This window comes from Taudactylus pleione, unplaced genomic scaffold (genome assembly GCF_031769625.1).
Source record: "Taudactylus pleione unplaced genomic scaffold, aTauple2 ptg000585l, whole genome shotgun sequence".
Lineage (NCBI taxonomy): Eukaryota > Metazoa > Chordata > Amphibia > Anura > Myobatrachidae > Taudactylus > Taudactylus pleione.
The window spans coordinates 4025093-4093941 of record NW_028284987.1 but is presented as its reverse complement, the minus strand read 5'-3'; the positions used below and the strand labels follow the sequence as shown (position 1 = coordinate 4093941).

At 41.8% G+C, this 68849-nt stretch overlaps 2 protein-coding genes across 2 annotated transcripts; one reads left to right on the top strand and one right to left on the bottom strand.

Annotated features, from left to right (window-relative positions):
• The first annotated feature begins 9600 nt into the window (after positions 1–9600).
• Positions 9601–34592, top strand: ASPA (aspartoacylase). Its single transcript, XM_088453678.1, has 7 exons — positions 9601–9734; positions 10224–10479; positions 21748–21943; positions 23140–23233; positions 28179–28286; positions 29872–29981; positions 32461–34592. Exons 2-7 carry the CDS (start codon positions 10247–10249, stop codon positions 32656–32658), a joined length of 939 nt encoding a protein of 312 aa, XP_088309804.1. The 5' UTR covers positions 9601–9734; positions 10224–10246; the 3' UTR covers positions 32659–34592.
• Positions 34593–38041: 3449 nt separating this feature from the next.
• On the bottom strand, positions 38042–60815 carry TRPV3 (transient receptor potential cation channel subfamily V member 3). The gene is made up of 17 exons (XM_088453677.1): positions 60715–60815; positions 58756–58839; positions 53786–53869; positions 51520–51671; positions 50741–50917; positions 49636–49776; positions 48417–48697; positions 47874–48050; positions 46576–46734; positions 45742–45840; positions 44910–44983; positions 43327–43492; positions 41868–41934; positions 40014–40285; positions 39168–39280; positions 38676–38755; positions 38042–38157 (listed from the first exon to the last, which is right to left on the bottom strand). The coding sequence occupies exons 1-17, from the start codon at positions 60813–60815 to the stop codon at positions 38042–38044; spliced, it is 2343 nt and encodes a 780-aa protein (XP_088309803.1).
• Between the last annotated feature and the right edge of the window lie 8034 nt (positions 60816–68849).

The following is a 68849-nucleotide window of genomic DNA, read 5'->3' as shown; positions in this document are numbered from 1 at the left end:
TACATGTGCATTTGTTTGATAATTTATTTTTGCTTTTCATGGAGCATACACACGGTCAGATTTGTCAGATGAACGATTGAACGATTTGAACGATTTGAACGATTTTACCAAAGTTTTGAATGATTTGAACAATTTGAATGATTGAACGATTTTTGACTGCATTAAAATGAATGGAATCGTCCAAGTCTGACTGCAAACACATCAGATGTCAGATATCGTTATCTGACAAACGGGAACGCGCATCGTTCATCGTCCATCGTTCAGGCATGTCAGATATGTCAGATTTTCCTTCAGATATGAATGACTGAACGATTTTTAAATCGTTATCGTTCAGATCTGAAGGAAAAATCTGACCGTGTGTATGCACCATAAGATGTTTGTGTTGTGTTTGTTTATTAAACAAGTTTTCAGTTATTGTGGACTTATTTTGTGTTTGTTAATTTCTATAAAGTGTTTTGCAAAGTAATTGCTTAGTAAAATTATTGATTCAGCTATTGTTTCTTAAAAATGTAAACTTGTATTGTAAGTGTAATGTGCTGTAAGTTTCTGTGTAGGTGAAAAAGTATCGCGCCTTCACTCTTTTCGCCTAAGCAGAAACACTATTGAGTGTGTGTTGTAAGTTTCCGTGTAGGCAAAAAATAATCGCACCTTCACTCTTTTCACCTAAGCGGAAACTCAATTGACTGTGTAAGTGACTACAAAGTATAATGTAACAATGTTTTGTGTGTTTACCAATTTGTAAACCAAACAGTATCCAGCACATGTAAAAAAAAAAAAAATAACAATAAAAGAAAAAACAAACAAACATTGAAACACACACAAATCATATGTTCTCTAAGGCTTGGTTAATGAGCTCAAATCATGCAGTCATTTAGTGTTGTTAAATGTGGCTATGTGTTTTCACATAAAAAAATTAAAATGAACACGTGGTTAAAAAACACATATATTATTGATTATAGACTATGATTATTTTGATCAAAACACAAAGTGAAACATACTTACACCTGAAATAGTTTGAAGTAAGGGAAGCCCTAATCTGCATTCCACTTTCTGAACTAACAGAGTCATTCGAGGCTAACGACACACCTGCTTAGTCACTGTCTGTTGCATAATCAGGGGGTAGTGGCTGATTTAAACACAAATTATGCAATAGGCAGCAGCAGAGCACAATATCTGAGACTTTAGATGGATTATATAATAAAATGCCTCCCGATTTATCAAGACACCTGAACCTAGTTTTTAATAGTTCAAGGGTGTGTTCTATCATGGATCGAGTGGATATATGTGCCTAATTATACTTATGCTCAGCAGGAGTATGCGGATACGACAGTGGAGTCAGAAGCCATGAAGTACAGGGATAGCCTAAATCACCTAGAAACAAAAAAAAATTACTTAAGTAATGTAGAGTGTCTATTTTTTAAAAAAAATTAAAAATGAAAACTTAACCAACAACCAGCCCCCGGCCATTTCACCAGACTCAAATTTGGCATAGAGGGATGACATTCTGAGGATGTATGCATCATGACAGGAACCAGGATAGCCAGTTACAAAACTCATGATTTTAAGGTTTGCATCACAGACCACCTGCACATTCATAGAATAGTTATGATGCCAATTGGTGTACTGGTGTGCAGTATTCTTGGATGGTCTCAGCCCAATTTGTGTGCAATCTATAGCTCCAAGGACATTAGGCATGCTTGCGAGACTATAGAAGGCTACCCTAAGTTCATGCCACTGTGATTCATGGCTAGGAAAGCAGATGTGTGAGGTTCTGAATTTGTTGTGGACCCGGGCTGGTGATAGGAGCAGACACAGGAGCAGACTTAAATGAAAAATTGGGGTTCTTAATAAGTGACTGAGAAAACATGGGAATGGCAAACAAAAAGTCCAGGTATAGCACTAAAGTGCACTTGATAACTGTAGTGAGGGTTAATGAACAAATATCCAGATAGTGACAGGCAGGAACAGTCCAGTATAAGTATGGTGAGCTAAAACAGAATGCAGGTATGATGAGCTGTAACTAAATGCAGGCTTGATGAGCTGTAAGTGTATGCAGGTATGGAGAGCTGTAACTGATGCCGACAGAGGTAGTGAAGTCCAGCTGGAAGTGAAATGAAGCAGGGTGCGGGGATACAGCAGGTTCAGGTACTCAGGCAGGTAAGAAGGTATATGGAGGGTGCAGGGTAAGTCCAGCAGGTTGGAGCAGGCAAGGTTCAGGATAGGAGCGTAACCGACAGACAGATAAGGCACAGGTACTCTCTCTCAGCCGCGGCTGAGAAACACGTTGCACTGGCAAAGGAAGGAAGGCTCTGGACCTATTCCTAAGTACTCAGTGCCGCGCTGTGACTGGCTGGAAAGAGCACATGACCAACCAGGATTGGACAGCTGGGATCACATGGCCGCAGGCAAGATGGCGACGCCCATGCCAACGGAACGGAAACACCGCCAGACCTCACCAGGCCTAGTGACAATGTGCCCACACAGGACCATGCGCAGCCAATGCCCCGCGCCAAACACCAGCACCGCTGCCAGAGACCCCCCACCACATCGACCTCACAGGTAATACCCAGCGGGTACCATGCCGAGAAACCCTGGCCGTGACAAAATGTAGGTGGTACAGAGGGGGATCATTGCAGCCATGACTTGTCCAAGGTGCCTACTAAATGTAGGCTGGGAAATGCCTAACACTCGCCCAGACACTGACTGATAGGAGCCAGTAGCAAAAAAATGCAGAGCACACAGCAGCTTGTGCAGGCCTGATACAGCACGAGACTGTGCAGTGTCTGGCTCAAGCTGAATCTTGACGAGGTCATACAGCATCATAAGGTTTGTACGTGTCAGGTGAAACATCTGTATAACCTTGCCAGCAGACAATGCATTGAGATTTAACTGCCCACGGAAGAATCTAGGCCTGCGTAGGCTCTGCGGTACCTCAATAAGCTGCTGTGGTTCCTCTGCTTCAGGCTCCTGTGTCCTCTGAGTCAGGTGGTGATTGGCATACCACAGGTAAGCTCCCAACATCGCATAGCCAGGATTCGCCATTATAACAACTGCCACAGTTCAGCAAATGCTTGTGTATACTTTTATAAAGATGCCAATTAAAAAACAACCAATACAATGAGATTTGCAAACTCAAATTGACACTATGGGGTGATTGGTGGTTTGTAATTCGATTTCATATTTGATTTGGTGTGCGAATTGAAATAGACTAATAGTAAATAAGGATGCTCTCTGTTGTTCAATGAGAAAGTACCAATGTTTGGTCAATGTTCGTTCTAGAGTCGGTTTGTTGTGACATTCGGTTTGGTGTGCGAATTACCATTCGATTTATGCTTTAGTAAATACTCAAAAGCAAAATCGCATGCAAATCGCATCTCAAATCACTCAAAATGGCAAATCGGCCCTTAGTAAATTTACCCCTATGTATTGTATGTTATATCGTCTCGATGCGGATCAGAATATTGTACACATCGTATAGTGTGTATGCCCGAACAGTTGTTCCCAGCTGTCGGTTATTGCATCTCCCCTCCGCTTTGATGCACTTCAGTTGGGACAATGCAATGAATGACGCTGTTTAGTTACATGCAGCATGTAACAACACATCATGCCATCGCGCAGCAGCAGATCGTGCGGTGTGTGCGGCGTGCCTGATGTTTCGTTACATCGCTCGCCGCATCGTCGTATGGTGTGAACCCAGTTTAAGGCAGGTCTTGTTTCCATAATTAATGAAATAGGTTACTCAAGATACATCAAACAAAAATAATCTGCCTGGAAGCTCACACACATGTACCAGCAAAATCGACAAAGATAATCTATTAGTAAATAATATGGCACCATCAGATGTACAGTATGTTCTTTTTTAGGACATTTCAAAGATTTTCAAAGGGACCTTCATCAGTGCAATAACAAGTAAATCTGCACTCCCTCCAACTTCACACTGACTCCTAGGGGTATATTTACCAAAGCTTCTAAAACAGACAAATGGTGATATTGCCCATAGCAACCAATCAGATTCTGTGTATCATTTTCCCTATAGTAGGGGAATCTAAGAACACATGGATAAAATACAATCTGAAAATGAAAAACACTGGGTAATGCATTCATATGTGCATAAAATAACTGGAGGTTTCCAACTGAACCACATTGTCATGACATCACACTGAGAGGCCAGGGCCCCCAGCAGCGGGAAGAATAGTACTGCCCAGAGCGACCTGAAAATGCTTCGGGTGGCTGTACAAGCTGCAGGGTGCGTGCCCGGAGTGTTCAAAGCATTGATTCAGGGTTTCCCATAAGTCCTTTTGCGAATGGAATGCTATTTCCCATACTGCACATGCTCCATAGCTGAGCATACACACTTCTGAGCAACTAAGGGGAATTTAGAGTCATACTGTATATATGTCAATTGCATCTCTGCTTGTGGCTGAATGGGTGTAATTGGCGGCTATGGGGCTATTCAGTGTTAAGCTTTGCAAAGATCTGGCTGAATTCTGATGGATCTCTTGCACCAGGGATGAGATTGGCTCAAATGCTCACTGAGGGCCTGATTCTGAGCCAGACACATTGCCGATATTCACGCAGATGGTCGATGTTTTTTTAATGTGCATGCATGTAAGTAGCTAAAAAGTCCACACCCAGACACAGTAGTGATTGAGATATATGGGTGTGTTGCATAACTGGTTAATCACTCACATTGGAGGCCATACTCTGATGGAGATTCTGCCCCTAGCTTGGGGTAGGCACAAATTTAGATGGCGCAACCGATGGTAGCGTCTAAAGATGCACCAAGCAGGAATGTTGCATCTAAAGGTGCACAAAGTGGGCATCCTAGTACTTACACATTCAGATATTTGCATACATCAGAGGGGGGCCCAGGTGTCAGCGATGTTGATTTGGTGCTGGCCCACCAGCTGATTACAGCTGGCGCACCGGCAGACAGACATGGAGAGACAGTGCTGCAAGTCGCAATGTAATCAGAGCTCGCGGGCCAGCAGCCAATCAGCATGGGGCAGCTCCTGATTGGCTGCCAGCCTGCAAGCACCAATTGACTCGTGGCCAGCACCAGATTCAAATTGCACCAGCGCTGTCTGTCCATGTCTGCCACTGCCTGCAGGTTCACTAGCTGCAATGGCAGCCCAGCACCAGATCCACACCTACTGGCCGCTGATGGCACACAGGGGGAGCGAGAAGCTGATGGATGGACATGGGGATGTGAGTTGTTGGGTGGGGTTCTAATGTGTAAGGGGCACTGTTGTGTGGAATAATGTGTTATATGGGGCAATTTGTAAAGGGCATTACTCAGTGGTATAATGTGTAAGGGACATTACTGTGTAGTGTAAGGGGCATTACTGTGTGGCATAATGTATAAGGGGCACTACTACTGTGTGGCATAATGTGTATAAGGGATACTACAGTGTGGCATAACCTGAATTGGCTCTGTGTGGCATTACGTGAATGGGCTCTGTGTGGGGGCAAATGTATGTGTGTTTTACCTCTGGGGCGGCCTTTTAAGATCTTGCTATGTGGGCCTCAAAGTTCTAATTACGCCCTTGCATGCAAAAACAGAGGGCTGACTAATGTACATGGTCACTTTAAAAAGGACTAAAGTTGCCTACACACTAGGTGTTATTTTATACTATCGGCCCGACTCCGACGCATCAGAACAAGAGATCATGTAAAATATGTCCAAATTGTGAGTGTCCACTCACGATGCCGATGCGCATACCCGCCAGTCGTACATCGCATCTACAGATCTTGCCTGCTGCAGGCAGGATCTGACCATCTCAGTCACGATGCACTGGAATAGTTAGGATACACGATAGATCGTGGGTCAATTTGTAATACCAAATCATGCCCACGACTGCTGGGGAGCTGCCAGGGGAGAAATCGGACACAATATCGCATTGTGACCACATCGCCTAGTGTGTAGGCACCTTAATTCTCGATTTAATATGAACTTGCATAAGTCATAAAGTTTGACACTTGCTCAGACTGTGAGGTCAAAATGATACTTTTGTTGCTTTCACTCAGGTTTTTTGGCAGACTGCCAATTTCCACTGGAGCCAGCCCCGGAACCTGTGTAATTTTAGAGTGCCCCCATTTTTAAGGATCGTGTGACAGTGTGAGGCCATGACAAAGTTCAAACCTAGGCATAAACCTAATCCTGGTCAAACTACACCACTATGCCAAATTTGTTGGAGCTAGGTGCAAAGCTCTGTCCATGCATAAAGGACAAAAAGGACAGACAGACAGACAGACAATTTCTCGCTTATTAAATAGATATCTAATATATATTTTTTCCATTGATAAGCGATAATATGCCTATAAAGGTTACCCTGATGGGTGATAATGGAGTGTCTGCATCTTTTACCACAGTGGAGTCAGCATCTTTATGCTAATGCTCCCTCTTTGGTCTACATCTGTGAATGTGCAAGGACTGAGATGCCCACTGTCAGCGTCCGTAGATGCTGAAATAACACGGTGCATATCATCAATCACACCATCCAAACTTGCACCTGCCGTATGACAGGGGCAGTTTCTCCATCTTAGTATGTCCTCCTATGTGAGCAGTTGAGTGTCTAGGGAGGGGTAACAGGGGGTGGTTAAAAAGATGCACCGAGATGCTGAGTCTTATAGGAATGTGGCAGGCGTTTTACTGACAGCAGTTGCGTATATACATGGGGGGGAGGGGGGAGATGCATCCAGCATTGAAGAGAGGTAAAGCAATCAATCATGTTCTATCTGTCATTTATCTAGCACAGTCTTTGAAATGACTGTTCAAAGCTGATTGGTTGCTTTGGACAACAACTCCACTTTATCGCTGTCTAAGCCAGTATGCAACTGCTGTCCATGAAATGCCCACCACATTCTCATAAGTCTTTTTATCCACCCCCCTGTTACCTCACAGTCACCGTCCTGGAACTACCCTTAAATCTTTGCCACCATGCAGAATGAGGCCCAATGTGTTTTATTCAGCAGTAACTGTGGAAGGTGGTATAGCCCATGAGAATTATATTTGTCAATAATAGTTTTAAAATAGTAACAATATAGTTAAATCTTACTTTTTTGGTATATAACAATATTTACTTTTTTCATTTCAGGTATGATGTTTTGAAATGAGATATCCCATACCTGAGTTTTCATCCTGAACAGGGACAACAAGAATTACAACAACATCCAGGGCCGCCATCAGGGGGTGACTGCCGGGACTAGAGTCCTGGGCCCGGACAGAAAGGGGGCCCGGCTGGCAGCAGAGTAGATAAGTTCCGGGGGCATTTTGAAAGCGGCGCTGGCCACAAGCCAATTGTAGCTTGCGGACTGACAGCCAATTAGGAGCAGCCACAGCTGCGACTCCTGATTGGCTGCTGGTCCGCAAGCTCCGACTAACTCACGAGCTGCACCAAATTCAAAATGCTGATGCCTCTCAGTCCCTGGGCCCTGTCTCTGTGCGGGTGAGACCGTGAGAGGCAGCGAGTCCAGCAACAGTCTGCGGGGAGAGGCTGGGCCAAATGGAAAGCAGCCAGAGGAGCAGCAGCAGCGGGGGAGGGAGCAGCAGTGGCAGGGGAGAACCTACTTGCTACAGTCGCTATAAAGAGGAAGTGCTAAGATATGCAGGAGAGGCTGCAGGGGATCCCACTTCCCATCCAGGTACAGAGACTCCTGCTTTCCCACCCTCCCCCTGCTCTCCCACTTTTACCCTCTCTCCCGCCCTCTCCCTGCTCTCCCACTTTTACCCTCTCTCCCACTTTTACCCTGCTCTCCCACCCACACCCTGCTCTCCTACTTTTACCCTCTCTCCCACCCTCCCCCTCTCCCCCTGCTCTCCCACTTTTACCCTCTCTCCCACTTTTACCCTGCTCTCCCACCCTCACCCTGCTCTCCTACTTTTACCCTCTCTCCCACCCTCACCTTGCTCTCCCACTTTTACACTCTCTCCCACCCTTACCCTGCTCTCCCTCTTTTACCATCTCTCCCACTTTTACCCTGCTCTCCAACCCTCACCCTGCTCTCCCACTTTTACCCTCTCTCCCGCCCTCCCCCCTCTCCCCCTGCTCTCCCACTTTTACCCTCTCTCCCACTTTTACCCTGCTCTCCCACTCTCACCCTGCTCTCCCACTTTTACCTTCTCTCCCACCCTCCCCCTGCTATCCCACTTTTACCCTCTCTCCCACCCTCACCCTGCTCTCCCACTTTTACCATCTCTCCCACCCTCACCCTGCTCTCCCACTTTTACCATCTCTCCCACTTTTACCATGCTCTCCAACCCTCACCCTGCTCTCCCACTTTTACCCTCTCTTCCGCCTCCCCCCTCTCCCCCTGCTCTCCCACTTTTACCCTGCTCTCCCACCCTCACCCTGCTCTCCCACTTTTACCCTTTCTCCCACCCTCACCCTGCTCTCCTACTTTTACCCTGCTATCCCACTTTACCTTCTCTCCCCCTCTCCCCCTGCTCTCCCACTTTTACCCTCTCTCCCATCCTCCCCCAGCTCTCCCACTTTTACCCTCTCCCACTTTTACCCTGCTCTCCCACCCTCACCCTGCTCTCCCACGTTTACTCTCTCTCCCACCCTTACCCTGCTCTCCCACTTTTACCCTCTCTCCCACCTCCCCCTCTCCCCTGCTCTCCCACTTTTACCCTCTCTCCCACTTTTACCCTGCTCTCCCACCCTCACCATGCTCTCCCACTTTTACTCTCTCTCCCACCCTTACCCTGCTCTCCCACTTTTACCCTCTCTCCCACCCTCCCCCTCTCCCCCTGCTCTCCCACTTTTACCCTCTCTCCCACTTTTACCCTGCTCTCCCACTCTCACCCTGCTCTCCCACTTTTGCTCTCTCTCCCACCCTCACCCTGCTCTCCCACTTTTACCCTCTCTCTCACCCTCCCCCTGCTCTCCCACTTTTACCCTCTCTCCCACCCTCCTTCTGCTCTCCCACCCTCACCTTGCTCTCCCACTTTTATCTTGCTTTCACACCCTCACCCAGCGCTCTCACTCTCACCTCTATATTATAGATTAACATGTTATAACACCCACCCCCACACTTTGATATTTTTTTTAAACTGGTTTACGCACTAATCCCAAGGGTAGGCCCTGCCTTTTTTGGCTGTCCCGGGACCCACAATCTCTGATGGCAGCCCTGACAATATCACTGGTGACCTGAGACCAGTTCACAGTGTTGTATAGTGCAGGACACTGAGTCAGCAAATTGTCCCTGGGCATAGAGTGAGCTGTTCTGCAAGAGAGAATGGTCCAAAGTTCCCTTGCTGTTGCTGCACTGGATTTTTGCCAGCCTGTTCTCTTAGGTACTGTGGGTTCCTGCTTACACCATGTATGCTTTAGCATTTAATATATGTGTAACTTATTTATAGAAAGATTGTAGTCAGCAATAATCTAGTGGCAGACACAGGAGTTGCCTGTTTGTGAAATTAATGTGGTTGCATGTCTGGATTTTTTTGGTGTGTAGGAAGTGAAGCAAGAAAAGCTGGCCTCTTTTTCTTCTCTTCCTTTTTTTTTTTTTTAAACTATCAGTTGCATGAACACAATCCTGCAAGATGTTTAGTACAAACTTAAAGATTCAGCTGCTCGCTCCATCAGAAGAGAAGTTTATTCGCTCTGGGAAAAAGTACAAACTGCCATAGGATCTCCGAACAGGATAAAATTATGTTGCAGGGTCCCTCGGCTGACTATGCATAAAGATCTGCAGCTTTGTTTGTGAAGGAAATATTTGGTTAGGTTAATGTAAGTTTATGTTTTGTTAAAGTTTTTATTTAACTTTATATAGATAGTCATTTGTGCTAAAGAAGTTACTGTTCACTGACAGTGCTGTGCAGTTCTAATGTACCTTGGAAAGTACAAAAGGGCAAAGGAAAGTAACTCTAAAATAAAAGTGAGCTGTAATGTTTAATGAAGTATAAATAGACTTGCTGGATACATGCTGCGAGTCTTATACAGGCTACTGCAGGTTTGTCCTATCTATGCACTATTTCTCTCCATTGCACTTTTCTCAGACTTTGAAAATGTATTATGTTAATTTTCATTAGTTAAATATCTCTTTATGTTCCACAATGATGAATGCTGATTATATTATTTTAAATTAACTGCAGAAAACCAGAATGTAATGGGAAAGAACAGTTAAGTTGTATAATGTACAAGACTTGTTTGTTTGCAAATGTTTTTTTCATTATTCCTCATAAAGCATACTGACATGTTTGTTCATGTGCTTTGCAGCTGCCTGCCAGAGTGTTTAAGACATGGCTGGGAACTGTGGTGTCTCTGCTATACGTAGAGTGGCTATATTTGGGGGCACCCATGGAAATGAGTTATCCGGAGTCTTTCTAGTTAAGCACTGGTTAAAACATGGAGGGGAGATTACCAGACCCGGTTTGGAGGTGAGACCATTTATTACCAACCCAAAAGCTGTGGAGAAATGTCTTAGATATATTGACACTGACCTGAACAGAGTTTTTGACAATGAAAATCTTAGGTAAGAAAGCATTGTGTTTTCTGATATCTTTTCTGAAACCCAAACTTTTGTTGAATTTAAAGTAAATTTATTACTCTATAGGGCAATTTTATTCTGAGCGATGGGCAGCTACACAGATCATTCTGTACTGTGATAGAGCAACAGCTCTCATTCTACTGATTTCCATGGGGGTTGTCCCAGGTAAGAGGTAAAATGAGTGATGTTGCAGTGGTTATGTGCTCTCATTATAGGGAATTTAATTGATCCTTGTATTTGCTGCATGCCCACATACAGTATATTGCTGTTCTAAAGTGACCTTAATGTATAGTTAAAGTAGACTGCATTAATATTAGGGGAATTGTTTTTATAGGCATTGTCCCAGTTGACTGAAAGGTACTGCAGTGTGATTGCTGTGCTGCCTGGCAGTAACGGGGAGACTGGCAGTTTGCGTCCATCCACTCCAGCCAATGATATTCTAGCTCAGAGGTGGCATGCCTTCCAACATTTCAATGTGATTATTAAGAGCAGTCTGAAAATGGGCAGGCCACATGAATCTTGGACATGGCGTGGTGGGTGGAGCTAGTAGATAAGACCGCCCATAATCCCCTTTGTCTGAGCCTTCCAATCATTGCCACGTGCACCTGCCATTGTCAGCAGAATTACTGAGCAGGACACAGCCCAAAAGAGTCTTGGAAATTGGGACAAAGAAAATGAAGACACTTGGGCGGTCTGTTTCCAAAACAATGACTTCTATACTGCATCCTATAGAAAAATGTCCAAACTTATATTTGACTAGTGCACTCTGGCCCTGATTCAGACCCGGTCGCTCTGACAGAGCGCTCGCTCTGAATCAGGGCCGGGTTCTTTTATTTTAGAACGGCCTCCTGGCCGCTCGCATAGCTGTGGGTGACCACCCACAGCTACAGGGAGCGGCCATGATGATGGTCACAATGGTCAAGACCATCGTGACCATCGGGCTTGCGACGTGAACCTTGTGGTAGGGTCTCGTGGCCACAAGCCCCAGACAGCTTTTGGCTCTAACAGAACCGGAAGCTCTCCACTGACATCACTTGTCAGGTGTTCTCATGGGAACGCCTCCGTTTGGGCAGCCACCCCCCCGGCCCGCCCACCAAAGGGGGCGAGCTGTCACTCAACATCGACAGCTCGCCCCCTTTGTTGCGAAACCTGGAGCGACGGAGTATCCGTTGCTATCCCGGTCTCGCGCATGCGCACGACGGAGCCGGCTCCGTCGTGCGCATGAGCTCTGGGCCACCATCGACCCGGTTGCGAGCGCTCAGCGCTTGCGACCGGGTCTGATTCAGGCCCTCTGTCTTGTTAATAAATATGTCCTCAAGTTTAAGATGCTGAACTGAGAAAGAAACTGTTCCCTTGAAAAAAAAATATATATTTTAATTAGCCTTCCCAAGGCTCTAATATAATCATCTTGGACCGAATCATTATGAGCTAATTAGAAAGAGCCATGCTTTTGCAAATATGAAGTTAGTTAACATACATAATCATTTGACCCAACATGAAGCAGTAAAGAAGAAGTTTGGAACACCTTTTGATGCTAGCAATCTCATAGATAATAAGAGACCATAAATACCTATTTTCCTAAGCCAACTAAGGTCCTAATTCAGAGTTGGGAATAGAGTAAGATGGAGCAAGTAACTGTGCATCTTGGTAAAACCATGTTGCACTGTAGGTGGGGCAGATATAAAATATGCAGAGAGCAGGGGCGGATTGGGATGGAAAACCAGCCCGGGAAATTTTTGGAAGCAGCCCTGATGGGGGCGGGCGCTGTTGAAAGGGCGGGGTCTGAGGGAATGGGATACTCCCTCTTTATAGGCCCTGATTCTAAATTGAACGCAGTTGCGGCTACTACTAACCCCTTGCATGGTGCACAGCCGTGCGTCTATATCTGCAAGGACTGAGACGCATAGTCTTATGGCCGGTACACACTAAACGATATGTTGTCCGATCCGGACAGATCGGATGACATTTTCGGAACAGTGTCTAGTGTGTATCCTCAATTTAACTGACGATGCACACTCCCGCACATCGTCAGCGATATTGCCCGTTGGACTTGCATGCAGGTCCGACAGGTGACGTCGTTAGCAAGGGCCATGCATGGCACCCGCCATGGCGATATTGCTCCAGACACCACCGCTGGTACCATCACTAACAAGATGGTGCTCATTAAATGTGTACCCAGCATTAACACTACAAGTGCTGCAATACCGCTTGGTGTACTTTTAGACGCCACCATTGCTTATGCCATCAAAATTTGCACCAAACGTATGCAAGTTGCATTTCATCACAGTAAGACCCCCAGCATGATCGATTCAGCATCTCTGTATGCAACCATATATATATGCACACGCATACACAGTATATAGCAAGTAGATGGGCGGCACTTTGGGTGTGTGTGTGCGTGTGTATATATATATATATATATATATACACACACACAGTATACATATATATATATATATATATATATATATATATAGTGTATACAGTATATATTATATATATATACATAATGTGTGTGTGTATATATATATATATATATACTTACACACACATAGTGTATATATGAATATATATATGTATATATATATACGTGTACATTGCACTGCCGGCGTGTACATAGATCGTCCTGGAGGCGCCAAGGCGGGCTGCAGACAGCCTGGAGGCGGTGCCGTCAGAAGTGACTGACAGGCATCCGCAAAGGCTTATGGGGGAGCTGCAGCAGCTGGGCATGCGCGGCAGCTCCCCGTCTGCCATTTTTGTTTAAGTTCAGACAGCTGTAATGCTGCCCGATCGGAGCTGAGCTCCGATCGCGGCAGCTGGGCTGTCAAAGTAGAAGGTTGGGTGAGGAATGGGGCGGTTGTTGGCACGTGTGGAAGCTGTAATGCTGCACGATCGGAGCTGAGCTCCGATCGCAGCAGCTTGCAGCTGGGCCGGCAGAAGGGTGGGTGAGGGAAGGGCCGCCGCCAGCCCCTAAAGATATAATAAGGGAAACGGCCCGGCTTCCTGGCGGCCCAATCTGCCCCTGGCAGAGAGAGTTAGATTTGGGAGGGGTGTGTCCAAATTGAAATCTAAATTGCAGTGTAAGAATAAAGCTGTCCAGCATTTGTAGACTACATGCAAAAACAACCAGTATTTACCCCACATGCAAAAACAATGTATGTACTTGCACTCCTTGCATTTCAACATGGTTTGTCCAGGTACACATTTCCTTGCTATTTCTTACTCTATTCCCAACTCTGAATCAGGCCATAAGTACACTCTTATCCAATGGAAGGCCAAGTTCCTTTCACAGGGCACACATATAACTTGCTTCCCAACCCAATAAATGTAAGAATCTCCACATATCCAAGTACTGACTGTAATACAACCTAAAATATAACAAAGCAGCATGAATGCTGAAGTCCAAACAAACCACCCCTAGAGGCACAGCTCTCAAATATGAAATAGTTACTCCTACAGGTTTCCTCCTATGTGGCTTAGTCACCTCCTATGCCAAATTCTCTTTAACCCCTTCCTATGCTCTAATGCTCAGAGTAAATTCTACTCGCACCCATAAGAGCATTGATTACAGGGCAATGCTAATGGGTGTGCCTGACAGTTTTGAAGCACTAGGCAGCACTTTACTCCCCTCCTACACCCTTCCATTTGCACTTGCACCAATGTGCAAGTGCAGGTGTTTGTGGCAACTATTCATTACTAGTCTGTGGGAGATACCTCACAACTATCCCACTGACGAGTCAAAACTCAGGAATGCTGTACAGTGCCCTCAGATCAGGAATGTCCTGTTTTACTTTGAACTTTTGGGATATACAGCCCCCATGTAGTCTATAGATGAAAATTTGGAATGTGGGGGTTTCTCCCTGCAATCACCATTCGGCGTGCCTAATAATCTAACTTTTACTGTACCAATATTACTGTAATCCTGTATCAAAGTTTTCAGAAAATATATCTGTCAAGATTCCAGGAAATCTCAGGACTGCTACCATTAGCTGCTGCCTCTGTATGAAGCTGAAGTGCCTGCAAAGAAAAAACCCAGCTGCAGGAGGTTCATATTGTCTTTGTAGGGAGGCCCGTGCAGAGGAATGTGAAAATGTAAATGCTGCTTTTTTATATCTCTTGCAGAAGGAAGTAGGCTCCCTCTTTCCCCCTTGCCATACACTCATGATCTCCCAGCCATCCAGTGTGACTTCTATGCATTTTTTAATATGAATACCCAGACCTGTGAAAATTTGTGGTACCCAGAAAAAATGTATTAATGTTAAAGTTGAAGGATAATACAGGCTGCATGTTGCATCAGTTCAGATGGGATACAAGAAGTCTACTCTCTGCTATGGCACCAATCTTCAGCAACACACTAGTTCTTCCTCTTCTCCACACCACAGCAGAGAAGCAAGTATTTCCACCCTCACACAGTAAAGCATAATTTAGTAAATACAAGAAGTATTTTATTTACAGACTCAGAAAGGATACTTACTGTAGTTTGGGCCCCGTTATTTTATGTATAGTTGTAAAACTTAAACATAAATTTGGTTCAGAACAATAATTAGGAGCAAGGAAATACTCACAATAATATAGTAATATAAACACTATAGCATAAATAACATTTTTACATGACAATAATATTGATGCTGTCACCAGAATCTGGCCCTGATTCAGAGCTGGACGCTCTGACAGAGCGCTCGCTCTGAATCAGGGCGTCTTTTTTTTTTTAATGCCACCCACAGTTAATGCAAGCGGCCAGGAGGATGGATCGCGACCATCAGGCTTGCGACGAGACCCTTATGGTAGAGTCTTGTGGCCGCAAGCCCCAGAGAGCTTTCGGCTTAAACAGAGCCGAAAGCTCTCCCACTGACATCACTTGTGATGTCAGTGGGGCCGCCCCCAGACGGTAGGCGTTCCCATGGGAACACCTCCGTCTGGGCAGCCACCCCCCCCAGCCCGCCCACCAAAGGGGGTGTGCTGTCACTCAACATCGACAGCACGCCCCCTTTGGTGTGAGACCCAGAGCGACGGATTGCCTGTTGCTATCCGGGTCTCGCGCATGCGCACGACGGAGCCTGGGCCACCATCGACCCGGTTGCAAGCGCTCAGCGCTTGCGACCGGGTTTGAATCAGGCCCTCTGTCATAACTTGTTCTTGCAAATGTTCGACTTTACTGTGATTCTACATCTATTATGATTATAATTCCACAGACCTAAATATGCAGCTTCACTTCAAAATAGTCTCCAAACTAGAGCTCTATCACATTGAATACTCCAATAGTTGATGACCCTAATCTAACAGTCCTGAACAGAATTACTTGATTGGTGGCAGCCTGGGTCACTAAGGGAATCTTTTTTTTTTTTAAATCTCTTTTTATTTGGTTTTTCAATAAGAAAAATGGTCAACAGAGTGATACAAAAAATGAGTGGGTCTAGACAAAGATTCACTTAAATACAGTCAGGTGCATAAATATTGGGACATTGACAGAATTTTCATATTTTGGCCTCTATTCACCACCACAATGGCTTTGAAATTAAACAAACAAGATGTGCTTTAACTGCAGACTTTCAGATTTAATTTGAGGGTAATTACATCCAAATCAGGTGAACGGTGTAGGAATTACAACGGTTTCTATATGTGCCTCCCACTTTTTAAGGGGCCAAAAGTAATGGGACAAACTAAACAATCCTAAATCTAACTTTCACTTTTTAATACTTTGTTGCAAATCCTTAGCAGGCAATTACAGCCTGAAGTCTGGAATGCATAGACATCACCAGACGCTGGGTTTCATCCCTGGTGATGCTCTGCCAGGCCTCTACTGCAAATGTCTTCAGTTCCTGCTTGTTCTTGGGGCATTTTCCCTTCAGTTTTGTCTTCATCAAGTGAAATGCATGCTCAACCGGATTCAGGGCCTGATTCAGAGCTGGACACTCTGACAGAGCGCTTTTGTTTTTTTTAGAGCGGCCTCCTGGCCGCTCACATAGCTGTGGGTGACCACCCACAGCCATAGCGAGCGGCCAGGAAGATGGTCGCGATGGTCAAGACCATCGCGACCATTAGGCTTGTGACGAGACCCTTGTGGTAGGGTCTCGTTACCGCAAGCCCTAGAGTGCTTTCGGCTCTAACAGAGCCGAAAGCACTCCCACTGACATCACTTGTGATGTCAGTGGGGCCGGCCCCAGACGGTAGTCATTCCCATGGGAACGCCTCCGTCTGGGCAGCCATGCCCCCGGCCCACCCACCAAAGGGGGCGTGCTGTCACTCAACATTGACAGCACGCCCCCTTTGGTACAAGACCCGGAGCGATGGATTGCGCGTCGCTATCCGGGTCTCGCGCATGTGCACAACGGAGCCGGCTCCATTGTGCGCATGCGCACTGGGCCACCATTGACCCGCTTGCGAGTGCATAGCGCTAGCAAGCGGTTCTGAATCAGGCCCACAGGTCAGGGGATTGACTTGGCCATTGCATGACATTCCACTTTTTAGCCTTAAAAAACTCTTTGGTTGCTTTTGCAGTATGCTTCGGGTCATTGTCCATCTGCACTGTGAAGCACCGTCCAATGAGTTCTGAAGCATTTGACTGAATATGAGCATATAATATTGCCTGAAACACTTCAGAATTCATTCTGCTGATTTTGTCAGCAGTCACATCAATAAATACAAGGGAACCAGTTCCATTGGCAGCCATACATGCCCACGCCATGACACTACCACCACCATGCTTCACTGATGAGGTGGTATGTTTTGGATCATGAGCAGTTCCTTTCCTTCTCCATACTCTTCTCTTCCCATCACTCTGGTACAAGTTGATCTTTGTCTCATCTGTCCATAGGATGTTGTTCCAGAACTGTAATGACTTTTTTAGATGTTGTTTGGCAAACTCTAATCTGGTCTTCCTGTTTTTGTGGCTCACCAATGGTTTACATCTTGTGGTAAACCCTCTATATTCACTCTTGTGAAGTCTTCTCTTGATTGTTGACTTTGACACATATACACCTACATCCTGGAGAGTGTTCTTGATTTGGCCAATGATTGTGAAGGGGTTTTTCTTCACCAGGGAAATAATTCTTCTGTCATCCACCACAGTTTTTTTCTGTGGTCTTCCGGGTATTTTGGTGTTGCTGAGCTCTCCGGTGCATTCTTTCTTTTTAAGAATGTTCCAAACAGTTGATTTGGCCACACCTAATGTTTTTGCTATCCCTCTGATGGGTTTGTTTTGATTTTTCAGCCTAATAATGGCTTGCTTCACTGATAGTGACAGCTCTTTGGATCTCATATTGAGAGTCGACAGCAACTGATTCCAAATGCAAATGTCACACCTAGAATCAACTCCAGACCTTTTACCTGCTTAATTGATAATGTAATAACGAGGGAATAGCCCACACCTATCCATGAAATAGCTTTTGAGTTGATAGTCCCATTACTTTTGGCCCCTTTAAAAGGTGGGAGGCACATATAGAAACCATTGTAATTCCTACACCGTTCACCTGATTTGGATGTAATCACCCTCAAATTAAATCTGAAAGTCTGGAGTTAAAGCACATCTTGTTTGTTTCATTTCAAAGCCATTGTGGTGGTGAATAGAGGCCAAAATATGAAAATTCTGTCAATGTCCCAATATTTATGTACCTGACTGTATATCAAAGACATTCAAATACAAATATAAACATTGAAATATTGTCCAGGAGCAATATACATGTTGCAGTATGCAAGTTATTATCAACAAAGAAGATCTATGCAAAGTAAGTATAAGATGTATTATCTCAGACCATACTTAAATCACCCTTAAACTGAACCATATGAGGAATGGGGATTCACTGGGGAGTATGATTCCTATGACTAAGCATTTTTATACAGTTAAAATCATATAAAAGGAAGGGACTGGAGGAAGAGGGTAGGTAAGGTTAGGGGGGGATGGGGTAAAGGTGTTGGCTGATAGTGCACCTCTGACTACACCCACACAATTTTGTAAGGGTATGATGGTTGGAGATTTGGAAATCCACTTTGGAGCCCTTTTAATTAATTAACTGTATGTTAGGTAGTTTATTGTTGCAACGCTATAATTACTGCAGTAGGTAGCAATGCCCCTGACAAGAAATATTTGCTAGAAATTTATACAATTGGTTTTGTCACACCCAATCCTGTAGAAATAAGGCTGAAGGCAGCTTTCCGCTCACATTGAAACACCTACCTTTGTGGCACAAGTCCCGTACATACTCTGTTTGCAGTTGGACTTTGGCTGTCTCTGAAGTTTTATGTGTTTCCCACAGGCAGCTTGTCTCGGGATCTCTCTCTTGAAACACACACCTATGCAGCAATTCAGTACAGCTCTCTAATCTCTATAATACACCTCTAAAATGCAGTTAGCTGTTCCCCTTTAACACAACTCTCAAAGGATCCTTGCAGCAACATCGGCAACTCAGGGGTGTACCCTGTTATGCCTTTTAAGTCGTGGTGGTATATCATGCCAATTCCTCCACTTAACGTAGCGTGAATTTATTCTCAACATCCTACAAGAGGTGACTACACCCTAAGGTGGTTAAACACTTGCCGACCACCCAATGTGATGGCCAATGGTGCAGATGAACGATATATTGGCCAGTCGGTACACACTGCACGATCCTGTGACTTCCCACCTGATATGTCATTCACCGGTACCATTGACCTTGCCAGCGTTGGCAGCTGGGTCACTCCATCATTCTTGCATGCACGGACGACAGAACAACCCCAATGTTGGCCAGCGAGGGAGCGCATACTGGGTAGACACTAGACGATGTGACAATATGTCAGCCCAATCAGCGGGATCGGACAACATATCATCTAATGTGTACTCTACATAAGACTCTCTTCTTTGCCTCCCTGTTTGCAGACTCTCTCCGGCTTCCCTCTGTATCACGGGCACACACCCCAGGCTGCTAGCTAAGGATTGTTGGAGCTGTTTTCCAGTACAACTGCAGCTCTTGTGTCTCTATCTCCTACAGCTACAGTGGCGAATCTTAAAGTGATACCCCACATTGCGCACAAGGAGCTAACACATATTCCATACCCCAGTAGAGATCAGTGATGGACCTGGGTAATTTTGCCAGCCATAGTTGCTTTCTTTACTTCTCCAACAATCTCTAATTACATAGAAAGTCTTTACCTCCCAACATTGAGACATGCAAAATCTAGGCAAAGAAAACGCAGCCCAAACCCTGCCTGATTCTTTTATAAATACCCAGTTTGGGCAAAATACAGCCCCTTTATAGGCTCGCTAATGAGGACTGTTCTGCTTTAATCAGGACAGTTAGGAAGTATTAGGACATACTTGTGTCAAACTCTGATTGCCAACCTAAGTAATACCCCTTTTCCACTGAAACCATAGCCCGGGTTGCAGCTCGGTGTAAAAGGGTCCTTGAAAAATTACCTGGGTCAAGTGACCTGGGAATCTTGCCCTGGTCACTACCAGTGTTGAACCCAGGAATGACCCGAGTAATGGTGCTGTGTAAATTGCGCAACCCAGGTTATAAGATCCTAGTCATGCCTAAAATGAGCTGATTGGTGGCTGTGGAGCAGTCACCACCCACTTTTTATGACCTCACAAATTCAGCAGGGCAGACTCTGGTTCAATATGAATGGGACCAATCCAGGAATAATCCGGGTTCAAGTTGCAGTGCAATACCCCTTTCATACCCCTTTTCTAGTAGATTGCCGTGTCGCTCCTGGGAATATGTTCATGCATTTATCCCGTGTGAGAAGGGTTGAACAGGTGTTCAACCCTTCTCGTGACCAGGGTTGAAATGCCGGGTCACTTGACCTGGCTGATCTCAACCCTGTCCTTTCACACAGCACAGTAATCCAGGGTTTTGGAGCTAGTGGAAAAGTCGTATTAGACTAGCAGCAAAATCTCACGTTATTGCAGGGTTCCCCTAGATTGCTGCTCGGTGTGAAAAAGGCAAGGGTTGAATTCCTGGGTTGAGTAACCCAGCAATCCAATTGTACACGGGTAACTGGGTCATCTGGCCCGGGTCCCATTTACCGCTTGAGGACTTCCTGGTTCCTGGCGCTTGCAGATGATTTTTTCTTTCCTAGCCACAATGTAATCTAATTCATTGGTAGCTCATTTATTTAATTATTTGCTTATATATGACACTTTTTTAGAAAAAAAAAATCTCTATTATTTACAGGGTCACAGAATTTTCTTTCTTCTTGCTATCTCTGTCAATACAGGTCTGTCTGCTGATTACACTGACAGCCTCCATCTAGAAACAGAGATGGTAGAACTGGCACAAATCAATATACAGTATGTAGCCCATTCGCTAATATCACATGGTTCCCATATAGAAATGTAAGAAAACATTGTATTCCTTTTCACATTAAAGGATATCTCCACATTTAAACATATAATTTTAAAATTACTATGCCACCCCCATACCTGTATTGTGAGGGACGGTTCTCTGGGGAACTATTTCCTCTGCCAACAACTTCAGCAGAGCCTCCTGCCAGGCCACCAAATGTGCCATCCTGTCACATCATGTTCTTCATGTTATGACACTTGAAATTTCTAGGGCCAATAGCCTTGGCTTACAAATGTCATTATGTCCGCAAAATTAAGTGATGGTATAATGCAGCCATTGCAAGTTCACTTTGCCATAGCTAGTTTTGTACATTGGTTGTCTGCTACTAAGTTGACATTGTCTAACATCTCCATAATCACAGCATTACTGGAGGCGGCATGCTGTAGCTGCTGAATATATATATATAATATACAGAGTGGATGTTCATGTTGAAGAAGTGTTGTTAGTACTAGAATTTTATTTTATTATACCTCTAAGATATCTTAGCAACTCTCCCCTCACTCCCAAGCCAGTCGCAGAGTGCACAATGACCAACCTTTTGCCCTAAAGCCTCCTACTGTGCCATCCTAGGCCTTTGGTTTTACAGACTCATGATCCTGGGTATAAGTGCCCATGAAGACTGTAAAAATATTTTTGATCTAACTGATATGTGCACATTTTATATATGGATGTGGTTGAATTGGGGACACCACATACACTATATTCAACAAAGAACATATTCAGGAAATTATATTCAGCTGTTTCTAAAAATATGTGAGACATAAACCAAACTCTGTTGTTCAACTGAAAATAGGTATCAATGATAGTCATATGGTCAGTAGTTTGGAATGTACGTTTATAGACTCTGATTATTATTTATTCTATTATTTAGATTCAAAATATACATTCTAGGCATCATATTCGTACAAGACATCTTGTATGCTTTATTTTCCAGCAAAGAAAATACAGTAAAATTACCTTATGAAGTAGCACTAGCTCAAAAGATCAACTCTATATTTGGACCAAAGGGGAGTAAAGATGCGTATGATGTCATCCTTGACCTTCACAATACCACTGCACAAATGGGGGTTACACTGATCCTTGAAGACTCTAGAGATGATTTTACCATTCAGATGGTACATTATATTCAGGTAAAGGCTGGTACAAGCTATTCAGCACCAAGATTTTTTTATTGTTAAAGTCAACTAACTAACTATTGATTGACTTTTCATTTTATACAATCATTGTAAGGAACAATCAAATTAATATAGGAAATGTACTGTCATTTATTATGTAACTAGCATGACTTATACATAACCCTCATTTACTATAACTAATTTATACACAAAGGGGACTACTCATTATGTTAATTATCGGGGACGAGCGGCACCCGATAATTAAGTATCCTACTTGCTGCGAGCGGCAACGGTGGATAATAGATTTCCGCAGCAATTCGCCATTGCTCTGGTGTGGAAACAGCTGATTCAAAGATTACCCGGTTCTGCGATCCTTATCACCATTACTTTAGTAGTCCGTGAAAATTAGTGCTACTGCGCATGCGTGAATGTTAGAAGTTGTACAATTCATGTGCTATTTTTTTGTTAAATTTTATATTTATATTTTCTATGTGTTATATTTTTATACTTATTATTTGCTTTAGACTAATACTCATTTTAATTTATTTCATTATCACCTACTGAGACCATTTCTGCATTGTTAAAACTGCTTTCAACTAATATACACACAACTTATGTTTAAAGGGGTTTTCCATTTTGAGGTGATAAAAGAAAACTACAACTGATAGTTGTAAGCACAGTTATTACAATGGCTACACATCTTGACATACTTTATGTTGATGTAATTATGATGGTGTCCTTTGCCATCTGCAATCTCTGTGAGATGCTGGTTTTAGAATGAAATTGTTTAGGCTGCGTTAGAACTTTTGGCATTATACATATTACCTCTTCAAAAACCAATGTGACATACATGTATTTGAAGAGACGAGTGGATGAATGTTCTATGTTACATTTAGAAGAAACTGAGATATTTAGAGTTAAAGATAAATTATCCACTAAAAACTGACTTAAGAATTGAACTTAGCACTTGTATACACAAAATATATCAGTAAATAGACTACCATCATTTAAAATACATTGTTACTATGATCTCTAGGTCATAACACCTTAATTGATTAAAAAAAGTAATTTTTCAGAAAATTGTTACATAACACCTTCATCCACTCTCTTCCTCAGTTATCTGTGTAATGTTATGTGCATATCTGCATTTCAAGTGTAAGAATTATAAAGTGTAAGACTTGTATATGTTTCTGATCCTTGTCATATCACAGAAGTCCATGGCTCCAGTGCCTTGCTCTGTTCTATTAATTGAGAATCCTGGAATAAAATATGCTACCACTCGTTCTATAGCAAAACATCCAGTCGGTAAGTCATTTCCATTGTAACATCACCTACTGTATATATGTTATTCACTGAGATGTGAAAAAGGTGGTCCAAATTGAAGGAATGCACTACACCCTTGCAATATCTTTTACTGGTATCAACTAGTTTATCAATATGCCTGCTGCTGTCTGCCACTCTACCCTTCTTTCTATACTTACCCCTTCCCAGCGCAGACAGGTCCCCCATACAAGTCTGTCCAATTGCTCGCTGCAGGGGAAGCCATTGATTGGATGCCACGTGCCCTGGCTCCAACTGTGCAATGAATTTTGGAGACAGGACCGATCTTAGTGGATTAATATATAGATTATAAACACATCAAATAGATGATGAGTGTTAAAATCAGCTTAATACAAGATAAGTAAGATAGTAAAGATAAGAAAATAATTAAATGTTGCATGAAGTCAGTAATTCCTATATAAGTAAAGGATTGGCATGATTGTTTAATGCTGTTATTATTAATGATAATCAGAATGTCATATGAGGACCCTGAAGTGCAGACACGGATGGCAGAAAGCTCGAAATGCTGCTTACAGCATCTTACATCTGTTGGCGGTACAACTGTCGACATGATGAATTACCATCATATTTACACAGGGGTGTATTAAGATAGGAGAACACCCATTTGTATTCTCCATTTGAACAGCCTCCTCTCTAGAAGGGGGTGCACAGAGTACACTCTACTGCTGTGCCGGTCTACTGCGCATGCACAGGTCTCTGGGAAAATGGCCACCGCACCATTTTCCTGGTGATTTGTGCAGTGCTGCTGTTGCTGACGCAGGACTCCAGAGAGGTAAGTATTACAGAACATAGATGCATGGTGTGCACCCATTATAGATATGCCATAGTGTTTGGCTAATGGAAGCAAAAACTGTAAATCTGAGCTTGGTCACAGGAAAAGTGTTTGACCCTCATGATATATTGCAGGAGACTACATGTTCTCAAAGATTCCCTGGGCAATCAGTTCCCTAAAAGCACCTATTCAGTGCTAGACACACCTGCCCTTGCTATGCATGGCATTGGCTGTGCAGTAATCAGAGTTCATCGGTATGGGAAGTCAGGACAGTCGGAAGGTACTCCAACAGTATTAACAATGGCTCTTCTTGCTGTTTTATTCTATTTTCCCAATGAAAAAATGTGATGGAATGGTCTATTTATCACCTAGAGAAAAGCCTTACATCCGCAAACTAGTTTATTGTAGGTCATAGGTCTTCTCCCTAATTAGGAGCGCCATGGCTGACAATAGCTATCACTGATGATAGTCCTTGCTGGCTTCCTCCGGCGATAGCTACCACTTTGTTCATTTATTCTTTATTCTTTTGTTTTTCTATTCTATCAATGATGGAAGATTTTCTTTCGGTGTGATAAATGGCAATACCAAATATTTCTGCTATTTGATAATTAGACCCCATAATCTTGTTTGCTACAGGCACCAGAATATTTGGTTGAAGCAGTTGATAAATAATGGTAATTACGATGGCTCTGCCAATATTTCAGATGATCAGTAGGAACATTTTACTTACCTTTATAAATATATTAATTCACCGACCTGTAAATGGAACCTTGTTGTCTTCTTCATAAAAAATGTAGTAAAACACTGCTTGCTATAATCATTTGATGCTAACATGACAACCACTGAATACGATAGGACAAACATTCAGGGATGATACTATAAATTTAGGAGGTAAACAAGAATTTCTGGGCACTAGTGGGGAAGCATATTTTCTTACAGATGAAGCAGATCCAGAATGGGCGACCGGCAGCATTGTCATCTCTCCCATCTGCCCATTAGGGCAGAACCGGCCCTAGGCATAGGCATTATAAGCAAATGCCTAGGGGCGAGTGGAATGCCCAGGGGCATCCGATGGCTCTACTGCTGCCCTCCCCTTGCCTGCCGCGATCGGCAGCTCAGCTTTTGGCCAGGTCAGAATGAGCTATGAGCTTCTGTACAGAAGAGCATTCTGGCAGGGCCGCAACTAGGGGGGGGGGGCTGGAGCAGCATGTGCACCCGGCGCCAGTGTCCTCAAGCCCGGTGCTGCAAGGGGGTTCCAAGCCGGACACCCACTGAGATGTTATTACCAGCGGGCGCCCGGCTCCTTCCCTGCAGTGTTACGGTAGCCAGAGGCTGGAGTTCTCACCTGAATTCTAGCTTCCGGCTCTCCCCATAGGCACTATGGGAGAGACGTCATGATGTCATGACGTCTCTCCCATAGATCCGAGGAGCCGGAGCTCACTCCTGAGCTCCGGCTCCCGCAGAGAGCACTATGGGAGGAACATCATGACGTCTCTCCCATAGTTCCGAGGAGCAGCCGGGCGGACAGGACGGCGATGGATGCAGGAGCGGGGATTAAAGTAAGTGTTTTCTTTTTTTTGTATAAGCGGCACTATAGGCAGGGGTGTAGCATGGGCGGAGCCGTGGAGGTCATGCTCCAGGCGCCATCTACGACAGAAAGCGCTGAATGGGGGTATCAATCAGACAGCAATCATTTTTTTAATATACCGCCGGGTATCGGTCCCCGGCAGAGTGGAGACTAAACAATAGCTTAGCCGTATGCATCCCTCTATCGTGGGTGCCTGCGGTCCTGCTTCTATGGTGCCTAACCAGTCCTCCCAGGGCCCGCCTTTCCCCCTGCACCCAATCACGATGCCCCTTTGAATGATAACCATGGGCCACGCCAGGCATGCCCCTCCTCCCAGCATCAGAGTGAAGGACCGCTCCAGGCAGCCCCATCCTCCGAGCATCAGAGTGAAGCAGGACCACTCCGGGCAGCCCCATCTTCCCAGCATCAGAGTGAAGCAGGACCGCTCCGGGCAGCCCCATCCTCCCAGCATCAGAGTGAAGCAGGACCGCTCCGGGCAGCCCCATCCCAGCAACAGAGTGAAGCAGGACCGCTCCGGGCAGCCCCATCCTCCCAGCATCAGAGAGATGAACTGGGCCGGGACTAGAGGAGCTAACACTTCTCTGACTGCAGAAGCTCATGCAGCCAAACAGAAGCTGACGCCCAAGGGAGAGGTGAGAGCTCAGCAACTGCACATAGCTGTGATAGTCTGCAGCAGTGCAGACTTCAGAAGAGCTCACATTGGGAGGAGAGCCTGACCAGGGGGTATACTTAAGTCTGAGGGAATGCTGTGGAAAGAGGTGACTCTTTAGCAGCTGGGAGGTGGCGGGCTTTCAGAATTGTGCTATGGGGCCCTAACAGTTCTAGTTACACCCCTGCTAGCATCCATTCTTTCACTGGGTGCGTAGCTCTTCCTGTGCCTATGCTACCCCCTGACTGTTCAGCTCTTGAGCACCTCTTCTCATCCTCCCTGTTTCATTCACTCTGCAGCTAATTAATTTGTATGTAGAATTCTTTCCCCTCCCTCCCCCAGTGTGCATTCTTCTATCACCTCCCCCCTCATGTTTCTCTGACTCCTCATGATTTGTACCTACAATCATGATGCTTTCTTTTTCCCCACTCTGACTGGGAATCAGTCGGGAAGCCGGCGGACACAATGCCAACCTCCCACTTTCCGACTGCTTAATCCCGGCATCAGACAGCTGTGGGGGGGTGGGTTAGGTTTAGGGCTCCCGGGGGGTGATTTAGGCACCCCCCTGGGGGACTTGGGTTTAGGCACTTAGAGGGGGATTAGGGTTAGGCACTGGGGGGGGGGTTAGGGTTAGGCACCATAACAGAGGGTTAGGGTTAGTGGGGGGAATTAGACTAGCAAATACTTACTTTCCGACGATCGGGATTTCCTCCTGTGTCGGGCAGCCGCTGTCGGGATTTGAACCACTGGCCATGTAAATTATACTGATTCCCACTGACTGTCTCTCTTTACTTTTTATTATATCTATACCACACTTTCTTCTACACTTAGCTAATTATATACCTTTTCCCTGGGTAATGTCTAAATCCCCTTCCCGGACAGGACCCTGACGTCATCAGCCAGGTGTCCAGCATCATTCCCTACCATCCAAGTGGGCATAGAGGGGGAATATAACCTTTTGGCAAGCGTAGCGAGCCCGCGAGGGGACAACTTACTTGTTTAGCTGGCCTTAATGGGCATGAACGGCACTTCCGCCCTCATTACTATGGGGGTATTACTACTGTATATGGGCACTACTACAGGGGCATTACTATGGGGTATTACTACTGTATATGGGCACTACTACAGGGGTATTACTATGGGGGCACTACTACAAGGGCATTACTATGGAGTATTACTACTGTATATGGGCACTACTACAGGGGCACTACTATGGGGGTATTACTTCTGTATATGGGCACTACTACAGGGGCATTACTATGGGGCATTACTATGGGGCACTACTACAGGGGCATTACTATGGAGGTATTACTACTGTATATGGGCACTACTACAGGGGCATTACTTTGGGATCACTACTAATGGGCATTACTATGGGGTATTACTACTGTATATGGGCACTACTGCAGGGGCATTACTATGGGAGCACTACTACAAGGGCATCACTATGGGGTATTACTACTGTATGTGGGCACTACTACAGGGCCATTACTAGTATGTACAGTACGTATATGTATATATATATATGTGTGTGTAGGGGTAGGGGGCACCAGTCAAATTGGCTAGGGCCGGCTCTGCATTAGGGGGACTAATTCCAAAACTGGATACAAATATAATTGACTGTGAAAACTAAATCAGTGGTCAACACAAAACTGTCAATAAAAGTACACTATTAAATTAAAACACCAGAGCCTCTTCTTGGCTGTACCATTGGGCAATTTTGCCCTAGTCTTTGGCTTCCCTCAAATGTAGCCTTTTGTAGCATGAAAAAAAGAATATTTTTATTTAGATGACTGCCCCTCCAGTGTCTCATCACAGGTACACCTTTACAGAGAACTTCAGTTAAATTACTGTACAGTATATCCAACTGCTCACACATTCAAATGATTGTGTTTGACAGGCATAGAAGTAGGACCTCAACCTCAAGGTGTTCTTCGAGCAGATGTCCTGGATAACATGAGGAGAATAGTAAAGTATGCACTTGACTTCATGCAGAGCATCAACCAAGGTACAGATGTGCGAAATGCTAAATTATTTTATTATTGGTAAGAATCTATAGTCTCCTAAATGTGGTGTTTTTGATCCTACCTTTTTTACATACAATTTTCCTTTAGGCTCTTTTTTGCTCCTTTAATCTACATGATGTAGATTTAAGGAGCAAGAAAAGAGCCAGTACTACATTCATCAACTTGACTAGAACATATCATTGCACGCATTATATTTTATGCCATTGAGTTGTTATGACCCAGGTCATTATTGACTGGTTACCTTTAATTCTAAAGTCCTGATTATTAATTTACGGCAACATCACTTAAGTGCGTTAAATGGCCAAGAACAATATTTGTATAATGTTTCATATACTTATAGAAAACTTTCATTGTAGCAATTTATCCCAAGTTATGATGATACAGAGTTCATGTTGGCTCTCTTACTAACTCAGTGCTAGCCGGTTATCCCCAAGTCGACTTTGTATACCTTGTACCTCTAGTGATTTGGAATCACCTAGGCATATTAGGGGTAAAGGGAGTTTATTGTCAAACACAATATAATATAATAATAGCACTTTACATGAACAATTACCAGTGGGACAATATACCTAACAATATACCTAACCTAGTATACAGTACAGCCTTATCTAAAAGGAATTATTGTGTCTGGAAGAGCTGCCCCTATGGCTGAGCCATGAGCTTCTGTTCTTCTGCCAGCAATGTAAGTTTCAAGTCCAATGTCTCACCACTTTTGGGAGCCACACCACCTGACAAAGTTAGTGTTGTGTTCCCCATTTTGATTAACAAGCTAGATCCTCCCATTAACCCAACAGCAGTAACCCCTAATCAGAACTTTCTAAGCAGAGAGAGAGAACTGCTGGGGTGATGCCTACTTTTATGCTCAGCCTAGTTTCCCTGGTGTTGTGGCTTTAGAAAAGCAGTCCTTAGTCAACTATCCTGCCCTGGATTGGTCTCAGTTTTTTGTTGAGCTGCCCCTAAACCTTCACCCAGTTCTCAGATAACATCGGGGCATTCTACGGTGAGTGTCTTGGGGTTATCTAGATGTACAGGAAGATCAGCCAAGAAGCTGGGTATCATGAGCCATGCCCCAGTTTAACCCTCTGGAGTCTTTTTCTGTGTTGTTGTATTCCGGTCTTACTGCAACAATATGGCTGAATGCTTGAACAGAACTCCCACAAAGTTTCTGCCAGCAATGAACACAACTTCTCGGGATGCGTCCTGTCAGTTGGCTGCCCTTCTGATTATGAGTTATAGTAGCTTCTGTTAGAGGACATGATAGGTTATTATGCTTCTTTTTTTTTTAACTAACTATTTTTGATGGCGGCACCCTTCTATCACATACACACGTTAAGCTACTTTTTTCTTCTTCTTCATCATGATGTCACTTTATGTATGTTAATAATAATTATTCTCATATAGCATGAACAATTTTTATTCACAGCAATAAATAGATTTTTCTCAGGTACAATTTAACAAATGACATAAAAATTATTTTCAATAATAATGCATTAATATAACATACTATAGTAGTAATTCTCTTTCCAGTACTGCTGTCCGTATGCATTTTGTAAAAATACATTTCAGGTACAGAGTTCCCACCATGTACTATTGAAGTGTTCAAAGTGCTGGAGAAGATTGGCTATCCCAGGAATGAGGATGGTGAACTTGGCGCTATTATCCATCAAAACCTTCAGGTATGCCCCACTATAGTAAATAGTTCAACATGTTGGTTTATAAGAAAAAAATGAGTACAGTAATTACAAAATAAAAAATCTATTGTGCTACAGTACGTATATGCTCTAAGTAAACAATAATAATACTCTTGTGTAGTAGCTAGAGGTAGCAGAGGTAGCAGTGACTTAGCTCAATAGCCAAGCAACGGGGGGATAAGTGTCATGCCTTTGAAGAGATAAAATGGGGAGAGATAAAGTACCAACCAATCAGCTTCTACAGTAACTAATTTTTCAAACACATCCTGTAAAATGGCAATCAGATGCTAATTGGTTGGTACTTTATCTCTCTCAAAGGTTTGATACAATTCCCCTGTAGTCACTGTTGCCGTCTCGTATCCACCCAGTATGCAGTAGTGTGAAGCATAGTAAGTGGGTGGGTATTAGTGAGAGTCAACACACCTTTTATATTAAAGAATATATCCCCACTGACCAAGACAGGCCACTAACGCATATGGATGGTTATATCTGTATAAATATATCAATCTACAGGGCCACAGTATAGACCAACCTGTGAAAACTCTAGCACCCTCCAGTTGAAATGGAAACATTAACAATTGAATAATTTCATCGTTACTTGGAGAGTGATATGGAGCAATTTAATTCTGAGTGATGGCTGCAAAACCTCATGACCAGTGGCGGCTACAGAGGTGGGGCTGCAGGCAGCACAGTGCAAAATTCAAATAGGGGAGCCACACCAACTGCTACCCCAAAATGCTGCCAGACATCGGCGAACGAGACTCACTGGCAGTTGGTGTGACTCCCCTATTTGAATTTTGGACTGCGCTGCAGCCCCACCTCTGCAGCCTCCACTGCAGGGGTGTATCTAGGGGTCCGAGCGCCCCTGGCAAAGTAATAGACTGGCACCCCCTCCCCCCCATATTTTCGGAATAATTCTCGGTACTTCCTTGTTTCTGTCCGTGCTTCTCTTTTCATCCGTCTGCCTCTCTGTGTCTCTATATGTACCCCCCACTGACTCTATACGCCATATTTGTCTCTGTGCCTCTATCTGTATCCCCAATTCATCTCTGTGCCTCTATCTGTGCTGCATTCTGCCTCTCTGTGCCTTTCTGTACCCCCTATTCTTTCTGTGCCTTTAACTGTACCCTCTTCAGCCTGTCTGTACCCCGTATTCCTCTCAGTGTCATATGTGCACCCTTCTGCCTCCATCTGTACCCCTTCCCCCTTGCTAAATTCCCAGCTGCCTGTTGAATGCAGCTTACCTGCTCCAGTAGTGCAGCAGTGTCCAACTTGTGGATTACTTGATCCTGATGGATAGGACCCTCCACGGTGGATAGGTGCATCCCGGGAACCTCATCTCTCCAGTCCAATCTCCTCCGCCCGTCTGAAGTCATATGCGCGTGTGTATGACGTCACATGCATGATTCTGGTTGGGAGCGCGGAGGGGGGAAGCTTACGTGGCTCAGGCGGCTGGCTGATTAGACAGCTGTGACCTGTATACGGCCATGCAGTATCTGTTGTAGCAGAGTCGGGCTCCGGCGCACCCTCTATTCTTTACGGCGCCTGGAGCTACGCCCCTGACTGTACCAGGCAGCCGTCGGAAAGCGATGGCGGCTGCCCGGACCTTGACATCTAGGGACTTCCTAGATGTCAAGGTCCAGGCAGCCGCCATTGCTTGCTGGCAGCTGCCTTGTACAATAGAATAAATAAAGTTTTTTTTTAACAAGGCGCTCTTGACGTGTGCGTCTCATTGATGCTGCTGCTGCACTAAGGAGCCGCCGAGCCACAGGGGCATACACGGGACCGCAGCCCTGGCAGCCCTATTTTCATTCTACCCCTTGGCCACGGGTGGCACCACGGATGGCGCCCCCCTTGGCTGGCGCCCCTGGCAAGTGCCATCTTGGCCAATGGGTAGATACGCCCCTGCTCCACTGCTCATGACTGAATGTGCCATATACTCATGTAAATCTCTGTGCATGTTGTACAGAATTAATGTGGCTCTAATCAAATGAATAAGGGTTTGTACACAGGTTTTTCCATCCATGTATCCCATATATGTGTCAAACTGAATAAAGTAAAAGTGTTGTATTTAGTACTGCTGCTGGCAGGACAAACTTAATATATATTTTTGTTAGTTTCTTGTTTTTTATTACGTGAATAAAAATGTCTATCGTAAGAATAATTGAAAAGTGCATTATGCCTATTTGTTCCATTTTGGCCATGCTCTGTTTTTTACTTATGTGCATATGTGGTTAGCCTGTATACACTGGCATAGGGAATAGCATTATGTCTATCGTTGATGGAAATATTTATCAACCGGGGATTGCTAGACATCGGAAAGTCTTTTAGACCTAAGACTGCAAATGTTTTATGGTACTTTGTTTTGTGTAGTCACTGTGATTTTGGCCTCCATGACTTCTATGAAATATGTTTAGGTGCTCGCCCATTCAGCCTATGTCATTTATGGCATTATATTTTACAGGACCAGGACTGGACAGCTCTTAACCCTGGTGATCCTATGTTTATAACGCTGGATGGTGAAGTTATATATTATGAAGGAGAAGATACTGTTTATCCCACTTTTGTGAATGAGGCAGCATACTATGAAACTAACCAGGCGTTTGCCAAAACCCAGAAAGTGACATTAACTGTGCAAGCTGTCCAATGTAAATCCCTATAACTACAAATCATACAGCCATGCTGTCAGGTTGCTCATCTGCAGATTGCATGATGAAAACTTAGTCATTAGTCTTTTTACATCACAGGGTGTTCTTGCTTCTTTTATACAATGGTATGAAACCTCCTACATTCCGGCCCTTGTTAGACTGCAACTCCCTAAATTCTAGGGTGACTAGTTGGCAGTGAGTGACAGCAGATAATGGATATTGTAATATGGATTAATTGTCATGTAGAATGTAGGCAGGGAACAAGCAACTAACTAAAAGCAAAGGTTACATTTAAAACTTAGGGCCGTATTCAATTAGTTTTGCATCCGCAAAAAAGTTCCTCCTGCCCGACTTTTCGCTTACATGGCGTGTTTTGGACGCGAAAACTTATCATGCGCGTCCCCGCCTTCCACCGTATTCAATTCCAAAACAGGGGAAAACGGCAAGTGGCGAATGCAAAACAGGCGGAAAGTACTGTAAAACTTGAGGAAATCAGCCTTACCCCCCAAAAAGATGCACTAACATTGGGGATCAATGTAGAAGTTTTCCAATAGACCTAATAAAACTATTTGGGGTACTGAAGTTGTTTAAAATCCTTGTTATTAGCGTCCTTGAAAAAGTGGTGCAGAATGGCATTAAGCAGTATTTTTGGGTGAAAATAATTAGTTCAGTCAAATTTGGGGTACTTGAAAATGGGTGCTAGCATCTTTTAATGTCTCTAAAGTGAATTTTTTATCAAAGTGAAATTCCTCCGTCATACAAGCACCTGCAATCCCCCAAACACTTGGCCCCTTCTTAGAGCACCCCCAGATGCTTATTTCACTAGTTTTTTAAGTTGTCCCACCACTCTTGCCATTTTTGCCCCAAATTTCAAAGGCATTTTTTGGGGTGTTCCCAGAACTTTGTATTTATGTTTTGGGGTGAATTGTCCATTGGGGGTGGGGGGTGTACCAAGGGTTTTGAGTGGTTTCTCAACATCTGCATCCCAAAATATAGTTTTTACACTTTTTTTCACCTGCTAGTCTGTGGAGAAAAAGCATCACCTATTTCAGTGCCTTGACTTTTCACATAGGCGAAAACGGAATGGACTTCAATACGGAGTAAAAAAAAAGGCGAACATATGGCAAAAAAACACGCAAAAACGGCTTTCCGCTCCTAATTGAATATGGCCCTAAAGCTGTGAAGGTAAAAGGTCTATGCACAGTTTTCCTCTGTGGCTCTGAGAAAAAGTGAAACATGTTGTAACCACCAGGAAAAGTCTGATTATATGAACTACCGTATATGTTCAAAGTAGCACAGCTAGTCTGATATTACACTTCAAAATGCAGTGACTTCACTGGTCATTTATATATTTCCTTATGTGCTCTAAGCGCAGATTAAAAAAAAAAGAAGAATGCAATTAAAGTAGCACCTTCGTTTAACTATGGATTAAATTAAATTGTCTTTTTAAACTGAAGATATGAGCAGGAAGACCAGAAAGTGCTATGGGAACAGAGGTGCCCCGAGAAAACTGTTCAGCGTCCTGGGGATGGAAAAGCTCAGTACTCCTTTCAAGTATTTTATATATATATACAGTATAAAGCAAGGTCTACAGAAAAGAGAGAGTAGCTCAGATGCTAGAAAAAAATATTTATCAGGATGGCTGCCCCCTGATTATTAACAATGAAAACTTTTAACTATACAAATACAGTTTGTAGGAAACTACCTTTTACTATGTATGTAGAAATAAGAATGGAGAACCAGATTTACCACTAATTCTCAGCGTCTTCTTTGTAAGTAACAGTCCTTTGTGTTACGAGGCACCATGCCAGTCTTTTTCCATTCACTGGGACGGATAACCCAGTTTTGCAAACTAATAGCGTACAGTAGCCAGAGGATTTATTGTCCTCACTTCCTTTCTATGCAAGTCTTGCAGATGACAATAAACACTTATCTTTTTTATAAAATATATTGCTTTATTGTAGTCTTTTCACATGGTATTACAAGATTTACATTTTATAAATAAATTCAACATACATGACATAGAAATTCGAGGTAGATTTTTTATTTTTTTTCATATTTAAATGCATAAACCTAACAAATATAGAAAATTTATTAAAAATAGTTATAAGGTTTGGAAATGTGGAGTAAAAATATAAAATTTTAGAGCTATAAATACTATAAATTAACATTACAAAATACAAATATATATTTCACAACATAAAAATGCAGCATGAACAATGGACTTCTGTCAGAACAAACAGTATATCTCTGTGGTACACAATTCTAGTCCTCATGTCACAAATGAATATTTGGTCACAGATTTCTTTTTTCAGTATCGTGTATTTATAGAAACCATTTAAAATTTCCATGGAAAATGAGATCTGCATGCTGCTGACAATTCTCAACCATAAAAGCAATAATCTCTGTATTTGTCATCTGAGAGATGCTATGTAAATATAACAAGATAATAATGATTTCAGAGACTCATTGGTTATTTAAATTTTATGGGGGAAATGTATCAAGGGGATATAGTCAGGAAGCCGGTGGTCTAAATGGTGACCGCCAAAATCCCAACTGAAAGCCTGGCATGGGACTAATGATAGGCGTCTCAATACCTATGCCTATCATTAGTCCCACGCCGAAATCCCGATGCCCGGCATATCAAACATATGTAAGCCGGGTATCGGTAGCTATTAGCCGTGGGGGGGAGGGTTAGCTATAGGGACTCATGGGGGGACAGGGCTAGGGACCACCCGGGAGGGTTAGTCTAGGGTTAGGGGGGGTTAGGGTTAGGCACCACCGGGTGGAGTTTAGGGTTAGGCACTAGGGGGGCGGTTAGGGTCAGGCACCCTCCCGGGAGGGTTAGGTTTATGGTGCGAGGAGCTGGGGTTAGGTTTAGGCACCCCTGGCTGGAGGTTAGGGTTAGGCACAAGGGGGGAGGTTAGGCTTAGGCACCACTAAGGGAGGGTTAGGGTTAGGGGGGGAGAGGGACAGGGATAGCCTACTTACCTCCCCTGTCGGGATCTTCATCTGCCAGTCATCCGGCATCGGGATTTCATCCGCCAGACTTAGGTCCGGCGGTGTTACATACCAATTCGTTATAAAGCAATGAAGAAAGTTAAAGTGGAGCAGTTACCTAAAGCAACCAATCGACTTTTACCTGTCATTTCATAGACTGCACTAGATATATAGTAGAAACTAATTGGTTGCTTTGGGCAACTTCTCCACTTTATCTCTATCTCTCTCCCAAGATTTGATACATCTTCCCCATGAGAGATAACCAGCTTAAACTTGTCCACCATGGCAGATACTGAAGTCGTGAACAGGGCAATTTAGTTAATAAAAAATCTGACTTAATGAGCATTTTGTTATTTGACACCGAACAATTCTCGTAGCCAACAGAATAAACTGTTAGGGATGGAGAACCCACAAAACGTTACCTGACTTTCATGTAGGACTAGATTTGAGTATGGCAGAGATGCTACATCTAGTTCTAGAAGCACAAATTTAAGGTTAAGAACAGCACTACATACCCTTTGGTTATTGTATTAATCTGCTTATTGAAAAAAAAGACATTTGGACACACATCATCAAAACGTTAATAATAAATTGAAGACAATATTTAGTAACAAATTAGTAAAAGTGCAAACAAAATATATTGTGGTTAATATGGCAATGCATTAGGAATATACATTTCTCCTTCAGCCAGGCGAATAAACCACTTCAAGTACATCAGTTATTTCCTTTATAGGCATAAATTGCTAAGTCTTGGTGTGTGAAATTACTTTTTGTTTCTCAGCTTTTGTAGCCAATCCTGGGTGATGGGGAAGTGTCATACTGTATATCACCTAGAGTAGGATTAGAGCTTGTGACTCTCCAGCTATTGATGAACTACAAATCTCAGCATACCTTGCCCGAGAGCCACAGACTGACCAACTCTAATCTAGAGCAAGGGTTCCTAGCATGTGGGTATCACCCAAGAATAGTTGAATCATTATGCATTATATTTTGTGCTGGTCTCCTATTGGCTGTGTGTAAAACTACTGTACTCTACCAAATATTACAAGACTGACTTATTCATGATGTTTTCATATTATTACTTCAAAAGTACTCTATTGTTGCCTCTTATATATTAGATTTATAGACAACGGCATAGTAATTAAAAGAAAATATATTATTAAAATTAGGTAGAATAGCAAAGCTGATTCACATTGTCATCTTGCTGGGTAGCTGGCAAACAGTTATGGTATGTACCCAGAGATGCAATTATCCCCCTTATGTTCTTAGAGAGAATCCCATAACAGCATCACACACGTTAACACAAATGTGAGATGAGCACCAAGACCTAGGAACAACAGAAAAAATAAACAGCAGCCCACAAGACAGACAGACAGCAACTTTTTGGCATGCTTCAGCCTTAGGCACAGAGGACTTCATGATAAGTGCACATTAATTACACTTGACTCAGTGTATGATCTACTGTGACTGGAGTTTCATGGAATGTGCACAGTTTGTTCAAAGACTCATTATGTGTATACAACTGCTAATAGTAACATATTTTCATATACAAATATAAACAAGCATAATTGTAGTGCCATTTAACGTTATGGGGCCCATACATCAGCCATCAGAAAACAAAAATATTCCACGTTTTTGTTCTCTGATTTAACGATTCTCCAAACCACCAATATGCACTCATACATTGCCAATATATTTCAGTGATTTGCAAATCATTTTCAGCAAATAACAGATCTACAGATTGTGAAAGGCCCATCAATTTACTAGTAACGGTCAGCAAAATGTCTGATCGCCTCCATACACTAGCAATCTACATCCCCGATTGGTTGATGAAATCTAAGACAACTTGATTTGCCAATTCTGATAATGTTTTGTTTGGAATCAGCAATCAGTGAACCCTATATATTGCAGATATTTTTACACAGTGATCTGCCAAAAGGGTAATTGCCCCATTTTAATTCTGATGTATGGGCCTCATTATAGCAATTGTAAGGCACTGGAAGCTTCTTGAATAAATAATTGCACTTTTTTTGTTGAAAATTATTCACAGTTTGAAAGTTTTTACAGGCAGCCATAGACCATACAGCAGAGATGGGAAACTTGTGGCTATCTAGTTGTTTTAGTGCTATACATCTCAGCATAGCCTACAACGTCAGGTTCATTGTATCATACACGTGCTGTAACTGATCCTGACAATGCCATAAATGAGGAGTATATTATCTTATCCAGTTAACCATGCATTAGATAATGTAAAACAAATTCATTAACATTTTTTTGTTGGCTTTTGTCATACTCCATAATCTAACCGTTGCTCTAAGATGCAGCTATGCCCAGCTACAACCAGCTATGCCCAGCTACAACCAGCTATGCCCAGCTATAACCCATCACTCAGACATCTTAAACTGTAGTCTCGTATGTTGGATCCATTGAATCTCTGAAGTCAATTGTAACCGGTCGATCATTCTCAAAACTATCAGGTTCATCTTCAGCAATCAAGTTGTTGTAGCTCATTCCTTCACAAAGAAAAACAAAGGGTATGTTGAATATATGATGTTATTATATAATATTGTTGTTCAGCTAATGGCAATCTACGTGGTACATTTGAAACTACTGTAGTTACTGTACATAATTTATACTAATTACTTTTGCTGAATAACTTTACAAAGTCTGAATCGGTAGGAACAGTCCATTCTAGATTTTTTTCAATAGCACTGCTGGATCCAGGAAAATAGGACAGAGGGACAATTTACTGCATGTATGTTCCACCATACACCTTGTAGCAATGAGACATTGCCCAGAGAAAGGTCTTGCAGTAGGTGCATGTTACCTTCAGACTGCTTAGGACTTGTGACTGGACATGATAGTGTAGTAGATGCTAATTTGCTTTATAAACCAGCAAATGTGCCGGGACATTCCCATACTGGCCAAAATGAGACTAATATGTAACCAGTTGGTAAACTTTATTGCTACCAAATCCAAAGAGAAATCCCTAAGTTTCATTTTAAGAAGCACTTAAAACTCATTTACATACCAGTAAACATTGCGAAACCTGGCTCTTCATTTATACAGGTAACATGATTGTGCCATTCAGTCCATTTAACTTCATTTATCCTGTTGAGGAAACAGAATATGCATTAGTTATATGAAGTGGTCCCCATCGTATACTGAACAATGCCATCCCCACAACCAGCAGTAAATGGGGTCTTCAGGAGCTCTCGGCATCATATAAGATGACCTTTTCTATGTTCATAAATCCCCTCCCCCCCTTCACACACTTTTCCAATTGTGCATTTCTAGCACTCACATTGGTTAGATATTATGCCCTGTTTCATTTCTTTCAGAAGCATTTTAATCATTTAATTTTTCAACTTTTTTTATTTTAATATTTTTCTGAGTACATGTATTTTGTTAAAAAAAAAAAATCACATTTAATAACTGCAGTTCAATTGAATAAACTGTATTAAGGGGTTAATCCTACTGGGTGCAATGATCTCACCCCTAAGTAATGTATGCAGGACGTTACCTTAAACATGTTCTGTTGTCATTTTTGGATACAGTGCATGATTCTCCAAGCTGAAATTTAGCCTTAAGCCACATTGGCAAACTCTTCTCAAACTCCAATATAGTCCGAGCTCTCTGGCAGTACAAGAAAAGAGAAATTATCATTGTGTTATAGTCGGTGCATATTCTTTTTATTATCGATTAGATACATGTGATGGTCTAGAAGATTCAGGGGGAAAATGATCAAATCTTGGGGAGCGATAAAGTGGAGCGAGAAAGTACCAACCAATCAGCTCCTGTCATTTTGTTAAGTGACAGGAGCTGTTTGCTTAGTACTTATCTCTCTCCATTTTATCTCTCTCCAAGCTTGATAAATCTCCACCTTAGTTTGGATATTTGAAAGTAGAAGTAGTTCATTCCGAGATGCATCTGCCAGCCTTGTATATGATTGTTTATGTGAAAAAGAACAACAATGTAGAACACGCCAGTCCCTGCACTGCTGTAGCCATTATACGTATATGGTGGTATATGAAAAGTCAGGGCCATAGCTAGGATAGTGCGGCCGGTGCCATCGCACAGGGAACCACTGGTCACGGGACGCTGTTTGGGCCTGTCAAATTTCAGTTTATTATCATTCTTGCTTGTAGCTTCCTCTTATTTCATCCCCAGCATCTCCTGTCCTCCCCTATCTCTTCCCTGGCCCTTCCCCATGAAGTCATGGCCCTTTTTGGGTGCATTATGTCCCTTTGAAAATTGAGGGGGGCACCAATGCTCTTTCTGGCACAGGGCACCAAAAATTCTCTGTGAAAAGTTGTTTTTGACTGAGAAAAACTTGCGTCAATCTATCGTACATGAGTTACATACACACCTGTAGTCTCCAAATGTGCTCACTTTCTTTCGAAATCTTTTCCACGGTTTCTCCCATCAATGCAATTAACATGTTTAGAAGCAGCACAAACGTTAGTATGACGTAAGCAATCAGAAGAAGCAGAAACAGGACCGGATATTTTGAGTCATGCTGGATCTCCAGGTCTCCCAGACCAATAGTGAGCTTGAACAGTTCCACAATAGCTGTGCTGAAACTCTTATAGGCGCTGCATTCATCGCCATCAGCACAGTTTTCTATTAGTGAGGCAAGTGCTGTTGCAAAAACAAACAAACAAAAGGAACAAATGCATCAATTTAATAAAAAATTCTGTTTAAAAAAAGAAATAAAAATCTGTCACTGCATATTTGGGCTGTTAAAGTTTGAAACATAAATTGAAGTTTTAATTTTCTTGGAGTTGTCTTTTTAATGACAACCCCAAGCTTCACCCAGCCCCTCTTCTTATCCCATAGCCCAGGTTGGCGTTGTTGATACCATATCACTTTGGTTCTTGAGTGGATCCAAAATTCAAATAGCTACGAAAGGTAGGCGTGTGAGTAAAAGCACTGTCTGATTGGAGGTCTGGTTGTCCATTCATGAGTTGCCGCTTCCTTCCTCTCTAGGGGGGAGATCTAGCAAAGCTTTGAGAGAGTTAAAGTACTAACCCATCAATTTTTAACTCTAATTTTACAGGCTGGGTTTGAAAAATGACAGGAGCCAATTGGTTCGTACTTTATTTCTCTCCAAGCTTTGAGAAATCTCCTCCTAAGTGTTGGGGCTGCTCGTGTGTTGATTTTTTTTTCTGGTCTATGAAGTGCACCAGGCTCAAGGGCATAAGTCTTTCATTCTTCAATGCAAAGCAGTGACCAATGACAATGAAGAAGTAATGGTCAGGTCCCATGAAAAGAACCTCTGGATACTTTTAACCTGGGTGGCACTAGCTAGGAAGGAATAGAGTCAGTCCACCATCCACCCGCAAGGGACTGCACAAATCTGCAGAAAATGCTGTACCCTACTGGCACGCCATTGGGGAATCGGTATGATCACCCTCTGACTGTCACAGATGGACTTCATTTGTGAAACCGGTAACCAACCTTCTATTTCTCATAGTAAGCTGTATTACAATCAGCCAGTGAGTGAGCAGCACACACTATTTTCCAGCTCTTATCTGGATTCTATCTACAAACCTTTACCACAAGTATGTTGTATATACCCACCTTGACCTATTTAAGGATATATGCTTATAAGTTATAATATGTTTTATTGAATATTGATTTTAGATCTTTATGTATAAATCCTTTGCCTGTCAAATATTTATCATTGAGAATTTATCTCATACGGTTCTTTTTCTTTTTTCCCTATTCCATTTTTTTCTCTTACACTATTGCGCTGTTATTACTGTTGTGGTAACTGGAATTTCTGGAGTGATCTAGGTATTTCTATTGGCAGCATAAGTGTGCAACCATTTTTATTAGCTATAATCATATATACTCTATCAAGTATTTTTTAGATGTATATTCACAATCCATCTACTGCTTCACCTAAAGTGACTTTTTGACAGTGCTCAGGGTCCCCCCGTTTCCTGTATTTTGAACTATACATTTGCCCACCTCTTTAACTCTCTAACTGTAGGGCGTCGTGTGCATAAGGCACAACTAAATCTATCTACAGGCTAAAGGAAATAAGTATTTTACACAAAAATACACTCAGACATCAACTCTACATAGGCACCAAAAATTTACATCTTACATTGAGAGCAATGATTATGGTTTTCCTCTTAATTAAATAAAGCAGTGAGTATGCTACATTACCACTTTAATAATATACATCCTTATAATGTACAGAAAATGGACTTACCTACTCCAAACCCAAACAAAAATAAAATATAGACAAATAAAAACTTCAGAACATCATTCAAGATGACCTAGAAAAAAACGATAATCAATGTAATGTTAATATTAAGGTCTAAGTTTACAGTACTACAAATGATAGAAGAATGCATATGTTCAATAATTGGCAGTTTCTTCCACAAAGAATCAACATTAATGGGAGAGAAGTTGTGCAAGGTAAGTGGTTGGTTTATATAAAATATTATGTGATTTGTCAAATGTGTAACTGACAACAAAGTTATCAGACTGTAGCTTATATAATAAAAATAAGGCAGAAAATTCTCTATTATATAAAATGGTTACTGATCGGATAATCTAAATTTTACTGATTATACTCAATGGAGATTATTATTATTATTATTATTATTATTAATAATAATAAAAATTCTATAGAGTAGTTTAACATGATATTAGTAACTAGTGACATCATGTAGAAATCTTTCTCGCTCAAAATGTACGTCTTATTCACATAAATAAAACAACTGAGTGTGACAAAACTACTTTGCTAGTTTGCACCTGTCAATTAGTTGTGCTACATTCTTGTATCTGTGCGACTGTGTCTGAATCTGAGTACGAAGTGCTGCAGCCATGGCTTTTTCTAACGCTAATTTCTGTTGTGCTTCACCCACAACTTTGTACATGTTTGTTCATGTATAAATTCCTATACAGTTAAAATCGCAACCCAGTGTCTCTAGTACATTGTTGGGCAGATTCAATTACCGTGGTACTTACTGTGGGCAGATAGCCTCGAGCTTTAATGCCTGGAACTATTCTATTATAAGCCCATTTCCTCCCGTGATAAACCTGCAGCTAACGTTTACGTGTTTACAGCAGCTGTGGTAAGACCAGAAAACCCTACTTACTTTATCACAGATATCTGTTCGTACCTTAGGATTGGGTAAACAGATCTCTGCGGAAAGTGCAGCATGCGGCGGGCTTACAGCAGGCTGCACTTCAATAGCCCCAGTCACTGCTACAAGCCCACGGTAAGCACCACTTCTAATTGAATCTGACACAAAATGTAAAGAAAATACGGTAAGCTATAACTCTTGGAGCGGCTCAATCACACTGGGCGCTAAGTGTATGAGGAAACGTACCGTTTGTCATCTAATAAACAATAGATGGTATCAAATCGCGTGTCCTGTTTTTTTCAGGCAGAGTCCCCCTTTATATGCACCATCAATCTTACAATTGTAGTGCTTATTTTTCCGTAAACCAGACTTCTGATGTGTCTGGCCTCAGAGCACATATTAGGCACCCAATGGGGAGTAGCAGTTGGACTTTATGGCCTGAGCACATTTTAAACGATGTGGTGGTTTTACTTAGATTTTTACTTTAAAGTTATGGAAGCCCTAGTGCTAGGTTTCTCTTATTCATATGACATCATACAGAAGACCTATTGCAGAACAGTGAGTGCTGACACTTACCTTCTGTATCATCACACTGTAGATGCCCAGGGACTGAAATCCTCTGGTGTAATACAGCATGTTTGCCCATCCAAGCGCCATGGCTAATACGAGAAAGGCCAGATATTCTTTGACTCCAAAAAGGAAACAGAAAACTGACAAAATAACCAGGACTGCTTGAATGAAACTGCAAAGGAAAAAGGCATGTTTATTGTGTTTGGAGTAATTGATACAGTAAATGAAACATTAATAATTTCAACCAGAGCAAATTGTAGATTATCTACTGTCAGGAATATCTGTATAATTGATCATATCTGATGCCATCACTTCACACACTGGGAAAACTTGTGTAATAGTAACACACTTCACAGTTTCCTTTAATGTATGTAAAAGATGATTGGCATTGGCGACATAGTGTATATTCATTTTTTTTTCATAGTAAAAAGATTCCAGCACAAATACAAAATATGTAAGGGACAATAGTCATGATGTGCTGCAGAGCATTGCAGCACTGATTGGCTGCGCAGATATCTGGCAGGTACGGTACCTGTAGCTTTTCCAACGCATCTCTATGAAAAAACTACCGATGTTACTGGTCGTGATGTGCTGTTGACGGCACATCGCAGCTAACTGAATTGTCCCCATAAAATATCTATTAAGGTTATTGTGAGATAGGCTAAAAGCACCCAAAAAAGGCAAAATGGAAAATTGCCATAGAAAATCAGGTTATATTCATTTTAGTTTGTTTTAAGAATTAATTCCATGACTATGTCTTATGTATGTTATATAGTGAATGTTATTGGCAGCCATTTTGCCATCTGCAACAATATTTATAATAATGCAGAGTATCAATTTTCTAGGGACTATTGCCTTCATCATTTTAATCAGGCCTCATGATAATTAGTTCAAATAAAGTGAATCAGTGATGTTACAGGTTCATCATGAATTGTGTAGCCTGTCATCCCGTAACCAATAGCTCAGCTCATAACAGCTGCCTGCACCATGTGAGATAAGTACAGTTTATAAGTGAACGAGTTTTGTAGCTATAAGATGAAGATTAGGGGCGGGATGTACTAAAATGAAAAATGCGGTAAAACCCCTGAAAATGCAATTTTCGGGGTTTTTTACCTCATTTCCCATATGTACTAAGCAGCTTCGTCCTGGTGGGTAACGCCAACTTTAGATAGCGATACCCAATAGAAACCTATGGGCTTCTTATCAGGATGCCCCCTGAGAGGGATCCAATCGAATCCCTCCCAGCTCCCCCCACGGCGCACGTGTCCTTGTGCGCATGAGCAGAAGGATGACAGAGGGACTTATGGGTCATAAATCCAGAAGTTCCTCTATCGCAAAGGACAGCTCTTATTGGGAATGCTGACTTTTGTGATTTTCTAGGTATATACCAGCGATATTATCACCAGCGGATACAATACTTAGTACATCCCACCCTACAGTATATATGAAGATGGAAACAAACAGTTGTATTCACGGTACGTTTAAGGATAGGAAACACAGTTTTAGAGTTCTTATTCAGAATGCACTGTATGTGGTCTGTAAAAGGAGCAAAACAATTTACGCCTATTGGGGTGGATTTAGCTACTTACAATAAAATATGAAACCAAGAGTCTGACAGAACTGAACGAAGATCTGACGGCTTCACCAAGCAGATAACCACACCCTATGCAGGAGACAAAGAGGTTATTAAGTATCAGTCATCAGTATATTACATGCAACATATTTTCAAAAACAAGGAGCTTTATATGCTTGAATCTTCCTCGTCAGGAGAGAAAAAATACTTTACAGTATTAAGGACATTTTTAGAGCAGGTGTAATGTATTTTAGATGATTTCCCTGTACTATTTTTGTTGATTGTTGTTTATTGTTTTTTGTTTCCTTATTTTAAGACCTATTTTATAACTCAATATATATCCCAGTGGTAAACCTTTTCATCAATAGAAATTATTTCTGGTGATTGTGTTAATAAATCAATTATTTCTATGATTAATGCACTGTAAATTATTAGAATAGGCTCTTGTCTGACATAAATTCTGTATTACTATTTACAAATACACTATCTGCACCGAATTGTCACTATGCTTCATTTTTATTTAAAAATAATTCCAGAAATCTATCGCAACGTTATTTTTAAGCAGCATCTGTGTATAAATGAATCATGTGTGTTCCAGTAAGGCTGTACACATGTTTACTGTACTCCATGGAATATCAACTTTTATATTAAATTGTTACTAGCTGTAAATTGCAAACAGGTTTTTACACTGGTTAACACGCCCAAATAATTGCTTAGTATAAATATGACACAGCATCAAATGCAAAATTATGCAAAGAATTAAGAAACATTGTAAAACTTACACAGCATAAGCAATGAGTAATTTGCATAATTATGCAGCGTAATTCAAAACCTATGTGATTACTCACCTCTTTGATCATGAGGAATGTAGCACAAACAATAATAAACATTTGTCCGACCAGCTGTATCCATCCTCGATCATATGTTGGACTTAATGGATACAGAGCCTGCGGCAATGGAAGACACATATTATTGCCCATTCGTAATGTCACAAATAATATCTTTATATTCTGGTATGAGTTATATTATTGTTACATTTTAAAAAATGTACATATTCTATGTCATAAATACACAACAATCCGCAATATGATCATATTGGTAATGATCTTATAATAACTGAAAACAAATATTTTGCAATGTTCGCCTTGTATTACATATGCATATAAGAGTGCAGCAGGAATTGTGACTTGTACATATGTGTAAAAGAATACACACACACATATTACTGTATTACTCACAATCCAAACAATTAGTACATGGCAACGTTTTGGTTTTGTCAAGACTCGCACAATCCGACACAGGTTGGTGGTGTCCTGTGTGAGATTGTGTGAGTCTTGCCAAAGTCTGGTACCAGACCAAAATGTCAACTTGTACTAACTGGCTATGTGGATAATACATTTTGTATTTAAAACCCTGGTGAGTGCACTCTTGAAGGACATTATTGGTTAGAGCAGAGTTTCACAAACTCCACCATTACAGTCCAGGTTTTAAGGATATCCATGTTTGAGCACATGTGACTTAATTAATACCTTAGCCAATATGATTAAACCATCTGGACTCAAGCATAGATATCCTCAAAACCTTCACTGTAATGGTGGCATTTTGTAAACTCTGGGTTAGATAGTAGGGACGCTACTGATTAATTCATTATTCATTAATGAACTTAATGGCTGAGGACATACCTGATCTCCACGTGGTCGGTAATAGGAGACTAATGTTAGGACAACATTATACATGAACGACAGAAGAAAAGAAAAAAAGAACATGTATCTTGCAAACTTTGTCCATTTCATTTGAAGCAGGTTATGGAGAGGTTCCAAAGCCAACAGTTCATGGCGGTTCTAGGAGAAAATAAGAAGATGTCTTATATTTACAAAGGAACAAAACTGATAAAGTTATATTCTTTATGTAAAATATATGTATTTGTTATTTTACTATCCTAGTATTGCTTTTTAAGCTACAGCATTTACTCATACCTATCTTACCAATTTTAAACTAAGAAGCACTTGAACAAAATAAGGACTACTTGCAATTACTGCTTCTCTAACTAACAAAAGAGGTCTTCAATGAAAGCTAAAACAATGGTGGAGAGAGAAGGATCCATATTTAAATGCACACAAACATTCAATTTTAAATATATATGTTGGGAGTCTGATATATCATGAAAGTACAGGCACTTTGTAGCACCATATAAATAAACAATAATAATATATACAGGTTTGTTATACCATATATGTTCTTTTTTGTAATATATTGCAATTGTTTATTAAATGTTGCATTCAAAACTCTATATACAATCTTACAGTATCAGTATATTGTATTTGGAGTTGGCAGAGGCACCCTGGGTGTCCCATCCCATCCCCTTACGGAACAAGAGAGTGAAGCAGTATCTTCTGCTCCTGAGATAGGGATTGTGGCACTAGGCTTTGACATCATAGCCCGGCGCCACACTCCCTGCCCATTACCAATATGGAGGAGCACCAGCTAGCAGATAAGTGACCCCACGATCAGCAGGGGATGCTATTGGGTAAATACAAGGTATTTTAATAGGGGTGTATTTTAAATCACGGCTGGCGTGATGCCGGTGCCCAGAATGGCGAATCCGTAATCCGGACACCAGTCAGGATCCCAGCGCCAGCATCCCGATGGTAAGTAGTGGGGTTAGGGGGAGGATTAGGGTTAGGCACTAGGAGGGGAGGCTTAGGTTTAGTGGTAGGTGTAGGGTTGGGATGCCGGCATCCTTTACCCAAACCTTTCAATATTTTATGCCCTCCTTGATGCCCTATAGAATCATAATAGATGTTAGCAAATATATGTTATATAAAATAGTGTTTTTATTTAAAAAATAAGTATTCCTGGCCTGGGGAGGTTTTTTTGTTATGATTATGACAAAATGTAAGAACAAACATGAGATTGTTATCTACGGTAAAATAAAAGTATATCCAGTAGGATTGCAGACTTTGGTTGCCTTTCCACTTACATTAATGTGTGTGTTGTAAACCACAATTTCAAGCAATGAGTTCCGCGAACAAGTGTCCACATCTTTCAGGTCGTACAAAGACGATGAAACCGGCCCATAAGCCCAGTCTGTAAACTTTCGGGAGAGGATCCTATTTTCCTTTTCTTTGATTTCTCGGCTGAGAATGTAATGCAGGATCTAGAGCAAACATAGGATGTGCACATTAATATTGCACAGGTTAAAGACTCTGCGGTTTATGTTCTAAGCCTTGGAGAGAGATAAAGTAGACAGAGATAAAGTACCAACCTATCAGCTCCTAACTGTCACTTTACAGGCTGTGTTTGAAAAATGACAGTTAGAAGCTGATTGGTTGGTACTTTATCTCCGTCCACTGTATCTCTCTCCAAGGCTTAGTACATAGACCCCTATTTCACCTGATGTAATGCTTTTCTAAAATAAAGAGCAATAAGAAATATTGATCTCACTGTGTGATGTAACGTGCACCATAGCAACTTTTTCATTAAATTTAATACATCTTTATTTTTAGTCTGGACATTGTCTTACCTCAGTCTTCCCCGTCTTAGCTGCCAGTTGCATTGGAGTGAGACCATCATCATTTTCAATGCTTTCTAAAGACTTGTTTTTACAGGTTCGTAGGATTGTATCGTACATGCGTATTATAAAGGCATTTTGTGCTTCAGAATTCTCTGCCACAGTCACCAATGCATGTAAAACGGTGTTTCCCAGAGAGTCCTGGATGGTGACATTGGTCTGGCTGTTCTCCATGAGCAGTTGTACAACATCTGGTTGGTTGGTGCATGCAGCAAGAGCCAGTGGAGTTTCACCTTGAAATACAATAGAGACTAACTTAATATATAGGCTTGTAAAGTACTTTTACCGTGAGTTTACAAGGATGTAACAGTGGCGACACCTATTGCACAATGGCACAGTGGTTAGTATTGCTGCCTCATGGCACTGGGTCATGCTTTTGATTCCCGTCCATGTGAGGAGTTGTATAGCAACCATTCAGAATCTAGCTATCATTTTACAGACTGCACTATAGTAGATAAATTATATCTAGAAGCTGATTCATTGTTTTGGGGATACAGCTCCCCTCAGGATCCTATCTCTTTGCATGTTCTCCTGTGTTTGGGTTTCCTCCAGATTCCATTTTTCTCCCAAACTCCAAATACATACCGTTAAGTTTATTGACTAACGTGTGTGTGCTTGTGTGTTAGTAGATCTACACTGTAAACTCCATTACAGCAGGGAAGGATGTGAATGGCAAATATTATCTGAACAATGCTGCATAACTGGCGGCACTATATAAATAAATAAATGATAATAAAAATAATATGACTTGTTACTCTAGATGGCAATATATTTTCTTAGCTCTAACAATTTACATTAAAAACTCTAAACAATTGCCAAATATGGCCTTCCTCATAGAAAGTTTAGTAATGTATATAATTATATATATGTAATTTTTGAGTAGAGTTATTGTGCAGATTTTCTATTATTTGGTTTTGATTGTTTTCATAACTGGATACTTGGATTAAAAAAAAACATTACAGTAAAAAAATATTACACTGTTATCAAACTTTAGGGGTATATTTACTAAAGTGCGGGTTTTTATAAGTGGAGTTGTTGCCCATAGCAACCTACCAGTTTCTACCTACTATCTTCTAGAAGGTAGAATCTTAATTGGGCTATGGGCAATATCTCAAGTTCTATAAACCCGCACTTTAGTAAATATATACCCCCTAGAATTAGTCTAACTTACCAAAATAGAACCCTTCATGTTTATGTTTTGGGTTAAAGAAGCGACCTTGTGCCCGCACATTAATATTCGCCCCTTTCTTAATTAAACACTTGACAAGGTCACTTTCTCGCCTCTCGATGGCTATATTCAGTGCAGTTTGACCTAGAAGAAGAGACAAAGTCTATTTCAGTGTTTGTGACCAATAGCGGTACAAAAAATGTTTCAATAAGTATCAGATAAAACAAATTTGCCCTTGAACTTTATACTGTCAGATAGTATCAAATACAATTTGTGAATATATTTTCCTTCCTTTATTCAGAGGTAGACATTCATTGTTTGGGATGCGGTTATTTTACCGCCGCCCGGAATACCGGCCATCGGAATCCCAATGGCGGAAGGCGACCCGGGACTAAAGATAGGTGTCGAAATACCGATGCATATCTTTAGCCCCACGCTGAAATTCCGACACCCAGCATACCGAACGAGGTAAGCAGCGCGGGGTGGAGGTTAACTTTAGGCACCCCCAGAGGAAGGTTAGGGTTAGGCTAGGGGAATGAGGGGTTAGGGTTAGACACCCCCGGAGGGAGTTGTCCAACCCTATTCCGCCAATCAGCTCCCAATGGTCAACTGTTAGAAAAATGACAGCTTGGAGCTGATTGGCTGGAGCACCATTTATCATACACAGTGACATTTATCACTCGTTTTGGTGATAAAACTCGTTAATAAATGGGGGCCTGGATCTTCTATATTCTGACTGCTAGTTTTTTCATACTATTGGCTTAATATGTTACAAGAGTTTGTTGGTCAGTACAGCACATTTACTGGCAGTTGACCTCCCTGTTCTATGTTCATCATCCCTGTTCTACGTTCCTTTATTGGTTGGAATAATTTTATCAGCCATACACTGTATACTTCTTAACAGTCCCAATCTGAGTGCCCTTATTGGCGTTCACGTCTATGTTAAATGAGTGCGCCGCACACCTCACATTTGTGTGAACGGCAATTAATTTGGAGGAGAGATAGGAGGTAGAGGATAACCTGGCACTTAATCAACACGCAGATTGTCCTGATTCAAGTAGCTGCAAAGGTGGCAGGTAGGCAGCACTGTACAAGCGATGTTACTTACCTTTATAATTTTCTTCTGTGTACTCAGCATTAATAAATCTATCCAAGAATCCATTCTCCTCAGCAAATGACAGCAGAATACACACTATTTCATGAGTGTTATCATTTATGTTCAGTAACGCTTTCATCAGACAGGTTTTCCCAGTGTCCTTTGAGGTAAATTTATACATAAAAAAATCTGAAACATAAAGAAATTTTAAGTATGAGCGTGTGTTACCTTCCAACAAAACTTTAATTATTGTGAGTACTAACTACATATCTAAAGAAATGACAATGTATGATGACCCGCATAAACCAACCAGTTTCTCTTTGTTATGCTAGCATGCATTAGTCTAATTGGTTGCTATGGGTTATATTACAATTTTATTTTTATCACTAATTCAGTGAATAAAGGTAAGCCTAAAAAAGAGCTTTGTATTCAATTTACTGCCTATTTCAACTAGAATGTGCAAATTTGCTCATTTGGGCCTTATTTAAAGCACAACGCATTTTGCACGCATAAAGATTCTGTCATAAAAAATCTCTAAAATTATGCTGAGGTGCACATATCTCTAAAAACTGCAGTATCTCTGCATCAGGTGTATGTCATGCTTACAGCAGTATATACTTATGCCTCAAAATAACAATTAGAGAATGTTAGTAGTAAAAGCATACTGTAAGTCTCACCCTATTTTCTACACAAAATAGTAATATACTGAATCACATAAAATAGATAATAGTGTCTTCACAATGTTAAAATGTAGGAAGGTGACTGTATCACTGTAATGTGAGAGCAGTTACCTTGTGCACCTCTCTCGGTGAATGAAGCGCCTGATTCTTTTGCTTCCTCAAGAAGTCTGTTCAATGACTCCACATCTCCTTCGGAAACTGCTTTAAACAACAGATTTTTAGGTGGCCTTTTTGATGTTTTCTTTGGGTTTAATGAGCCAGGGCTAACAAGAAAACCAAACAAAACATATTGTTACATTTCTGAATTATAGCTGACAAGTAACATACAGTATGTGCAACATAGGTTTTATATGATGTTGACGTTAATACACATGGCACTACAGGGCCCCTCAGCTGTGTGGCCCCAAATCACTACCCCCATTGCTACTCCAGGCACAGCTCCTCCATGGCACAGATATGGTGGGCAAGGAGAATAAAGGATTCCAGATTCCCGGAGGCTTTGACAAACCAATCTTCAGTAAATATACCCGTGTTTTTAGGGGCACCTTACTTAACAAAATCAAAGACATTAAATAAAATGATGTAAATAGCTATGTTGAATGGAAATTAGCTCCCTATGTAATGTCTCTTACATAAATTTTAAGTAAGAAATTGAGGCCTAGCCATTACTTGAGCAGCTCTACATATACAGAGCTGATTATTTAAGAAGCGCCCTTACATTACATAATCAGATCTGCTGCATGTATTGTATAGAATTAAGCATTGTCAGTGCATTACTTTGAGAAAATCAGTTATGCACATATATGTGAGCTGAAAAGACCACGGGCGGGATGCAACAAGCATAGCATTTTGCATGCGATGAATCACACCACTCATCACATGCATGTCAGCGTTAATCATGACCATAACTAGGGTGGTGCGACCTGTGCCATTTCACTGGGCACTGCAGGGCAGGGGGCGCTGTTTGGGCCTGTCAATTTTCCTGTTTATTATAATTCTCACTTGTAGCTTCCTCTTATTTTATCCTCAGTATCTCCTGGCCTCCCTTATCTATTCACTGGCCCTTCCCCATGAGGCCATGGCCCTTTTTTGGGTGCACTATCTTATGTCCTTATTTGAAAAATAGAGAGTGGGGGCGCCTATGCTCATTCTGGCACAGGGCACCAAAAGTTTAGTTATGGCTCTGGCGTTAATAACACCGGTATGCATGAAGATTTGCAGGTAAAATCGTAAAGAAAGGCTCTCCCGATAAGAGCTGTCCTTTGTGATAGAAGGATTTCCGGGTTTATGTAGGACTACCGGGTTTAAGTCCTCTGCACATGCGTCTTTCCTCTCAGAGCAAGTTGCAAAAGAAGCCCATAGGCTTCTATTGGACATCGCCATCTGAAAATGGCGTTGCCCGCTAAGTCCAAGTTGCGGAAAGCTTAGCTTTACAAAGCTTGGTCAATGAGAAATATGGTAAAACTCCCAAAATATTGAATTTTCAGGGATTTGACCGCATAATTGATAATAGTGCATCCCGTCCCAGGTCATGGTTATCCAGAGGGCATGGCATGCAAAGTGGTAAGAGTTCTCTTGCTGCTGCCAGCCAGTATTGCTGAGAACTGGGTATCACTCAGCAGTCCTGGTGATATATTAATAATAGATCGGGTGTTAAAATAATTTTTATCACTGGACTAAGCGGTGATAGAATTTTTTTTTTTATTACCCAGTTATGATAAATAGCCTGCTTATGCTGGGCATACACATGGCCACACATGGTTGCCCTGCTGACTGAGCAGCCGATTTGAAAAGCTATACACACTTACCAATCGGCCATCGATATGTCTGGCCAGACATCACAACTGGACGGGCATTAAATTTGACCCCCCATTTGTGATGTAAGTGTCAGCGGATTTTGCGGCCAATGTACTGATCATCGATGGATCGCCCATACTCACCGGCAGATTTACCGACAGATCTGCATGATATATTGGCATGGGTTGTGCTGCAAGGCTGACCTGATATATCTGTGACCGCATTCGTTCACAGACATATCGTCTGTACAACCGCACATATGCACTCAGCGATATGATCGTCAGCTTACATAACGCATATCAAGTAAACAGTATAGACAATTACTGTGCACACTAGGAGCTGCAGAAGGTGGCTATGTAAGCTACGTGTCACCTAACACATAGAAAACAAGTATATAAACAAAAAACATGTCTATACAGCCAAATAATGCGCATTATTTGGTTGTGTAGACATATTTTTTTTTACATAACGCATAGTGTGTACCCAACTTTAGGTACAAATAGTGAATTGAAAACAATAACAATTTAGTTTTTTGGATATCTTAATGTATCCTAATATTTATCATAGAAAAAGACCTTACCCGGTGTTATATTGTCTTAACAGATAATCTGACACATCTTGAGGAGTTTGCGGGGAGTCGATGTCCTCACTTTTTCTGCTATCACTATTTAGGGTAGAAATATACAGTATAAAACTTTTATACAGCACTAATACAGAAGTCATTTGCAATTGTATGAAAGGTAATCCTAAAAAAATTTAATAATTGCACATTTTGATTTTTTGTCTTAGCAACAAATTAAAACGTATGATCTATTGCTAATATTATATTAAAATACTGACTTGCGTTTTTGACTAATACCTGATCCTTCTACTATCTGAATCTCAGCCTGTGACTACCTGCTTGTCCCTGTTACATTCAGCCCTATTGTTATTTACACAGTCACGTTACACTGCACCACTAAAAATAAATTTTCAAAATTGGAAAATCCTTTCCTAGCACTTTTTACCTAAATCTTTGATGATACAATACCAAAAATACCATGTGTGATGTAAATCAAACTACAATGTGCATAAAATGATGACCCAGAGTAGTAGCGCCCCTCCTTCTGTCAACAGATGTATCTTTCATCGAAGTCGGAGATATTAGCATGAAAGAGAAAGAAAAATATGGTGTAGTCATTTGTTCTTAAAGTGGAAACACACGGTGGTGATCACACACTTTAGCAGTGCAGGCTATACTCCTTACTCCTGGATAGATAATAATATAGGGGACTGAACCTCCTGTCAGTTTTCCACTTGCATATACACATGGGCTTACAAATAAACTTTGTGCCTACTGGTGGATAAAGATCCTCAATCCAACATCTTTGCGACTGGTAAACTGATCGTCTTAAAAAAGACCTTACAGGTCGAAACAGATTGGCAAGGAGTGTTGTATGGTAATCTGTATGCTGTATGGTAATCTCTATGCTGTATGGTAATCTGGAAGCCTGCAAGTATTGGTTGGTCTGGTTCCTGCTCTTGCCCGGGCAATCGTCATCTGTGAGGACTACATCACTTTTGCAAACGCTTTTCTTTTTTCACCATCTGTTTTTTATCTTCTACAATGTACTGTGGAAAGGTTCCCGTGAGAGGGTCCACATAAAGAGGTTAACGACATTAGAGTGTAGTTCTACGGCTATTATTTGATACTTTTCACTATATATCTCATCAGTTCGATGCAATTTATAGCTCATGTATACTTACCTTTCCTGAGATGCAATCCAAAAAATGAGGGCTCCGGCGATCCAATCTTTTAGTGCGGTCCTCTCATTTACCGTGGATTCGCAAAGGAGCCAATTTCTACGCATGCGACGGGTCATCGTACAGGTAAGAGCAGCGGTTGGGGTAGGAGCAGAGCGAAATGGCCAGGGGGAGGTGGGTAATTGGCAGTCTGAGATGACATATGCCGGGTCCCATTGCTGATATGTACTGTATCCATACATATGTATACATAACGGGTGGACTGCACTACATACATACACATATATATTTCCTGGAGTGCCCCCCCACCGGTATGCAATCGGGAAGCCGACTGCCTAAATACCGGCAGCCGGCTTCCGGACTGTCATATGCCGGCAAGGTTGAAATGCCGGGCGTCTAGATGTAGACGCCCGGCATTTCCCCGACGCCGGGAGACCGGCGCCCAGCATCCCGATCGTAGTGATGCCGGGCGCCGCGAGTGGACAGCCGCTGGGGGTAGGGTTAGGTTTAGGGCTCCCGGGGGGGACTTAGGGTTAGGCACCCCCCTGGGAGGGTTAGGGTTAGGCTAGGTCTAGGCACCCCGGGGGGGGACTTAGGGTTAGGCACCCCCCCGGGGGACTTAGGTTTAGGCAGTCGGGGGTTAGGGTTAGGCACTTAGAGGGGGGATTAGGGTTAGGCACTTGGGGGGGAGGTTAGGGTTAGGCACCCCTAAGGAGGGTTAGGGTTAGGGGGGTTAGGTTAGGTTAGACAATACTTACCTATCCACGATCGGGATTTCCAGCGCTGTCGGGCTTCCGCTGCTCGGAGCTCTGCTGATGTCGGGCTGCCGCTGCCGGGAAGTCTCGCCGGCCGCCCGTGCGGCCGGCGGTATTTCATACCAATTCCCCCGCCACCACACCACCTAACGCAGAGAGATAGCAGGAGGATTTCCTCTCCATGTTCCTCCTCATCCAGTGGCAACGTGGCACTCTGGGACATATATATGTGTCCAGTCCACCCATTATGTATACATATGTATGTATCAGGCAGTCCACTCTGCACTGTGCATTGTGACTTGGTATAAGTTCTGCACACAGACAAACTCAGCTGCATTTTTTTCCCCTGCTGCTTTCTCCTGGGGCACCTGATTGGCCGGTGTCACAGAAGGGGGCAGAGAGGACTCGGAGGAGGCAAGAAGACAGCAGTCTTCGCTGCTCTTCTCCCCCAATAGGCCTCATTATGCCATCCTGAGATGGCAAATGTTTTTTGCAAAGTGAAAGGAAGACATTATGTATACGTGATTCTCTAAATCGCTCTCCACATACTACTATATGCCCATCGCCATTTTCCCAGTGAGTTTTTGCTGCTCTGTAGCGCTGTTCCGGCGCTGCGGAGCAGCACATAGGAATCTGCGGAGAGGTAAGTATATTATTAAATATGGGTGCAGGGTGCACCCATATTGGGTGCACCCATTATAAAGATGCCTATGTATTCAGCAATGAAATGCCCTGTTTCAAGAAGCACTTCAGAAAAAAGGGCTTTCCACTGCTTCCTGATATTCAGGAAGAGGTATACTGTGGAGAAGTCTCGGTTCCCATGATCAGTGTTAGAATCACTTCCCCATTAAATAGTATGGGGGCAGTGATTCAGAGAAGAACGGAAAGGTCATGTTTCCGTTTTGCTGATGGTGAAATGAGCTGAAGCTTACCTCAGTAGGGGGAGAGGAGCATCACTGCTCCTGCTCCTTCCGCGTCGCTCTGCCCCTTGTGGCCAGCATCCACTCTGTCATGTGAGTGGACACTGGAGGCGCATGTGCAGTGCAGTGGGAAGAACTCATATCAGATTCCCGGTATGTCTGTCTTTGCGCTGCTTCCCAGAATTGTGGAGAGGCTGTTTACCGGAAGAGATCACCTGACAAGTAAGTTTACATCAATGGCTACAAAACAATGTTACTATGGAGCGCATGGATATGATCATCACTAGTCTATACTTTGAGTGATATTACACTATTGTGCTTCTTTTGTTGTTTCATGGTACAAATGGTGATCAAGGATTAAGGATCTGTTGATGAGCCCATGTGTATATGTGTTCTTGTAAGTGGAAATATTATTATTATTCATCTACTTAGGAGTGGAGGAGTGTGATCACCACCGGGTGTTTTCACTTTAAGAAAAAATTACTATACCACATTTTTATATTTCTTTTTTTTTCATGCTGATATCTCTGACTGCGCTGAAAGATACATCTGCTGACAAAAGGAGAAACGCTACTAGAAGGAGGAAAGGCCGTTTCATCATTTTATGCACATTGTAGTTTGATTTACATCACACATGGTATTTTTGGTATTGTATCATCAAAGGTTTAGGTAAAAAGTGCTTGGAAAATATTTTCCAATTTTACTAATATGGACAGATCATTAATTTACTGAGATACTCTGTGCTGCTGTGATAATTCCAATACTCCGATTGACAGCAAAATGTATTATGTCGATAGGGTGGAAATACAGTACACATGTACAGGAGCAGAAATACAGTACATATGTACAAGAGCAGAAATACAGTACACATGTACAGGAGCAGAAATACAGTATACATGTATAGGCGCATAAATACAGTACACATGTAAGGTGCATAAATACAGTACACATGTACAGGAGCAGAATAACTATAAAAAAAATCGTGATCTAACCCAAGTCTAATACATAAAGTACATCTGTAGAATTATGGAAAAGACCATTTTAACTAGTGTTTTTTGTATATAAAATCACATATAAACTTAACTAATATTGTATCCCAAAGAGTGAACCCAAAGTGACATAGTTAGATATCAAGATTTGATTTATTAGGATGTTCATATTATAATTTGAAATGAGGCAAAATGCATATACAGGCTGAGTCTCCCATATCCATAACGCTTGTACCCAGGGGTATTTTGGATATTGGAATATTTTGGAATATTTGCATACCATAATGAGATATCTTGGGAATGGGACCCAAATCTAAACACAGAATGCATTTATGTGTTATATACACCTTATGCACACAGTCTGCAGGTAATTTTATACAATATTTTCAATAATTTTGTGGCTCAAACAAAGTTTTTGTACATACATAAAATTCAGTTATGTTTCATATACACTCCATACACACAGCTTGAAGGTAATTTTATACAATATTTTTAATAATAGTGTGCCTTAAACAAAGTTTGAGTAGACTGAACCATCAAAAAGCAAAGGTCTCACTATCTCAGTCACGCTAAAAAAAAAAATCAGTATTCCGGACTATTCCGTATGTCGGAATGTTTGAATATGGGAGACTCAACCTGTATATATATATATATATATATATATATATATATATACACACACAGTATATACATACTGTATATATATATATATATATATATATATATATATATATCTATCTGTGCTCATATTCTTCCACACCTATGAGATGCAGAGCTGTTTATCACTTTCAGCATTTTCTGGGCAGAGGTTTGGTCTGTAATGATGATTACAGTGCAGCTCCCTGCATAAAGACACATACAGTATTGTACTATAACTATAACTTGCACTATGAGAAATCTGTGTGATGGAACTGTGGTGACACACAAACCTTTTTTTCCTAAAAGACGAATATAGTAATATTCATAAGCTAAGACCATACAGTCCTTCATTTGTAGCCTTTAATCACATCAGCGATAGGGATTGAACTAGTCAGAGTGATGACTAACGCTAACAATAGCAAAACATGAAATACAGCAAACTAACCTGTATTGTACTCTAATGGATGTATTAATAAATGTATGATTAGAAACATAAGTACTCACCATGGCTTTATATTTGAATCCATAGGTTTGGAAAACACAGGGAACGCAGATTTGCTGGGTACCACTGGGAAATCTGTGGTGTCACTGGAAATAGAGGCTTCTGTCAGTAATCGATCAAGATGCTGGAGTGACATTGGTAAAATATTTAAGGAACTGATTGACCCCCCAAAAAAGAAAGAAAATGTATTTTCTGTGTACTCTCCTCTTCTTAAGTGCTTGAGTAGGACATCTGCTTTAGGACTGAGCAGCTGGAAAGTCTTTGTGATAAAGGAAGCACACATAGCCTGAGTTTCATAAATTAGGGCAGAGCCCTACCTAACCAGTTGTGTTGCTGTAGTAAGGCATGTTATTTGTGCCTAAGAATAGATATTGCAATTATAAAGTTGTCTTGTTTGCATAATGTTCTGATAACTAGTTTCTATGATTGATACATAACAATCCATAATTATTCCTGATATATTATAATGGAATGTATATAGTCTTCTAGTTTGTGGGACATATGTATTTATTAAGGCTGAAAGTTCTACCTTCTCCAAAAGGGTTTAGGGCTATTGCCTATTTATCAAATATCCCCTTCCCAATAAAAGCTATTGTAAGGAATAGCCATACCAGGGGGAAAGGGTTAATATACTTCTGCTATCCTCTGATTAGTAATGCCATCTCAGGATTAGCTGGAGTGTCTGAAGGAAAAAAAAACGCTTTATTTTTCAAAATCACTTTTTTTTTTGTTTACACTTTTCCTATTTTAACATTTACATTATTATGTTTTTCAAGTTTTTACCTTTTTTTTTTTTACTTATTTTATTTTTTTACCAATTTTTAGGGAAAAAATACTTACATTAATGTCAAATTGTAAGGAGAATGGGCCTTATTCAGAGATTGATACAAATCCTGTTATGACTGTGATTCCGTATGCAGCAAAAATACACTAATTACTAAGATGATGTCTTGAGTACTGAGACACAGACCTCCGGTGTCTCACATCTGCTGCTTATAACCAAAAGCAGAGACATCGGAAAAATCGGTTGTACTGTAAATCGAACTTCTGAGTAAGCCTATGCTGTCTCAGACAGAACGGTTCTCCTAAGACGCAGAAGTCTCTACAGTTGCGAACGAATTTGCAGAGGCTCATCAGAAAACGGTTCCTGCGTTTTTCTAACCACACCTTGTTGCCTCCCCTGCCACTCTATGTGACCGCCAGTGCTAATGCGCTAATTAGTACCTTGTTATTGTTTATTTAATCACATTTAAGCTCCAAAAAAGATCCCTGGAGGGGGAGGGGTTAGTTTCCACCCATAGAATATCCTATAAATCCTTAATACAGACTATTTTGTCCTAAAAGAGCCGGTTCTTATTATTTATGTATTGTTTACTTTGTATATATCTATATCTATAAAATCATTTGTTTATACGTATGTTCGCGATAAACTCGAGAACTACTGAAATCATTTTGATCAGGTTTTCACTTAAATGTTCCTTGGATCCATCTGGATGTTTACGGAGTGATGCTGGGGCTGGGGCTGCACCATCCAGCCCCCATACGTGTGCACCATCCTTCCCTCCCTCCAAGCATGAGTCCCCAGGGCCACCGCCGCTGCTGCTGATTCCCCATCTGCTAGTTGGGTGGTGAACCACTCTGAGCACCGGGCACATCACCGCCTCTGGGATCTACCTACCCAGCATTTCTAGGGAAACTTACCCAGGAAACTATGAGCGGACACAGTGAGTGATCAGAGCGCCTGGGGTGCTGTCTCCTTGTCATTGAGTGTGTGTGTGTGTGTGTGTGTGTATGTGTAATATATGCTAATTTTATAGTACATTGTCATATTAATTGATTATATCAATATTCCCATTAGTGTTTTGTTGAGAAAAGAAATAGGCAAGTATGAAGCTCGCCGGTATAGGGCTCAAAGATATGTCATCCTAATATGATACTCTCTGTGTTAGTATAATGCTCACCTTTTTTTTAGTCCATTATCTAGCAGTTTTTGTGTTCTTGGGGGAGTCCCTGGCGGAATCCTGTCCTTGGCCAGAAGTGGCATCCCCTCGTTCTTACTCATCTTTCTGTAATAAGAAAGTTAATTAATATAATGATGCATATAGTCAAGATCAGATATCAACTTAATCGAAAAGATGTCATTATCAGAAAGGCAGTGGAAGGGAACATGTTGGGAAGTCTTAACAGTATTGAAAACAATAAAATAAAAATTGATCAGAATAAATTTCAGTTAAAATGTAACTGTCAAACACGAACATTATTAAACCAGTTTGAACAGTTCGATAATGTATTTTTTACTCAGGTCTAATATTATATTAATGTAAGAAAATGTGATGAATCTTCTGATATTAGAAGCAATTTGCTGAATCAGCTCAGTTTGAAGAGATAGATTGAGTTCTCATATCATTCTCCCTTGGCAGGATTTATACTGATGCACCAATGTTGCAGATCTCCTAAATTTAGATAGGACTTGTACACACAAGTATTTCTTTTTAAGCATTTAGTGTGTTCTAAAGGTCTGGATATACATTTTGTTGGTGATAGTCTAAAATATAATGTAAAGAAATGTACCTTTACGCACTCTTTCTGATAGGTGTTTACTTTGTATCAGTTGTGATGTTGCATAAAGAGTTCAGAAGTAGAGATGCTGGAATTGGCCTTGGTTTAAGAGTCTAACCAGTTTGGCTAATTAGTTTCAAATGTAAAAAATTAATTAAAATGACTAAAGTTAAACATAATCGAATGTGTATCAAACCAGTATGACCATATCTAGAGCAGATTGACAGTATTCGATGCGGGTGACAATCGTTTGTACAAATTCAAATTAATATTTTTACTGTTTTTTTTAATTGAAAAGGCAAACAGCAAACCTTTAATGAGAATGACGTATCTGGCAATTTCTGTCAGGCCTGTTGAAACATGGGATACGATTTCAGACAGCCTGCTTCCATAGAATACTGGTTCTTCATAAGGGGATGTAGTAGGGGGAGGGTTTGGGTTAGGCACTAGGAGGAGGGTTAGGCACTAAAGGGGGAGATAAATGTTTAGCATGCTGGGGGGAGGTTAGGTTTAGGCACTAGGGGGGGTTAGGTTTAGGCAGCGGGGAGGGTTAGGGAGAGGGTTAGGATACTGACCGACAGGTGTCAGTATCCTAACCCTGTCTGGATGACGGCATTGGGATTTTGACCACCGGGATCCTGAGCGCCGGCATCCCATACCAAACCCCTATATAAGAACCCCACAGACATGATTAAAATAAATAAATTAATGTTTCCAAATCTGAGCCCTTTAACATCAATAATAAGAGAAGGCTTTTTTTTCATCCAGAGGTGCAGGAGAAGACCAAGACTTGCAGTAGATATATTTTATAGCAGTGGTTCTCAAACTCGGTCCTCAGGACCCCACACAGTACACATTTTGAATGTCACCCAGCAGGTGAACAGGTGTATTCATTACTCACTGACACATTTTAAAAGATCCTCAGGTGGTACTAATTATTTCACTTGTGATTCTGTGAGGAGACCTAGAAAACATGCATGTTTGGGGTCCTGAGGAACGAGTTTGAGAACCTGTGCTTTATAGACATCAAAATAAGGGGTGTCTACAGCTGCCCTAATTGTCAAACATCTACCAGAAGGTTATTCCCATTAGAGTTACTAGAATGGTCCCAGCTGAACACAATCAAACATTGTCAATCCTCAGGAATCTCTTTGTACTGGTAAAATATTGGTAAATCTTCGCAGCTATGGTCGGCGGTGAGGTACTGGCTGTTTTTGTTGCTTAATTTTATAAACATCTTGATTTTTCAGTACAAGAAATCACTATTTAAACATTTAAATAACGCTGCATGCTCATTATTTCTGTGCGCATCAACCTACAGCCAGGAGACATATAACTGTTGGACAAGAATCCAAGCATGTTCTGCTCCTCCTATAAAACACCTTGGGGTGCACAAAATGGTCCCAACTTGAGCAAATATCCTGAAGAACCCGATATCCTCTCTCCCTCTCCCTATCTCCATATTCTACGCATCCTCTTGACCATCCCAGTTACCCAGTTTACTTTTCCATTAAAAAATTTCTAATATCCAGTTGCCTTGTGACTTAAATATTACCTGGAAATTTAACTGATTGTACCTGTATTTTCTGTGTGCTATCCTTTAATAAAGGAAGATTGAATGAAAAAAAGAAAATAAATAATTTTTTTTGCAGATCATCTTAAAAAATGGAAGCTAAAAATTTGAACTCAAATTGAGTTGACAAAACGGGATGCGGTCAGGATGCTGGCGGACTGGATGCCAAATGTCAGTATACCGATGACGGAATTCCAACGCCCGTCAGAATGGCGCCGCCGCCATCCTGAACACATCAAGATAACGACATCAGCGTACCAACCACCGGGATCCAGATGGTAAGTATGTGGGTTACAGTTAGGGTTAGGCCAGAGTGGGGTGTTAGGTTTATGGACCTCCCGGGGGGTGGTTAGGTTTAGGGGGAGGGGAGGTTAGGGATAGGTACCACCGGGTGGAGGTTAGGTTTAGGGTACTGAAGGGGGGCATAGGTTTAGGCACCACCGGGAGAGGTTAAGGTTAGGCACCACCAGGGGGGGAGGGTAAGGTTAGGCACCACCGGGGGAGGGTTATAATTAGGGGGGAGAAGGGGAGAGTTAGGCTACTGTCGGGATTCTGAACATCTGGGTGCCCCTGTCGGTCTTATGACCACCGGCTTCCTGACTGCCAGTAAATCGTATTTATTCCGACAAAACCTTAAAATGTACAACTGAGTGTATTTAAAATATAAGTACGTATTAACCAAAGTGTAGTATAGGTTCAGGTAGATATAATTTGTTATGTAATATGAGGAACGTAAACAGCCAAGAAACAAATCTGGTTGTAACTACCTTGAACACTTACATACTTCATACGTGTACACCGGATACAGCACAGCTGCTTTTGTTGTGACAGTTTTGACAAAAGAACAATAACAACCAAAATATGAATTAAGCTGGCCATACACGCTACAATTATCGCGACGAATCGCCCGATATCGGTGGATCGCCACGGTAATTGTAGCGCGACGGGGGGCGACCGAGGGTTAAATATTGCTCGGTCGGGCATGCTGGAATGTCCAGCATGCCCGTCCGATGCGATATTTCCCGGTAAACTGTCGGTCGCACCGGGCAGTGTATGCCCAGCGCTGCCGACGGACAGACATTTCCTGTGTTCCTTCCTACGGAAGGATCAGGGAAATGTCTCCTCCCCCGGGGGTGGAGCGCGGATGTCGGGCTATACACTGTGAGATTTCTCTCACAGTGTATGCCGGCGACATTTGCGGCTGGCAGGCTGCCAGATAAAATGTCTGTCGGTCTGACAGACATTTTATCTGGCATTGTATGGCCAGCATAAAAGTTGTATTATAGATTGCTGAGGATGTTGTTACTACTGTAGTGCCGAAAACATGCATAGTTTGAAAACCAGGCACAAAGCATATTATGTAACTCATTATACTGTGATCACATCTTAATATAATGAAAATACAATGATGTTGTTTAAGAAAAGTCATTTTAATTAATTTCTATGAAACATGGTTGGATATGAAATATAAATTTAAGGTGATATTAGGTTACCTAAACAAAAACAGTTGGTGTTGCCTATAGCGACCTAAAAGATTCTGAAATTTTTGTAGTGCAGTTCAGAAAACGACATTTTTAGTTTTCTTGTGCAACAATACATATACTCAACGTAATTATGTGATATATCACTCAGGCCCATCAGGGTGACACATAGATGTGTGTTAATGTCATGTATAATATAATGGATGAATAAGTCACTTGTTTATCTCAGCAATAGATATTGTTCTGGGCTACTTAAGAAAAAAAAAATAATCGTCAGGTCAGCTGTGCGATGCTCAGCTCAGTAGTGAGCAGTAATTGACTGCATACAGATCCAGTCAGGGTTCCTAATGCGTAACCCAGCAAGTCAGGGTTTCTACTACTCATAAGTGACCCAGCCAGTCAAAGTTCCTACAGCTCACGAATGATCTGGCTAGTTAGGGTTCCTCCTGCTCATACGTGACCCGGACAGTTGGGTTTTCTACTGCTCATAAGCGACCCTGCCAGTCAGACTTCCTACTGTTCATAAGTGAACCAGTCAGTCAGGTTTCATACTGCTCATGAGTGACCCGGCCAGTCATGGTTCCAACTTATGAGTGACCTGGCTAGTCATGGTTCCAACTCCTCATGCGTGACTCTGACCAGTCAGAGTTCCTACAGATCTTGAGTGACCCTGCCAGTCAGAGTTCCTACTGCTCATGAGTGACCCAACCAGTCGGTATTCCTACTGCTCATATTTGACTTGGCCATTTGGGGTTCCTACTGCTCATGAGTGACTCGGGAATTCAGGGTTCTTACAGCTCATGAGTGACCCAGCCAGTGAAGGTTCCTACTGCTCATAAGTGACCAGACCAGTCAGAGTTCCTACTGCTCATATGTGACCCAGTCAGTCATGGTTCCTACTGCTCATAGGTGACCCGGCCAGTTGGGGCTCCTACTGCTCATAAGTTACCCGGCCAGTCAGGTTTCCTACTGATCTAGCATGACCCGGCAAACCCAGTTGGGGTTTCTAAAACTCATGAATGACCTAGCCAGAGTTCCTACCGCTCATACATGACCCGGTCAGTCGAGGTCCCTACTGATCATGCGTGACCCAGCCAGTCAGAGTTCCTTCTGCTCATACATGACCCAGTCAGTCGAGGCCCCTACTGATCATGTGTGACCCGGCCAATTGGAGTACTTACAACTCATGCATGACATTATCTCGCACTTCCAGTGCAGATACAAGAAATATTATAAACATTTAAAAAAAAAATATTTTAATATATTATTTTCATTTACAAAATGCTGTATGTTAATAATAAAGCAGATTTTCTTCATTGTCGCATTTGTTATCGCCAGTCTGAGATGGCGATAGCAAAGGAAGACAGCCAGCGGTAGAGGTGGCACCAATGTCCTTCTTTGCCACATACAGGGTGGGCTACTTTGGTGATACCCAGGCTAAAGGTCTTGGCCTGTCTTGGTGTGTCTTTAAGGTTTAATGTATTGTCATACAATGAATGGTGTCTCCTTTCATGAAGTCATGATCTATGATGTGTGTCTTTTATATGTAATGTGTATACTGTACATACATTGTATAGAGTAAGTATGTACCATGTCCTGTATTGTACATATAATTGTGTATTTAAATCTTTTTCTGCACACTGAATATAAAGTACTTCTTTTTTGCCATCTCCAGGAAACGTTTGCAGAGACCCTTCCCCTCTATTCCTGCAAGTCCCCATGTTCTCAACCTCCAACACTAGAAATGGGAGACTTGATTTGACTAATATAGAAATTTTGCTGCAATTCAGTGAATCGATGTATCCAGGGTCGTTCTGGCCCCCAAGTGTATCAGGGAATTCCCAATGAGCCCCACTGCCTGAGGGCCCCACCACCACCTCTAGGGGTCAGTAACTTGGTAGAACAGGATCATGGATGAACTTGGGTGCTTGGTTTGTTTCTATAGAAACTGCACCAAGATTAGCACTCCTAGCAGAGTGGGTGGTCCTGACACACCCCTGTCCCTTCCTTTATAAAGGGGCCCTGTTTTTTGCATGTCCTTTCTAATTAGGGCCATAACTAGGGTTGTACAACTTGTGATGCTGCACAGAGCGCAGGCATCTGTGGGTGGCAGTGGCACCATCGCTGCCCTATGGCCCTTACTTCTGGCCAGCAGGGTACCTGCAACGGCACCCTACAGCCAGTAACGTGGTAGCAGTGCAATCCGTAACGTCCTTTGGATGCTACATGCAGGCCTTTCCAATACCCTGCTGTGTATACAGCTGCACAGAGTGTCCTCTAGAAGCTCCGCACACTGCGGCGCTTCTGGGTGCTGGCTGACCCACCCTATGCACAACGTCATTAAAGCTCTGTAATGGCACTGTCTCTAATGGTTGGCCAAGTCCATCTGTGGTGGCTGGTCACACCCCTTAAGCTTGGGCCCCTTTCACTGCATTCCCTGGGAACAATATATAGTACACATCATATAGTGTGCATGCCCAATTAGTTGTTCCCAGCCATCGTTCTTCGCATCGTCCCATCTGTTGTGCTGCACATCAGATGGGACAATGCAATCAACGATGTGGTGCATATCATGTAGTGTGTACGCGTTTTCGTCTGTTTTGGAATTGAATAGGGTGATAAGCGGGGACGCGCATGGTGAAAACAGGCGAATGAGGCAAAAACATTGCGCTTTTCGTCAAACTGGACTTTTCACCGCTAATTGAATATGGCCACAGCCTGTAAAGTAACAATTAAGAGCTGATTGATTGGTAGTTTATCTCTCTCCACTTTTTTCTCCCTCCAAGGGTTAGTGCATCTCCTCCTAATTCTCTTATATCCAAGAGACCTCTCTCTCACTCAGCTGCACCTTTGTAAGGAACCAATTGTCAACACCACACAGTTGAATCAGTAGCAGAGATATAAAGAAGGGATAGGCGCTAGGAGAAACATTTGTTTCAGGACAAATATGTATATGGACTAACAATTGTGTTGATTTGTAGGTGAATTTCTAGTAACAAGTACCTGATGGAAATTACAGGTCACCTGCTTTCTGTTCCTCATAGCGACCATCCCACATTTCTAACTGCACATGTAATAAGCATAGTCCTTATGTTTCAACGCTCTTAATATCCATTTAAGGTATAAATAATGCTCAATCAATATTTTACAAGAAAATCAGGACTGTTTTGTTTAGTGAAAGGGGTGACTGTAGAGTGGGGATGGTTGATCCTTGATATACTGTACCTTTTACCAGTTGCATAGGGCACCTTTTCAGATTCTCACACCTGCCCACGATCCTTGCACTCTTCTTGGTTACAGACAAGTAGACTTTTTCCTTGAAGTGTGCTGAGCAAGATGTCCAAGCACACTCTTACAAGAGAAGGCAAATGTGCTTCATAATGACCTCCTGTATGTGGTACACACCTGTCTGAAAACTGCATTGCTTGATTTCCCTATTTTTAAAACATCCATCCTAGTTACCCCTTTATGGACTCACAATCTATTCAATTCATGAAGTTTCCCATTCCACATTTCATTCATTACTGTGTATTTGTTTGATAACTGCTGCAAAACACTTTCTTCCTGTACTAATCACTAGTCAGCCTTTCAGTCCATTCTTACTAAAACCTTTTTGAATTGTCCCAATATACAATTTACTTGCATCAGCTATCACAGTACAATGGGGTTATAATGGTGCTTTTAGGGCTGTGCTTTCCAGCTGGAAAGAGAGGGCTATTTTCTGTATGTAGTGATAGGTAAAGATAATTGTTTAGGAAATATTCATTATTACAACTCTATTTACCTGAATTACCCATGCTGTATAAATTAATTTGTACTGAGCAAATTAAAGAAATTACAGAAGTTTTTTAGATGTCATGTAAGAACTAAGAAGCATATTCTTATTAATATAAAATATATAATAGAAATGCAGTGCTACATCAACTCTAAAATGTAAGACTGAGTGGAAGCTGCAGGCATGGCGATAGGAGGGGGGGCACAAGGGACACAGCTGTACCAGGCCCATTTGATTGTATATATCTCTGTTTTGTTTTAGTTTTTTATATATAACAGCTACATAATGGGGGTAAAGTGCAATCAGGGAGATTGCTACACTCTTCAGGGAGTCAGGAGATTGCTACTATTTCTGGGAGTCTCTCTGACATTCGGGGAGAGTTGGTAAGTATGGCCCAAGGGTTCTAGCTGTCATGATTCTCCTTTCTCAGAGTTGTTTGCACTGTACAGTATATGTTGTCAGTGAGAGTACAGAAAACATATATGATCACAGAAATGCATTGCTGTGGTTGTCTATGTCCTAAAAGGTATGATATTTATACATGTAAAACAGATAAAGATCTGCTACATTTCGAGTTATAATAGTCTCCAGCATTGGCAGGAGGCACTGTATGTTTTTTTTTTTTTTTGCAGGGAGGGGTGTTAAGGCTCTGGTCCATATTGATGGATAAGTGTTTTCCACAGATTCAGACACAACACTGTTAAAATA

Coding starts and splice junctions, on each gene's coding strand:
- ASPA (XM_088453678.1), top strand. CDS start 10,247: ATGGCTGGGAACTGTGGTGTCTCTGCTATACGTAGAGTGGCTATATTT. Junction 23,234..28,178: donor TATAGCAAAACATCCAGTCG/GTAAGTCATTTC, acceptor TGTGTTTGACAG/GCATAGAAGTAGGACCTCAA. Junction 29,982..32,460: donor TTATCCATCAAAACCTTCAG/GTATGCCCCACT, acceptor TATATTTTACAG/GACCAGGACTGGACAGCTCT.
- TRPV3 (XM_088453677.1), bottom strand. CDS start 60,815: ATGAGTAAGAACGAGGGGATGCCACTTCTGGCCAAGGACAGGATTCCG. Junction 48,698..49,635: donor ACATGAAGGGTTCTATTTTG/GTAAGTTAGACT, acceptor TTGTATTTCAAG/GTGAAACTCCACTGGCTCTT. Junction 40,286..41,867: donor TTTGTTTGGGTTTGGAGTAG/GTAAGTCCATTT, acceptor TTTTTGCAACAG/CACTTGCCTCACTAATAGAA.